We start from the raw sequence: 71,586 nt of genomic DNA, 5'->3' as shown, positions 1-71,586 counted from the left end.
GAGCCCGACTGTCCCCCTTGCCCCAGCTTCCCCTAGGCCAGCTGTGCTCCGACATCGGATCGCCTCTCTTGCCTTGGGTACCTGCCCCTCCTCTGCTGGGGCTTTGCTGACTGGCGTCATCATCCAGGTCTGGTTCACATAGCAACGTGCAGGACAGCGGTGGTCAGGGCCCTCCAGGAGAACTGGGTGGAGGTGGCCACGGGGTCCCCTCTCCGCAGGGCCAGCTCCGTCGTGACGGCCTCTCCCGGATCTCTGAGAGGACGTCCTGCCTCACGGCCGCCGGGCTCTGTACTGTGAATCTTCCCGGCCCAGGCGGCTGGCTGCACCGCAGAGCCCACGGCTCCTCCCAGCCTGAAGCCGACCTATCTTTTAATAAGCTATTCAGACAGAGTAGCCTGACTGCAGGACTTTAACTCTTGGGACAAAACAGTCGTTTACACCCGCACACACACCGGTGTGGTCTGGAATATGCAGTATTTCCGGCCCAGTTTGGTGGGGGTGGGTGCCGGGGTGGAGGGTTGGCTTGGAATCCGGAGGGAGACCCCGACAGAACACGTGTCCACGCCGGCGCTCCCGGGTGTGCGCAGCTCCCCGCAGAGCGCAGGCCGCGAGCTGGGCGCTGCCTGAGCCCCACCCTCTCCCTGCCCAGGTCGCAGGCAGGGGCTTCGGGAACAGGGGTGCCAGAGCAGGGGAGGAAGGTGGCGGTCGGACCTGGCCCGGTGGCAGGAGCGGCAGACGCCCGCCGAGGCCCCTCAGGTTTTAGAGGAGGCCCCTCAGTTCGGGCCACTGACCTGGGTCCCACGTGCGGGACTGCGGAGGGAGCGTTCTCAGAGGCGCTTTGAACGGAACCGAGCCTGGCTTCCCGAGGGGCCTTTTGTGCCGTTTGCAGAACACTGTGCCGACCCCGCGCTGCCCTGTACATTCTCCCGGTGGCGCCTGGTCCCTGATCAGCGGTGGGAGTTTTGTAGATTGTACAGAAATCAGCACACTATTTTCTTGCAGCTTTCAGATTTTGCTAATCTGGATTATACAGCAGATGTAAAGTGTTTTAGCAAAATGGAAAATTATGTGTGCAGTTATTAAGATGGGATTTCCAGAGCTGTGGGGCCTGGACCCAAGACCAACAGAGCCACCAGCTCACAGTGCCAGTCTGGGAGAGCTGCAGTCATGAGACTCCAACCCAGGAGGGCACAGAGGTGGGACTGCTCCCAGTGGGCCTGGAGGGCAGAAACTGAACCACTGAGGAGCATTCTTAAGGCTTAAAGTTCAAACAAACTTGCCCCAGTAAGTTTTGGACTTATCTGGTACCTATCACTCCTTTCTTCCTTCCCTTTAGAATGGGAATTGCTTCCTTCTGACATGGGAATGTCTATCCCATGCCTGTTCCATTATTATATTCTGGAAGCATACAACCTGTTCGGTTATACAGATTCTCAGCTGGAGACAAATCTGTTGAAGGGCTGTATTTCAAGTCTCACATCTGATTTAAATGATACTTAGATGAGACTTTGGAATTTAGAGCTGATGCTAGAACTAGCTAAGATTTGCGGGCAGAGATTGACTCTGAGTATGGGGTAGGTTTGGGGCCTTATCCAGGGGGTTACAAGTGCCAAGTTCTCCGGCATCACATCATGGTATAGGGATCACTGAGCCTTATCAAGCAGATTCCATTCCTCCAAAGAGAAGCACATGGCCACATCCTCAGAGGTCACATTACCCTGCCAAGATGGTGACAGAAGCATCACAGAACAGTCCACTTCAGAGCCACAGTCTCTTCCCCCACACGTCTATTCCATGCCCAACCTCCGCGCAAACTCCCTAACTCAGGGTTCTGAGAAACTAGACCTTGACACCACTGATGCCTTGTGCCTTCATGCACCCGTGAATCACTGGATCCAGACATCCACAAGAGGAAGGTGGAACAACATACAGGTGAACCTTGGATAACACAGGTTTGAACTGCAAGCGTCCACTCACGCTTGAATTTTTTTCAGTAAATAAATACCACTTCCTGAGCTGTGTACAGGTTGGTTGAGTCAGCAGATACGGAGTTACAGACACAGAGGGTCAGAATGTACATTTCATGTGGATTTTAGAGTGTGCAGAGGGTTGGTGCTCCTAACCTCTCGTCGTTCAAGGGTCAACTGTGTATCTAAGCCATGCGCTGGCATAGAAGGATCCAGCTGCTCATTTTACCCTCATGTTACCAAGGGCTCAATACCAGATCCTAGAGCCGTAAGGCACACTCTCTAAGGATGCACCACTCTCCAGTGCCTATCCCTCACCTCTCTAGATCCCACAGCCGCATGCCATGGCTACCACCACCTGAGGGTTCACACCGCAGGCACGTCCCTGGTCTCCCCATGTTACTTGTACCTTAGTTGGCATCTCTTCACTCCACTGTTGCGGGTGGAATTCCCAGTGTATAGTTATGGAGACAGCCAAATACGTGACACTGAACATATGACACAGATAGACGTTTATAAATCACATAGATGCAGAGCCTAAGAAAGGAGGACACACCACACCACACAAGACCACATGGAGGTTGTATTTCAGAAAGAGTAGGCTTCCCCTGTGGCTCAGCTGGTAAAGAATCCACCTGCAATGCAGGAGACCTGGGTTTAATCCTTGGGTTGGGAAGATCCCCCGGAGAAGGGAACAGCTACCAACTCCAGTATTCTGCCCTGGAGAATCCCAGGGACAGTATAGTCCAAGAGGTCTTGAACAGTCAGACACGACTGACCGACTTTCACTTTCACTAACTAATTAGTTTACAAATAATCTGACCCCCAGTTTGATAGAACAGAAAAGAGTAAACCGCCACGAACTGCGGAACGTAAGCTTTGTAGTGTCAAGAGAAGTGTTCCTTGGTTTCGATGGGAGGATGTGATAGGCTTTTCGCAAAATTCCATGGATTGGTAGGAACTGAAACCTGCTACAAAGAGAGAAACAGGAACTGCTCTCGTCTTCTTGATTAAAAAAGAAAAAAAGAGGGGCAGTATCTGGCTAGGAGAGCTTACCTGTAGGAACAGAGTGGGGAGGGCAACTTGTATTCAGGATATCTGAGCCATTGTATTTTCCACCCCCCACGTTAAGGTTACCCGTAATGGGCCTATGTGCCAATCTAGCAGATGACACCCACACCATGCTGTACACAGTTCGCCATGATTTGATATCACACCAGACATCCCATGTCTTCCACTAGCAGTCGCAGCCCCAAAACTGTCTATGAAGCTCTCCCCGCCTGGCTCTGTTCCCTGCCTCAGACTCAGTCACACAGAACCTCGTGTGGCTCTCAGACACACATGGCTCTCCTCCGCTTCTGTGTTTCTCTTGCTGCCCCCTTGTAGAACCTTCCTCTGTCCACCTCTCCCTCACGCAAGTCACAGCCCACAGGTGGCCTGCCGCAGAGAACACGTGGTTCAGTGTCACGCCCCAGAGCGGGAATGGGACACCTTCTACTGTGTTGGTTCCACAAGCAGCCCCGGAAAGGTGGAGAACGTGATGAGTCTATGGCCGGGGGTTGGCCGCGTTCGTGTGTCCGTGTACTCCTGCACGGCCCTGAGGTGTCTGGCAGCCCTTTAACCTCTGACCCTCAATGCTCACTTGGCCTTTTATCAGGTGTCCCTCTGCCTGTCACCCTCCCCCAGTTGCCACAATGCTCTCAGAAACAGGTGCCCACATGAAACTGCAACAGGACGCCCTGCGGCTCCTGGGCACGGAAGCCTTTCTCCATCCCCAGCTTCTTGTCTGTCGGTCAAGGGATACACACAAGGATATCTTGATTTCCACTGCAGAACTAAAACAACCAACAAAGAGAAAACGCTAAGCACTTGAGGAAGCATTCTTCCGAGACGATCAGGAAGCCGAGGCCAGATTGAAGAAACGCAGGCCCAGCACACACGCCCTGGTCCTAACTGCCCCCTTGAACCCAGTAACTCCCCACTGACAGCCCGGGGGTTGGGACGCACTGTTTCAGGGCACGTCCCACTGCGTCTCCCTGCGCCGGGCAAAGCAGTACAGACAGTTCTCTCTGCTTCACGGAAAACTCGAGCGCGAGATCCCATCCCGCACTTGCGCACAGACGCTGCGCTTTCGGCCTCACGCCTACGACACCTACGGCCACCCACCGCCGCCTCCCCGCGCCCCACCCCGCCCTGGATCCCGGGCCGGGCTGCGGCCCCGCGCTCCGGGCTTCAGTGTCTGGTGGGGCGAGGGCGGCGCGGGTCCGCGGGACGTGCGTTTACCTGAGACGGCCCGGCAGCGCCGGCTGCCATCGGAGTTCGTGAAGGGCGGAGCAGGGGGGGACTCGGTGCGGCCATCCCCATCCCGGGCCTGGCGAGGGGGACGCCGGGCCACGTGGGAGCCTCAGATCCGCCTCGGTGCAGTGGGGACAGCGCGTCTTCTCAGACCAGAACGTCCCTCACGTCTGTCCAAAGCCTTAGGCACCGGTGCCCAAACAGACCTAAGGCAGTTATAACGTCAGCCACGAGAGGGAAATCAGAAGTCCCGCCCTTGCGAATTGGTCCTAAGACCCTTACTCCTTGGAAGGAAAGCTATGACCAACCTAGACAGCATATTAAAAAGCAGAGACATTACTTTGCCAACAAAGGTCCATCTAGTCAAGGCTATGGTTTTTCCAGTGGTCACGTATGGATGTGAGAGTTGGACTGTAAAGAAAGCTGAGCACATAAGAATTGATGCTTTTGAACTGTGGTGTTGGAGACGACTCTTGAGAGTCCCTTGGACTGCGAGGAGATCCAACCAGTCCATTCTGAAGATCAGTCCTGAATATTCACTAGAAGGACTGATGCTGAAGTGAAACTCCAATACTTTGACCACCTGATGAGAAGAGCTGACTCATTTGAAAAGACCCTGATGCTGGGAAAGATTGAAGGCAGGAGGAGAAGGGGACGACAGAGGATGAGACGGCTGGATGGCATCACTGACTCAATGGACGTGAGTTTGAGTAAACTCTGGGAGTTGGCAATGGACAGGGAGGCCTGGTGTGCTGCAGTCCATGGGGTCGCAAAGGGTAGAAACATGACTGAGCGACTGAACTGAACTGAACTGAATCATCCTCCAGTAAAGGAGGCAAAGCTCTCCTGGGAAATGGTGCCTTTGGGTTTCCAGGCAGAGGCGGGACTTCCACTCCTTCTTAAAGAGGTTGTACTCAGATTACTGGAGCGTCCTGTCAGCAACTAAAACTCTTAGGTGTTTGGCGACCTATTTGTTAGTTTGGACTCCAGGAAGTTCAGCATGCTCTCAGAGGCTAAACAGATTCAGATTCTCGCAGAAGCTATAGATATAACGCACCTGTCCTCCATAGAATCACAAAAGGTCTGTCCACTAGTAGAGAAGACTCATAAATATCATGTGCAATTCAAGCGTCAAAATTATAAAAATTCAACCATGTTTTGAAATTCAAGAAATTATCTTTAACAATCGTATGACAATGATCATAAATTGACAAAAGTAATTTATGTAAATTTGGAGTAATTGCTCTGCAAGAAATTGAGACATAAATCTAGAGTAAAAAAATGCCAATTACTAATTGGCAATTGCTATCTACCTCTACAAGGATTAACTCGTGTGCTCTGCAGCTGCTGACTTTCAACATCTCCCAGAAAGGAGTTCAAGGTGGAGAGCAGAAATGAGGCACTCTGCTCGGGGAAAATTAGCAGGATAGGTCTTCAGATAGACGTTTTCAGGAGCCAGTTTTATGAGCCCAGTTCTTATATCTCCTCATATCTAGAAAAGCACCAAAACCCTTCATTGTGACGACTGTTCCCTGTGACTAGTACTAACCTTGATGAGACTAGCAGAAAACTTTTGCAAAAAATATGCCTGATTGCATGTACTCCCCCTTCACCAGAAGTACATATGTACTGACTCTCCCCTCTGCCTCTCTGGAGCAGTTTCGCAGCGCTCTCTGAAATGCTGTCTCCCAGGTTACAGTCCTCGTTTTGCCCCAAATAAAACTTGATACACAACTTCCACGTTGTGCATGTTTTTAAGTCAACAGAAACAAACACCGGACGTTGGTATAGAGACGTAAAATTTGTCACAAACGTAACAGAACGGGACTCCCCTGGTGGTACAGTAGTTAAGAATTCTCTTGCCAATGCAGGGAACCCAGGTTTGATACCTGTTCAGGGAAGATTTCACTTGCTGAGGAGCACCTGGGCCTCTGTGCCACCACTACTGAGAAGCCCACGCACCTAGAACCCATGCTCCACAAGAGGCCACAGCGATGAGAAGCCTACACACTGCAACAGAGAATAGCCCTTGCTCAGTGCAGTTACAGAAAGCCTGTGTGCAGTAATGAAGACCCAGTCCAGTAAAAAATAAATTAATTTTTTAGAAAGACCTACATTATTAAAGAATGTAACAGGACAGATTATGGAGAACATTTAAAGGCATGTGTATATTTTGATCCTGGATTTATGGGTAGAGCGGCACCAGATAGCAGTGAGAAATGTAAGCTTTTAAATACGGTCTGCATGCCGCAACAAAGACCAAAGATCCCACATGCTGCAGCCAAGACCTGGAGCAGCCAAATAAATAAAACTAAATATTAAAAAGGAAAAGAGTTCTAAAAAAATAAAAAAGGGTCAAACTTGAATCAGAGGGGCATCGGTAAATGGCAGAGTAGGAAATTATAGGTCCTTGTTCCCCCTAAAAACTCTAACAACATCACGCTGGTCAAAATAGTTTTTCAAGTACTGTAGAAACCAGTGAAGGATCTGCAGAAACTAAGCAAGCACCCTAACGAAAAAAATCCCACAAATCAAAATGATAAATTGGGGGGATGTCCCAGAAGTCCAATGCTAAGACTTCGCACTTCCAGTGCAGGGGGCAGAGGTTTGATCTCTGTAAGGGAACTAAGATGTCACATGCCATGAGTCCAGAAAACTAACGGAAAAAAAGATAAGCTTGAGGGCATTTTCAACGGCTCCATGCCCTCCTCCCAGGCACAGCAGAGTGAGGTGGAGGCTGCCGTATTCTCAGTCCTACTGTGGGAAAGGAAGGCAAAGCATGGCACTTAACTGCAGCATTCCGGCTTGTCCGAAGGCTGGCCAGCAGTCTGGTTTCTGCATCGCTTGCCTCAGTGCTAATGACAATGGTGGCGATAGTCTGAAAGTCAGGATGGAGGCCAGTAAGACCCCTGGTAGACTCCAAACCTCGGGAGAGCAGCAGGGAGACTGCAGTCCTGCCACGTCTGGGGATAAAAAGACTAGGGCAGAGGAACGCAATAGAATGTTTAATGCCCTGAGAAAAATCAGGTGTGGGGGAGTGAGACTTTAGGGAAATTAAGATATTTAACGCAGCATACTGTGTACGGCAGTATGGGGGGAAAACACTCATACCCACACACCAGGGAAGATGCATGTCCAGAAAAAATCTGAGAAAGCCTGAAGCCTTCACAACCGGTTAATTAGCAAAGGTCTTTCCCTGCATGGGTTGTGGCTTCCCAGATAGCCCTAGTGGTAAAGAGCCTGCCTGCCAGTGCAGGAGACGTAAGAGATGCGGTTCAATCCCTGGATCGGGAAAGATCTCCAGGGAAGATCCCCTGGAGAAAGAAATGGCCACCCACTCTAGCCTGGAGAATTCCATAAACAGAGGAGTGGTGGGCTAAAGAATAAAGTCCATAAAGACTTGGAGAGATGGTTTAATGTAATGGTTAAGAGTGACAGTCCCATCACCTTGGCCTAATCCCAAGACTGACATCCGTCATATTCGAAGACCCACACTCAATGGCAGGTGTGTACACGCAGCTGCGTACACCAGGGAGCAGGATTTCCAGGGGCCGTCTCAGACTTCTGCCTGCCACCCTGGTTTTTGCTAAGACATGTCTGCCTGAGACAATTTATGCTCTTCTCATATCCTTGATACCTGATAAAAAGTAGTCCAGGGATTTCCCTGGTAGTTCAGTCCTGGTAGGACTCAACACTTTCGTTGCAGTGGCCCAACTTAAATCCATATATCTGAGTCACTTTGCTGTGCAGCAGAAATTAGTGTAATATTGTAAATCCAATATAACTCTTGCGTCTTGAGTATTGGCCTTTGCAGCAGTGAGCAGCTGAACTTGGGTTTGGTACCAGCCTTGTCCAGTTACACTAAATTCTTTTAGTAAAAATTTTCATTGCCTTCAAAAGAATACTCATACCCGCAAACCATTTTTCCATTTTCTCCCCACCCCCAGCACCTAAAACCACTTATCTCCTTTCACCCTCTATGGATTTGCCTAGTCTGGGTATTTCATATAAACAGGATCATATGATGTGTGACCTTTTGTGTCTAATCTCTTTAAGTTATGCATAATGTTTTCAAGGATCGTCTGTGTTGGAGTATGTGTGGGTACTCCTTTTGTCCAGCTTAAGAACATCCCACTGTACAGGGAGACATTTTGTTCGCCTACGTATCAGCTGATGGATGTAAGTGGTGTTTCCACCTTTTTGCTCTTATGAACAATGCTGCTATGAATGTGTATACAGCTTTCTCTTGTGTGCAGGTACATGTATTTTCAATTCTTTCAGATATATACCTAGGAGTGGAGTTGCTGGGTCATGGAGTGCCTCTGTATTTAACTTCTGGAGGAACCATCAGACTGTTTCCCAAATCAACAGCCCTGTTCAGATTAAATCTTGCCTCTTTTCATGTTTCTCACAGCTCTCGGTGACTCCTAGCTTACAATACATCTGACAATGTTTTCAGCTCTTTGCCTGCAGGCTTATTTCCCTCACCAGGTCCCAGATCCTTAAAAACAAAGGTTATTGTATCTTAATCTAGTGTCATATTCATTTTGACATTCTTACTCTCCTCATAGTAAAATGGAAGCAAGTTACTGGAATTGACAGATAATGTCACTGGGGAAGCTTTATTTCATGAAAGTGGTTCCCTGGCATGGTCTGGGAGGCTTGCCCCAAGAAATTACTGGTTAGGAGTGAGAAAAGAAAATCCTGACAATTTCTCTTTCACACTTAAAAGTCAGATTTCTCTTCCAATTAAGTTATGTTTATTCATGAAACTCTGAGAGCTAGGAAGCAGGAACTGCTGCATCATGTGAATTTATTTTCTGCTTTCATGTCTAGTCGTCATCGTTCAGGGTGCTTCTGTACAAGGTTCTCCAGAAGGAAGTCAGGCCCACGTCCTCAGCCATCTGTCCTCCCGCGGGTGTTCCTCCGCACTGGCTAGCACGTCCTGCATCTCCATCACTTGCTTTCACGGACTCCCCGCTTTTGCAGGATGTACAGGATCCTTTACTTTCACTTCCTTTATTAAGTTTTGTGCTGCATTCAATCTCTGCTTTTCAAAACGTTTTCTCCTTTTTGATCTAATAACTAAAATGTAGACATCATGTTGCTGAGATACTAATAAATGAGGAATTATAAATGGAGACAAAAGAAGTGAGGAAAGATATGGAAAAATAAAGGAAGGAACAATGGAATTTTTAGGTTATACTGAATGTTATTTGCCTGATAAGGAAAACTGCACTTTGAAATTATTTCCCCACTTTCTGTACTCAAGCTTTGTAAATTCCCAGTTTTAAAAATGTATAATATTGTAAATCAACTATACTTGTTTTTAAAACTTAAGCAACTTAGCACGCCTGCCCGCATGAGCATATATCCTGTTATCTCCTCACAAGAACTGGCAGGGGTGGTGGGCAACTCTCAGCAGGGGTCTCTGACCCGGGGGTAGTAACCTGTTTTGTGGGCTTGGATCCCATTTCCATATCAGGCTGAGGCAGACGGTGTAGGAAGGCATCTGACTGACTGCGTTCAAAACTCAAGAATAATGCAACATTAATAAGTATGGGTAAGGAAAATATTTAGGCCAGGAAAGGTTTTGTTTCCTGAACTCTCTTTTCAATCCTTGGAATTGCCTTGCAAAAGGAACCAAGCACCCACACAGCTGTTTGCCCCTCTGTGTAACTGAATGGTTCACTCTTGCATTGCAGGTGTGGCTAGAAATATTCATCTTTCTTACCTCCCACTTAGCTTTGCTTTTGAGAAAACCAAACCATCATTGTCAGCTCAGCTTTCCTGCAACTCGATCTGACAAGATAAACTGGTTGACCCCCTACCTGAATGAATGAAAGTTTCCAGTTCCCTCTCATTCTCCGGAAGGAGGTACGTGGACTCATCCTGGCCCTCATCCTCAAAGAATTCCTCTTCATCTCCTAACGGTGGGATCTTGATATTTTTATAAAGTGATGCAAGTTGTTGTTTTTCCTCAGCCTCGACCAGTCGACTGGAGAACAAAACACATAATTTGGGGGAAGGCTGTGCCCTGGGGCTTGCAGAATCTTAGCTCCCCGACCAGGGATCAAACTGTGCCCCCTGCAATGGGAGCGCAGAGTCTTAACCACTGGACCACCACAAGAATTCCCCAAATAGATAAATTTGAAAAGCATAATTTTCACAGTAAATCATCAGGTCTTAATCCTTAGTCCTGTGATTTTCCGACTGAAAAGCAGTCACTAGTTCGTGGTGATACTAGTACATGGGGAGGGAGGCAGAAATAGGCTTTGAACAAAGTGTCAACGTTTTAAATGAAGATAGCATAGGGACTGTTGTTTTTCCTTTTGCTCAATCTCCAATATTTTTTGGCCTGGCACTGTTACTGATCCTGTATTTAAAATGTTCATCATGGGGTTATGAATGCATTAATTTAGATTAAAAAAATACTATATGATTATTTATCTTGACTACCAAGTTTTTGGCACTGCCTTAGATTTTGCACCTGAAGTGAGCGCCTTGTTCACCTCACCTAGATCCAACTTGGAAGTGGATCATTGAACAGATATTTCTGTGTGAAGTGGAAATGGATAATACAGTGTTTAATTTTTTGTAACATATGTACCTTCTTAATTGTTTGGCTCATGGGCTTCTGGGGTGGCTCAGATGGCAAAGAATCTGCCTGTAATGTAGGAGACCTGGGTTAGATCCCTAGGTCAGGAAGATCCCCTAGAGAAGGGAATGGCTACACACTCCAGTATTCTTGCCTGGAGAATTCCATGGGCAGAGGAGCCCTGCAGGCTACAGTCCATGGGGTTGCAAGGTTGGACACAACTGAGCAACACTACATGTAATAATAAATCATTTTAGGGTCAGCTTAACTGTGTTCTAAGGAGCTGAGATGGAGGAAGCGGTGTAGGGGTAACGTTCCAGAATCATGCTGTGCAGCAGCAGAACTGATCTGACTGTAAACACTGCTGCAGATAATCAGGAAACTGGGACAGGAACAGGATTTGGGTGAGGAGAATGAGGTGCTCACTTCATGCGCAAAATTTAAGGGGGTGCCAAAAAACTCAGTGATGATGATAAATATTTTGACTCAATATTTTTAAAAACTGAAATGAGTGAATTCTCTGGCCGTCCAGCGGTTGGGACTCGGTGTTTCCACCGCCAAGGGCCCAGGTTCAATCCCTGGTTGGGGAACTAAGACCCCACAGGCAATGCAATATAGGTAAAAAAAAAAAAAAAAAGGAAAAAAACTGGAAAAATCCATAATAAACCAAATATCAAAATTTAAAAACAGGCTCCATCAGCACTGTGATGAACTGCATGAGAGCCTGAGTCAAAAGGGAAAATGTTGAGTCCCTATACACACGCTTTTATGTATTATTTTATGGTTCTTCTTTTCTAAAACATTAAAGTAGTTGAGAATATATTTTAAAAATTGAAAAGCCCTATATCAAAACTCACGGCATTATTTTAAGTTTAAATAATTTATACCAGAAACAAAATCTATTATAATTTTACTTTCCTGGTTTAAATGAAATAAAACTCACTAATATATTTTCGCTTTTTGTATTCATTCATTTATTTTACTTGGCTGCACTGGGTCTTCACTGTGGCACGTAGGATGTTTAGTTGTGGCTTGTGGGATCTAGTTCCCTGACCAGGGATCAAACTCGGGTCCTCTGCATTGGGAGCACAGAGTCTTAACCACTGAACCACCAGGGAAGTCCCTCATCGATATATATCCAAAATATACTTCTGGAAAAAATTAATGGCTAAAAATTACATACAAACATGTACTCTGGGGCACATATTTTCCCTTTTGCCTCAGGTTTTAAAATGTCACTATGGGTAACACAAACTTAAAAGCTGTAAACGTTGACATTAGTTCAGTAACTTAATTGGTCACTAAGAGTTCAGGATGAAATATTTTAGTGAGTTATTTTAGGAATCTTCATATTTGTTAACATCTTTGTCTATACTAATGAAATAAACTGAAATTGAAGTTCCATAAATTGAGTCAAAGGAGATCGTCAGATTAGAAAATCTAGAACCAAACATGCTGGTGACACTCACTCATTAATTTCACCTTTAATTTTCCTTCATTTGACATACTTCAAGGTAGTCCTAATATGGTTACCTTAAAAGATATTCCATACGTGGCAATGTATTGCCCATGTGCACATTTAATCCTAATGAAGAATTTAGTACTTCCTCAAGATGTTTCTGATAGGAGATAATGGAATCCTGGAACTAAATCCTAGAATAGGAATCAACGTGCTGCTCCTGATCACAGTCACATGATGTCACAGAGTGGCTTGCCTTTGTCTGATACTAATTTCAAGATGATCACATAAACTGAGCTTCGCCACAAGCTTTATTTGTGTAAACAAGATGAAGTGTCTTCCCTAAACACTACTATCACCCCAACCACACTGATGATAAGTTTCTAGTGAAAGAGACAATGGTCACTTTTCTGCTTTGCTCTATTAAGATTTTTTTCCAAAGCATCAAGTTCACTCTAGAAAATCACATTATGAAAGGATGCCAGCACCTCAGAACATTTTTCATCATGAACCACAGTAAGAGATAAGTTTTACTTCACAATCTTCAGTCTGAAAAGTTGAAAATCAGCATTTCCATTCTACTAAATTGTATTCATTCTGTCCTGTTTTTTGTTATTTATTCGTAACTTTTATTTTTTCAATGTTTCACCATGTTTCTTTTTATATTTTTCATTTATGTCATGATCCACCATGAATATAGGCCATATTCTGAAAAACGCTGAAAACTTGTAATGACTATAATTACTCAGTGATTATAAGAATTATCAACATTATCACCATTATTAACATTACTACCATGAAATAATCTAGTTACCTGTATGTCTTACTAAAGGATGGTAAAGATTACTTAGCATAGACTTACTATATCACGTAGGAAATAGTGGTCCCAAATATCAGGGCAATAGTGAGGGCTATACATGCAATTGTAATTACTTTAACAAGAGCAGGTCTATGAGGAATCCATGCTAAAAATAGAAAGAAAAGAAGTTTTCATAAACTCTCATTTTTAGCTGTGACTATCAGTTATTAGGGCTTCCTTGATAACTCAGTTGGTAAAAAATCCACCTGCAATACAGGAGACCCTGGTTCAATTCCTGGATTGAGAAGATCCCCTGGAGAAGGGAAGGGCTACCCACTCCAGTATTCTGGCCTGGAGAATTCCATGGACTGCATAGTCCACGGGGTCGCAAAGAGTCAGACTTAGCGACGTAGTCGGTCGCTGACTAGGCGACTTTCGTAGGTGGTGCCAGTGGTAAAGCACCCACCTGGCAATGTAGGAGACATAAAGAAACTTGAGTTCAATCCTTGGATCGGGAAGATACCCTGGAGGAGGGCATGACAACCCACTCCAATATTCTTGCCTGGAGAATCCCATGGACAGAGAAGCCTGGCAGGCTACAGTCCACAGGGTCGCACAGAATTAGACACGTCTAGTCAAGGCTATGGTTTTTCCTGTGGTCATGTATGGATGTGAGAGTTGGACTGTGAAGAAGGCGGAGCGCCGAAGAATTGATGCTTTTGAACTGTGGTGTTGGAGAAGACTCTTGAGAGTCCCTTGGACTGCAAGGAGATCCAACCAGTCCATTCTGAAGATCAGCCCTGGGATTTCTTTGCAAGGAATGATGCTAAAGCTGAAACTCCAGTACTTTGGCCACTTCATGCGAAGAGTTGACTCACTGGAAAAGACGCTGATGCTGGGAGGGATTGGGGGCAGGAGGAGAAGGGGACGACAGAGGATGAGATGGCTGGATGGCATCACTGACTCGATGGACGAGAGTCTGAGTGAACTCCGGGAGATGGTGATGGACAGGGAGGCCTGGCGTGCTGTGATTCATGGGGTCGCAAAGAGTCGGACACGACTGAGCAACTGATCTGATCTGATCTGATCTGATCTCATCTGAAGCGACTTAACACATATACATGTATCAGTTAATATATTTGTTAATCATATTGTTTTAGGGGAATAGGAGAGAAAATCAGAAATAACATTAAAAATAAAAATTCTTAATTTACAAGAAAACCATGCAAGCTAGATTGCACAGCCTGTGTGAACAAGTATAATTTGAATTCCCACCTAAACCCTGACTCCTTTTTTTCATCTGTCTCCTGTCTTTGGCCAAAGCCATTTCTTATGAGACTGGTCCCTGATGTATAGCAGAGACTGCCACTGATATAGCTGAAAGGAGAGTGGCCTTAGTTTTACAACTCAAGTGTTGCCGGATAGTCTTAGGTTGTACAGTGCTGTTTTTAAATAAAACAGGCTATTACAGGGCAATTCGAGATCTAATCCCACAAACCTGCATTCCAGGGATTGGTGTTTAGGCCCACTGAATATCCTATAAAACCAAGGGTGGTCCTCGCAGGCTCACTCTTCTCTTCATCTGAAATGAAAATAAACAAACAGAGCTACTTCGGGTACAAACTGAACAAAGGCGCGACTGACTAAGTACATTACTCAGCCGTTTGTGAAATCTGACAAACTGAGGTGCTCCTCCTCGTCTCACACGGAGCACTCCCTCACTTTCTTTCCCTTCCCTGGCTCAACAACTGAGCTGAGAAACTCTTTGAGACTGGCACCTCAACGTGAAGTCAGCTTGACATAAAGAAAAGAACCTGGACTATGAAAATGCTCACAGATTAAATGCTTAAGCTTTCAGTTCACGCGCTCAGTTGTGTCCGACTCTTTGCAACCTCATGGACTGCAGCACGCCAAGATTCCCTGTCCATCACCAACCCCCGGAGCTTACTCAAACTCATGCCCATTGAGTCGGTGATGCCATCCAACCATCTCATGCTCTGATGTCCCCGTCTCCTCCCATCTTCAATCTTTCCCAGCATCACGGTCTTTTTAAATGAGTAAGTTCTTTGCATCAGGTGGCCAAAGTATTGGAGGTTCAGCTTCAGCATCAGTCCTTCCAATGAATACGCAGATGTTCATTGAATGATTCTCTCGATTTTTCTGTACATTTTCAGGTTTTCATAATGAAATACTGATGTGGGGGATATGGGTTACAGATGGTTTCAAAACCGTGACTACTGAAAACTGGTCATTGGACTTGGCAATGGGAAGGTCATTGGAGACCTAGTCAAAAGTGATATTACTCATGTGCATAACTGACAGAGCTTCATGAGAGAACAGAAGGAAAGGGATTACAGAGAGCAAAAGTTTTGAAAATTTTCTGAAGAGTTTTGCTGTCATGGCGGGAATAGAAATGAAGGCATCTCCCAGAAGGAGCTGAGGGGTTGGGAGACAGGTTTTGCTTTTTAATACAGGAAAATTGACATCATGATCTCATGAGCACAGGGACCACACTTTAAATTGTGATGCTACTGGAAAGGGAGAAAGAATCGACCAGTGTCCCGAGTTGGCCTGAGGGGATGGAAGTTGGTGCACAGGTGAAGGGTCAGCCTTGACCTGGCCCGGAGGAAAGATGAGAAAGTGTTATTCAACTGCTAGTTAGGGCGATACAGACGCTCGCTCAAGTGCTTGTTTTGTCAGTGATGGTAGGAACAAGGCCATCCTCCAAGAGCACGGTTGGGGTAGATATGGTGGGGGTGTTTGTGGAATGAGAAAAACAGAGGAGAAAGTCACCAAGCAAAGGGGGAGGGTAAGTGGACTAGGAAAATGGACCAGCGTAAATAAAATTCCCTAGAAACAGAACGGCTGGGTACACTATTTGTTTTATAGCCACTCCTGTAGCCCAGAGTCCACCAAAATTATTCAAACTATTCAACACTAGTCCATCCTAAAGGAAATCAATCCTGAATATCCATTGGAAGGACTGATGCTGAAGCTGAAGTTCCAATACTCTGGCCATCTGATGACAAGAGCTGACTCTCATCAGGAAAAGACCCTGATGCTGGGAAAGATTGAAGGTGGGAGGAGAAGGGGGTGACAGAGGATGAGATGGTTGGATGGTATCACTGACTTGATGGACGTGAGTTTGAGCAAACTCTGGGAGATAGCGAAGGACAGGGAGGCCTGGTGTGCTGCAGTGCATGGGGTCGCAAACAGTCAGACACGACTGAGCGACTGAATGAGAACAAATGCAACACTAAACCTACTCCATGTACCTACCCTGCCTCACGCATCCCTTCCCCCAGATGGTAACAGCAGCTCTGGGTCACGCTCTCCTCTTTCTGCCCTTTCTGCCCCCTGCCTCCTAACAAGGCTGGTACTTCCCCACATGGCTTGGCATGGTGCGCCCTGCCTGCTGTTTCTAGGATTCTGTGTGTATAACCCTTCCTCCTTCACGATGATCATTTCCGAGTCTGTGGGTCTTATCATACCTGATTAAAACAAATCCTGGGTGTATTTCAAAACTGTGGGTCAAAAGTGAATGCATTCTTCTCATAAGAACTCCCAAATTGCCCTCTGTAGAAGCTGCACTTATTCCTGGCTTACGCACAAGACGGGACATTAAATTTCCCTATTCCTTTGCCGGTACAGTTTATTATGAGATATTTCGCCCATCTTCAACATAATAGCTGAAAACTGGAATTAGAGTGTATTTTCAAGGTGTATTTTCCTTTTTATGAGGTAGGCATCTTTCCATGTAACTGAGAGCTTAGAGTTACAAGAGAAAATTGGAGTCTTCCAGTGATTCAACTAGACGAACAATTTTGTCTTCTGTCTCTATCAGAAATTACCCTTGGGACTGAAAGCTCAGGGATGGCAGAGGTCTCAGCAAACCTCTAGGGCCACCTCACAAGAGGTTAGTGTTGATAGTTCATGTCAAGACTAGAATGTGGGCCTTCCAACACTTTGATCCAGCTTCCTTCTCTGGACTTTGGGGGTGGTGAAGTGAATGGGGAAATGAAACACTATAGCTGAGCTGTGTACATGTGTATGCGCACTCAGTTGCTCAGTCGTGTCCAACTCTTTGCGACCCCATGGACTGCGACCAGCCAGGTTCCTCTGTCAATGGGGTTCTCTAGCCAAGAATACTGGAGTGGGTTGCCACACCCGCCTCCAGGGGATCTCCCCAACCCAGGGATCAAACGTGCGTCTCTTATGACTCCTGCATTGGCAGGTTCTTTACACTGAGCCACCTAGGAAGCCCATAGCTGAGCTTTAGGAAGAGTAATAATGTCTTTGGGATAGACAGATGTATTAATTGTGATTTTTTTTTTCTATATTTCCTGACACTTTGACATCTGTGCTATTTTCTAATCTGTCCCTAGCAACATGGTTACTAACCCAGCCGTGGGGGGCAAGGCGTGCCTTTTTCTAATTTGCACAGGGCAGGGGGGAGCTGTACAGGTTAGTTATGAGCGTCATGGGACGCCCTCCTGGAGGAGCCATATGATACAAGAGCTCTGCAGGTATTTACGGATCCCACATGCACCCCCAGATCCCGACTTACCAGTGCTCGCTGGGGGCTGCATGGGTGTGGTACTCGGAGCTAGATGGCCATTGAAGGGGATCAGAGAGGAGAGAGAGGTTTAGGATACATTTAGGAAAATTACAATATAACTTGGTATTAGATGAAAGGGCATGACATGTAGTTTCCAAATATTAATTGCTGAGATGGTAAATGTTCTTAGCAAGTTTACTCCAATGCCGAGTAGATGCATGGGGCTTAGTCTGCAAAAGCATGGTGCTCTGTTCACAGCCAGCGTTTCCTCTGATGCATATGGACGGTCAGCAACACAGTGCATCTGGGTCCTGGTCCGCTTCTGCGGTCGTGCAAGCTGGGAACCCTCCTCTCAAGCAGAGGACCTAGAGAAACTTGGTGCGGAGCTGAAAGTGCGGTGCTATCATCAGCTCAGAGAGGTGGTGCTGGGAGGGCCCGACAGTGACAGCCCTGCCATCGCCCAGCTTACAGACAGAACCACACAGGATCCAGGTTCCAATCGACGTCTATCTAATCTTATTATTTTATGGATCACGCTACGAACAATACAGAAGAAAAGACACACTGAATAGCAGCTAGGAGGACCACAGAGCACAGTTCCCATTTCACTGACCGAGTAGTAACAACGACTCACCTCTGGGTCTTGGGATAGCTCCATGGGCCAAATGAAATTGCTTACCGAACTGTATGGGTTGTTTGGTGACATTTGGGCGTCTTTCTAAGGGAAAATAATCTGGAAAAGAAAACCTACAGCAGTGAGGTGTAATCACCCCGTTTTACTTCCCCTGAAATGAGTGAAAGCAATGGTTGAGGCAACCCATTCAGCCTGTTGTCTGTCCGAGTGGTTGGAACTCACCTGCGTAAGGCACACTCAGATGAAGTGGGCACTCCATTAAAAACAAAAATAAAACAGCAAAAGAACTTTGAACCTTGTCCATCATTCCCAAACTGCTAGTTTGTTATCGTGTGGGTGTAAGGAAGTATTTAGCTGTTGTCCACCATCTGCCCTATATTTCTCTGAGAAACTAAGGAGCTCTTCTCCCTACAGAATGTCTCAGTTCTGACTGGGAGCCACCAGTGTGAGGTCAGCTCATGTTGCCACATGGAATTCTTTGATGGAACGAAGTCAGCCAATGGGGAGACTAACAGAATGAGAGGGTGTGCTGGGAGTGAGTAAGACCCTCAGAGTGTCCTGACTCTTGAGGAGACAGAAGGGAATCAATTATAATTCAATGCGACACCTCACCAGAAGCAAACGGAGACAGCAGGGCTCTGTAGGCCCATTCTAATGCTTACCCCAGCTTCCTAGATGTTTGAGTTTCTTCAAGTTACTTAACCCCTCTGAGCTTCAGTTTCCTCATCAGTAAAACAGGAGGAGGAAAGAATGCCCACTTCACAGGGTAACAGCGATGGCTCAATAATCCACACAAAGCTAAAAAACTGGGTTGGCCCTGAGCGTTAGTTCTGGATGTAAAATGTGAGAGTGTAATCTTTGAAAAAAAGCAATTTGGTATGCCTCCAACCTCTGGGGTACCATCCAGAAGCCTAGACCCAAGTGGCTGTCTCCAAAAGTTTCTTTAAGGGAGAGATTAATTGAATCATCTCAGCATGTAGAAAGGGGATTGAACAATGAGATGGTGTAGATGGCTGTCCCCGGGACTTGTCCTCTGCCCATCCGGTAGTTCACATGATACTCGAAATAGGCTTTCATCCCTCCCACCAATGATAGTAAGAACAGACTGGACACCTCTTGATGCTTACACAGCCCCGAGGACCAGGAGCCGACTCCCTGTGCTGCAGCCCAGAGGGCAGCTGCCCCTCCTAAATGTCTGGGGGATGACAAGGCTGGGACCCCGCCCCCCAAGACCTCCTCCTGCTGTGAACTACCAGGAGGGTCTTGTTCTGTTCTTTCAACACCCAACCTGGCTTCCCCCCATTCTGCTGTGCCCCTGGGATGAGCCTGGTAAGGATGCAGCTCCCATGCTCTAAATCCCAGCCTCACAACTGCCTCCAATCAAACCCATCTCTTTTGAGCTTCCTGTTGGCCTGCCTGTGGGCACTGTTTAGACTGGACTTAGGACTGTCAAGGTCCCTGGGGACTGGCCTAGGGTATCGATCTCCCTGTGCTCACTGCTGCCTTGCCCAGTCCTTCCCCCTAGGTCTGTGAACATCTGGCTCCTAGTGCAGGTTTCCCGGAACACAAAATACTGGACGGAATTAACTGTGTGTTTTCTAGGAACCTGGAGGTAAATTTCTACACCGTCAGCCCGTATCTCCAGGTTTCGTACCACCTGTATCCCAGAGCCCTTTGAGTGGCCCCTCTAGGCCAGACGAAGCCTAGGCCACCGCCCTCCTCTCTGCTGTCGCGACACGGGGCCAAGTTACGAGTCCCCCGCACTTTGCGTGGGTCCTGCCCAAAGTGAACCCACAGTGACCTCAAGCCAAGCTGGCTTCCTCCCTTTTGAGTTATAAACCGTGTCATGTCCCACTGAACGTCTGCTCCCAGGACAAGAACCTCCAGAGCCTGGTTGAAAATACATTATTTCTGGGGCCGGGGGAGGGGCCTGTATTTTTAAGATGCCCCCAGGTAACTGTCAGGATAAGAAGTTTGGGGAACAAGACCAAACTTAGTGGCTTCTGGTGGAAAATCTCATCAGGGCCCCCGTTTCTCCACTGGGACCCTCTTTCTTTGGGGCACTAGGACTTCTCCAGACCCTTTACCAGTTCTTCCCACTGTGAGGACCCACCTTGAGCCGGGCGCTGCCCGTAACTGCCATGCTCGCTCCACCTGCAGAGGGGTTTCGTCTTTGTGATGTCACAAGGGAGGGCACTCCCTGTCTGGGCAGAAAGAACAGCTTCTGCGGGGGAGGCTGGCATGAGCCCTGGCTCTCCTGACTGAAGACTGTGTTGCTGGGAGTGCCCAGCACTGCACACACCCCCAGGCCCTTCTCTCCTCTGTCCACAAGGCAAGGCTGCCTTGTTGCTTCTGAGTTAATTGCTGTTTTGTTTTTTTTTAAGAATTTAAACACTTATTCTTCAAATTAAGAAATTACACATTTTGATAATGGTCATTGTCTTAAAAGTGTCATTCAGTTCCAGCACATTTAAAAGGATATTGGTAATTCTGACCAATTCTTGTAACTGCCTCCTTGATATCCATCCACCCTGGACCCCATCATATGGCTGAGCCTTCTGACCAGGCCTTCTCTCACATATAGGGCTTCGTGACCATCTGCTGAGACCTCAGCGCCCTTCTCCCTGTGCCACACCCCTTCAGTCCCCCCACATCTCCACAGTCAGGAGATCCAGATGAGGAGGTCGAGAAGCACAACTGACAACCTGCTGGTGTCCCAAGCACTTCCAGAGCCAGAGTGCCATGCTGGGCACCTCAGACACGGCAGACCGGGACCAATGAGGTCCCCAGGGAGCACAGAGCCTGGTGTGTGGCATCGGGAGACAGAGTGGACAGTAAGAAAGGAGAAAATGTACGAGGTGATGTCAAGTAGAGACGCGTGCAACGCAGCGAGTGAAGACAGGGCGGTGAAGTGGGAGTGAGGAAAGCGTGCTGGCTGCATGGTCCAGCATCAACATGGCCATGAACAGCCCCGGTCCAGGCCGCTGAGGGCTGGAGTCAAGGCTGGGCGGTAACTCGTGCTTGGGAGTAGCGGAGAAACAGGCAGAGGCTCCGTGACACCAGGCACGTGTTCTTCCACCCTGACTCTACGAAGCCCCGGGCTTGCGGATCACACTTCAGAGTTACCTTGGGAGGTAAGAAGTCACCGACTAGCTTTCTGGTGCCTTCACCTCCCCATCCCAGGATCCATCCTCCCAACCCTGAACTCACTGGGGTTCATAGGGACCAGGATCTGATCCCGTCCCATGTATGCATAAAAACAAGTAGCTGATGAAAACAAGAGAAATAAATGTGCTCACTGGCCAAGGAAATAAGCAAGTTTCTAAGCATACTTATTTCCAAAAGAAAAACAGCACACTGGATTACAGATTCTATCAGAGGCACATATATTAGAACAGATGGACCAAAATTTTAAAGTAGTAACATACATTTAGAGAGATAAGGCATGACATTAACAATAGGGAATGAGACTAATAACATATAAAAGATAACCAAGAGGAAATATTAGATATGTAAAACAGTTGTTGAAATGAAGATACAATCAGAGGAATTAAGTAGCAAATAGACAGCTGAGAAACAAATTAGCAAACTAGCATAGCAAACAGGAAATGTCCAGAGGAAAGAAAGAAAAAGGAATTAGAGAACATGAAAGCAGAGGTAAGACATACTGACAACAGACACAAACGTGCTAACATCTAAGTGTTAATAATAGGAGTCTTAAAAAGAGAAAAAATTTAAATACATAGATGAAATCTTAACAAAAGAAGAGATAAATTTCCCAGAATGTAAAACAGAATAAAGACATCGGATGAAAAGGCCCATAGAAGTAGCTTATGAAGTTAATCATATACTTACCATATGACTCAGCTACTCCACTGCTAGGGTTTTACCCAAGATAAATGAAAACCTGCACACACAAATAACACTGAAAAAGAACATCCAGAGCAGCTGTATTTACACTGGCCCAGAGCTGGGCTCAAGGTAATGTCCATCTACAGGTGAACAGAATGACTGCTGTGGCTCATCCACATAACGGAAAGCAAGCTACTGACACCCACTACAACGTGGAGGAGCCTTCAAAATCATGCTGAGCCAAAGTATCTGGATACAAACGTAGGATACAAATAGAACACTGTACAATTCTACCTTTACAAAACTCTAAAAGACAGTTCTAATGTATATTCACAAAACAGACATGTGGCTGCCCAGGTCTTAGGGTTGTGGTGGGGATTAACTGTGAAGAGACATGGGGAACTTTCTGGAGAAGGGAAAAAATTCTCTAGTTTTACTGTAGTGGTGGTTACAAGGATATGGACGTTTTTTCCGAAACTCACCAAACTGTAGACGTAAAGGGAGATTCGGCAGCATACCTGTGGTGTTCATAGAGCCCCAAGACTGGGTGAGGCCAAGGTAGTGTGAGCAGACGGGAAGTGGGGAGGAAACACAAAGGGGACCTGAAGTGCAGGCCAGAGGGGCAGGGTCGAGCCCCAAAGCCAGGTGAGCGTACTTCAGGGAGGAGAGGACCATCACCTGAGAACTTGAGATGCTGCTGCTAAAGTCAAGGAAGAAAACAGAGCTGACCCCTGGATTCAGCAATGTGGAGGACATGTGGCAGCAAGGTAGGTTTTGGAGTGGGTTCAAGAAAGAATGGCTTCCCCAGTGCCTCAGCGGTAAAGAATCTGCCTGCCAACGCAGGAGACACAGGAAACGTCAGTTCAATCCCTGCGTCGGGAAGATCCCCTGGAGGAGGAAATGACAACCCACTCCAGTATTCCTGCCTGGGAAATTCCATGGACAGAGGAGACTGGTGGGCAACAGTCCATGTGTTCACAGAGACAGACGCAACTGAATGGCTGAGCAGAAGAAAGAATGGAAGGGAAATGAAGACAGCAAAAAGAGACCAACTTTGAGAAATTCTGTAACAAGGCAGAGACTGATACAGGAGCTAGAGGGTTTTCTTTTTTTAAAGTATGTTTGCACATCAATGGGGATAACTCAGTATATATAGAAAACCTGATGATACAAGAGATAAGGGAAACTTGCAGGAACAATGTCCTGAGGCAGTGGACACGGAACAGGCTCTGGCGCCAACACAGTCAGTTTGTATAAAGGCACCAGTGGGAAGGCACGGATGTTACCGAAAGTGGGTAGAGGAGGTGGAGACCTACAATGGAAGGCCTCTGCTGGTGGCTCCTATTCACTCAGGAAACAGGAAGCAAAGTCATCTGCTGGGAGCAACCCAGAAGGAAGCTTCAGTCAAGGGATTGTTGGAATCTTGGTATTAAATAGCCAACTAGCATAGGAAAAGATACTTGAAGCAGATGGTGGGCAGGTCCTAGCCACTGGTAATGGAATGGTCCTAGGGACGACAATGGCAGTGTCTTGCAGGCTGGGTGGGAGGCAAGACCACTAGCAGAGAGGTTGAAAAGCTGTGAGGTCAGGACATGGGAAGGTCGTCTACACGGAGAGTGGGACTGGGAGTATGATGGGGGCGGTCTTAGATGCAATACTGCAGGAGTAGAAATCTTTGCAGACAAGCGAACCATTCATAAGGTGACTGCAACAAGCAGCAGGAGTGATATGACAGTCTGATCTTCCAAGAGTCAGCACTGTTTTAGAGAAAAGGGAGGGAGAACAATCTAAGGGTGGGAGAACAACGAGTGAAGAAGAGCAGGGGAGAAAGCAGCCACTCCCTGCAAGGATCTCAAGAGGTGCTGTGCGAAGAGGAGACTCGTGTTTCAGCAGATGATGGGTGAATGGAGACTTCCCACCGGGCCCAGAAGGTTTCAGAGCTGGGAAGAGTGAAGCAGGGGTATCAAAAGGGCAATGAACTGAGCCATGTTTTGGTGAGAATAAGGGAGGTAAGAGGGGACCTGGGAGTCCTGGACACATGAGGCTGTATGATAGGTGGTAGGGAGATAGGGAATCCTCCTAGGAGGAAACACAAGACTGGGATCCTTTTAGAACAACCCTTTAGAAGTCCAGGAGGCCCTTTTAGAAATATTTTTTGGGGACCTCCTAAAGTGGTCCAGTGGCCCAGTGCAGGAGGCCTGGGTTCGATCCCTGGTCAGGGAATTAGCTCTCACACGTCACCAGTGCAGGAGGCCTGGGTCCGATCCCTGGTCAGGGAACTGGCTCTCACACGTCACAACTAAACACGATCCTGCATGCCGCAACTAAGACCTGCCGCAGCCAAATGAATAAACAAAACTTTTAAAGAGAAATACTTTTAAAAATACGAGGCTTGGTAATATAGTTACAGAAGAACTTACGAGGATGCATGTGGAATATTGTATATGACTTCCAAAACCCTCTGGAGTCACTAAATCAAGAGAATCTGGGTTCACTCCAAGTGTATTTCTTTGGGTATTAGAATACAATTCCCATATATTGGCAGTACAACTCTTTGATACATTAGATTGCTTTCTCTTACAGAGATAATGCTGATAGCTCTAGACTCTTCAATGATCTTTGCACAAATCACATGAGAAATCCAATTAATTTACCCCTGCAACATTTATTGGGTTAACTATACATTAAGGTAAGGATCAGATACCACCTATATAAGCACCAGCTATAGGCATCAGATAGTGAACACAGCATCCCACAATACCAGCAGGTGACTGCTTCTCACCCCTTGGAGCGTCATGGACCCCTAGAGAACTAGATGAACTTTCTGTACCCTGGATTTCTAACCAATACCGTTGAAACCTATCCAGGAAGGATTGTTGGTCCCAAATAATGGCCCAACTTTAGGGGAACACAGGAAATATTTGTGAACCAAAGAAATACCACCCAAGTCCTCCTATTCATCTTACCCCCTCTTTCCACTCTGAGCAGAGAAACTTCCTCACTTTATGAGATGATTGATGATCTCTCTTCCCTTCTGAGTCCTCCCTACTATCAAGCAATCTTTTCATCTAGAGAAGATAAGGAAACACTGCATCCCAGGGAGACCTTGAGAAACGGGGATTTCCTGTGCAGAGGTGTTTCTTGCCCTCTGCCTCATGAAGGGTAATTCTAAACCCATCAAGGGGCATTCCTCTGATTTGCCCAAACCTCCAGCAAGTCCTCCAGCCCCTGGTCGACTATAATCTTCAGGGATGGAGGTGGTGAAATTCTTGGGAAACCAGAGCCCAGAAAATGCAGTGATCCTCAACATCCAATCTAGACTTCATATTTCAAAGGGAGCTTTGCTCTCATATTACCAGAAATTCCACAGGCAAAGAGCCAGATAACTTTCTCATTGTTTAGGAATTTGATTTTTATTACCAAATATCTACTATAAAAACAGTGAAGAAAATTTTTAAAAACACATTAAGGGGAAAAAAAAAATCACTGCAGAGGCAGCGTAACACAGTGGTTATAAACATGAACTCTGGAGTCAATCTCTCTACTCCTAACTAGTTGTGTGTCCTTAGGTAGGTTTCTTATGATCTGTGCCTCAGTTTCCCCACTTGTAAAATTGAGATAATAATAGTTCCTATCTTATAGAATTAAGGGGACTGAATAAGTTAATATCTGAAAAGCATTTAAAAAAAAGTCTAGTACACAGTAAGTGCTGTATGTGTTTGTAAAACTTAAAATCTTATTAGGTTAATTTACCCATGAGTATTTCCAGTCCTTATGCAAATACACTATTCAGATGTTCTAGTGGATATGTACATACAGTTTCGTGTCCTTTTTATTCCTTTATGTTATGCGTTCTGACTCAGTGTCCATAATTATAACTTATGTGATTGCCTAGAACAGATTACAAACTAATTGTCCAACTGCAGTCATAAGTAAACCATGGACACTGACACACTGGGTTAGGAACTATCACCTTGTGTTCCAAGAACATCAGTCTCATACTTCTGCACAGTAACCTTTCCATCATTAGTAATCTCATTTACTACTCTTTCCTAAGGCTAATCTTGATCAACAGTAAATATCCCACTCAATACTATTCTTTTCTTAAATTCAGGTTTAGTATTCCATATTCTATTCTTAAAGGGCACCCAGACCCTCCTCTTACAATAGCACAATCTGTGTTTCCATAATGATGCACAAATGTTATTGTAAGGCTTCCATTCAGTACTCCAGCTGGATGCAAAACAGTGTATTTCCAGTTGAAAATACTTTTCTAGGATAAAGTTTTTTCCATAACAATGCACTCTGAGCCACAAACAGTAGAGATCTCACTAATAGCCGTTTCATTCCCTATGTTCATGTTGCTCAAGTAGGATTCCTGGTGAACCATGAGGGGAGTCTCGAGTTCTCTTCATTGTACTTATTTGATTTTAAGCAAGGGCTACATAACTGTGGAAGGCTTTTACTTATTCTTTTCATTCACAGGTTTCTTCTACAAAGATAATTTCTACTGATTAATAGGGGGAGAAGTCTTACTAAACTCTTATTAAAATTTCCCTGCTTGATTATACTTATAGGGTTTTTTCAGTGTGTTATCAAGTGTACAATAAAATAAAAACCTCATCAATTCAATTCACAGAGTTTCTCTTCACTATGAATTCTCTGGTGTTGGAGGAGGGCTGAGTGACCAGTAAAGGCTTTTCCGCAGTTGTTGCATATAAAGCGTTTCTCTCCACTATGCATTCTCTGATGAATAATAAGAGAAGAATTCTTACAGAAAGCTTTCTCACAATGATTACATTTGTAGGGTTTTTCTCCAGTATGGTTTCTCAGATGTACAATAAGGGAAGAACTCTCATTAAATGCTTTTCCACACTCGTTACATCTGTATGGTTTCTCTCCAGTATGAGTTCTCCGGTGAGCAATAAGATGAGAGCTACAGTTAAAGGATCTTTCACATTGATTACATTTGTAGGGTTTCTCACCAGTGTGGATTCTCCGATGAGCAACAAGGTGACAGCTCTGGCTGAAGGATTTTCCACATTTATTGCATTCATAGGGCTTTTCTCCAGTATGAGTTCTTTGATGTCTAACAAGGTGAGCCATTTGGCTACAGGATTTTCCACATTTATTGCATTCATAGGGCTTAATCCCAGAATGAATTATTTCATGTTTAGTTAGGGCTGAACGTTCTCTGAATGCTTTGCCACATTCCTGACAGTTATAGGGTTTCTCTCCCGTATGAGTTCTCTGATGGGCAATAAGGTGGGAGCTCCAGCTGAAGGATTTTCCACATTCAGTACATTTATATGGTTTTGCTCCCGAGTGAGTTCTTTCATGTTTACTAAGGGCTGAGTAATCCCTAAAAGCTTTTTCACATTCATCACATTTAAAGGGCTTCTCTCCAGTATGCATTCTCATATGGGCAATCAGATGGGAGCTCCAGCTGAAAGATTTCCCACATTCAGTACATTCGAAAGGTTTCTCTCCAGTATGAGTTCTCTGATGCCCAATAAGATGGGAGTTCCAGTTGAAAGACTTCCCACATTCATTACATACATAAGGTTTCTCTCCTGTATGAATTCTCTTATGTACAATAAGATGAGAATTCCAGCTGAAGGCTTTTCCACATTTATTACATTCATAAGGTTTTATTCCAGTGTGAGTCCGTTCATGTTTAGTAAGGGCTGAACGATTCCTAAAAACCTTTCCACATTTATCACATTCATAGGGTTTATCTCCAGTATGAGTTTTCTTATGTTGGATAAGGTAAGAACTCCAGATGAAAGATGTTCCACATTCATTATATTCATAAGGCTTCTCTGTAGCGTAAGTGCTTGTATGTTGTGTAAGGAAGGAGTCATACCCAAAGACTTTCTCCCATTCGTTGTATTTATATGCTTTCTCTACAGTACCAATTTTTTGATGTTCCATAAAGGATGAAAAGTAAAAGATGTTTTCATATTCTTTGTAATCATACTGGTTTCCTCCAATATGAATTCCCGGATCATTAAATGATGGGCTCTGGTTAAAGATTTGATGGCATTCCTTATATTCATAGAGTTTTTCTCCTGTATGCATTCCCATATGATCACCAAAATGCAGTATATGATTGAAAGATTTAACAGTATCAGTACATTTTAAAAGATTATCTCCAGTTTGTACCCTTGCAGGGTGAACAGGCTGCATGGACTGGTAGAAGGCTTTGTCATACTCATTATTTTCACAGGTAATCTTATCAGTATACATTATGGCTGAGTTACATCTCCAACTTTCAGCATTTACATCAGGCTTATAGAAATGTTCTACTTGAGAAACTTTCTGAGATGGAACAATGTTTAAGCTCTGGCTACACCCTGCTCCAAGTTCACAGAACTCAGAGCCTCTTTGAGATAGTATCTGCTTTTGCATGAAGACCATCTGCCTCATAGCTGTACTCTGGTTCACGTGATACATTTCTAACTGGTCTTTACATCCCAAAACTTCTAACCTGGAGAACCAAGGATCATCCCATATGTATCTCTCCAACTTCATGCTATGGGACTGTTCCTCCTCAAGTATGCTCTGTGTTGGGATCAATGCTTTGCTTTCAAGATTTTTCATCCATTCTGAAATAAATAGAAAAAGTCCATGAGAGTATAGAGAAACAAATTCTAAGAGTAGGGTGGACAAGGTAAGATTTATTGTCCATGTTATTGAAAAGGCAACTGTGAACTTGTTTCCAAATAGACTGGTAACCCAGAGAAACATCATAACAAGAAAGAGGAAGATAGTAAAGAGTGAGCGTAAGTAGTTAAGTAGAAAACAAAACGCGTAATGAATATGAATAAACCCATTGAGGAACGTTCCCCGTGTAAAGGAGGACCAGAATAAGTGACTACACAACGTGTAATGGATATGAATAAACCCATTGAGGAACACTTCCCCGTGTAAAGGAGGACCAGAATAAGTGACTACAAAACGCGTAATGAATATGAATAAACCCATTGAGGAACGTTCCCCGTGTAAAGGACGACCAGAACAAGTGACTACTGAAAACCTGCACTTGGTTTCCTCTGGACTTGGCGCCACACACCTTACCCTCTGCTGATGCTGCTCTGTATTATTTCACTGTAACAATCCACTACCCTGAGTTTAATGCCTTCTGAGTCCAGTGTGTACTTCCAGAGAATTACTGAAGTTGGTGCAGAGGTGGGGGGGTGTCTGGAGGATCCTGACACATTCAATACTACTAAGGTGAAAAAATAACAACTGGTTAAGCAAAAGACATATGAACAAGCAGCCCCTCAGCAACTAATATTTAAATTATTAAAGCATGTCAATTAATTTCTATGTTATAATGTCCTATTGCTCTCCTATTTTGACACCTACCAAAAAAAGGAGGGGTGTTAAGTGAAAGTATCACCAACAAGGCGTCAAGCCTTATTTCCTATTCCACAGAGTTCACTCAGTAACACAAAACCATCTGCCCAAAGGGCAAAAATCACAAACTTTAAGGATACTCCTAAAGTTCTTTTAACACTGCAGAATAATTTGTAGAGTGATGGCAGAAGAGACAGACTTGAAAGACAGAATACTGCAATGAAAAAGGTACAGGAGTTACAGTCTGATAATCTGTATTTAATTACTGGCTCTGCCACTCTCCTTAGGTGAGTTTTCCAAAGATTAAATGAGATTGTAAAACCAACAAAATGTCTGGCAAATTCAATACGTGGAAGCCACCTATCATCACCCTGAGTTATCAGTCCTCCAGCAACGGAAGGGTGTTTCCTAGTTTCCTATTGCTGCTATAACAAATCACCCATCTCACAGTCTGAAAGTCAGAGGCTATAAACGGCTTTCACTGGGCTAAAATCAAAATAGCTTTCCTTCAGAAGCTCTAGGGGAGAATCCATACCCTTGCTTTTCCCAGCTTTAAAAAGCTGCCTGCATTCTTTGACTTGTAGTTCCTCTTTCTATCTTCAAAGTATATTATTCCTATCTCTACTTCTGTCAATCATATCGGTGTCTCTGATACTCAGTCTTCTAAGGATCTCATGATTACAATGGGTCCATCTGGACAATCCAAGATAATCTTTGCATCTCAAAAGATTCCTAGTTTAACTCACATCTGAAAAGCCACTTTTGCCACATAAAGCACCATATTCAGCTTTGGATGTGGACATTTTGTGGAGGGAGGAGGGTATCATTATTCAACATACCACAGTGTCTAAAAGCTACAGGAACCCAATATGGACCTAGACCCTGGTTTTCTTCAGGTTTTTATGCTTTCTTCACTATATACTATTTTCCCCTTTTACTACCCAAGTCCATTACAAGAGAGAGAGATTCTACTCTGCTAAAGAACTGGCATTTATTATCAATTTTAAGCTTCGCTCCTAGAAGTTAGAGAGTCCCTCTTTGTGCTCAGTTGTGTCCAATTTTTTGTGACCCCATGGACTACCAGGTTGCTCTGTACATGGGATTTCCCAGGCAAGTACACTGGGGTGGGTTGCACTTCCACCTCCAGGGGATCTTCCCGACCCAGGGATCAAATTTGCATCTCCTGCATTGGCAGGCAGGTTCTTTACCTGCTGAGCCACCAGGGAAGCCCCAGAAGTCTGGGAATGATCTTCAAATAGCTTTTGAATTTTCCCAGTAGAAAACTTTTTTAAATGGTAGCTGACCAAGTCACTGACCAAACAATTTCTGACCAGCTTTACAACCAGTATTTGTGGCCTGAGCATATCTTCCACCTGTAAATTATAATCTCTGTGATGAAAGGACAATCGAAACACTATACATCACTGTGACTGTGGGGCTGTAGATGCTAAGCAGGTGGGAGGCCAGAAAAGGAGATCAGCATGACAGAAGCCATCCAGGAAGGTTTCACCCACAAGAAACGACATGAGCTCAGCCTTCGAGCATGGCTCAAATACAGACTGCCAGAATGGCACAAGCAGAAGCAAGCTGTGATGAGCAAAGGCATCACACATCCTTAAGGATGCCAGCTGAGTAAACTCCAGGAATTAGGCAGGAAATAACAAGAGAAAAAGAAAATAGAGAAAATAGGAAGGTCTTGAAATTGAGTCCGTTATTTAAAAGGTAATCCAAGTCATTGTAGATTTACTGGCAGAGGCCTCTTAATGGAAGACTTCAGGGATGTAAATCTAGAAATACCACCTGAGAGGCTCATAACAAATAAAATTTACTCAGCAACTTGAGCTGGATGAGAAGAGAGATTCCTTCTTAGAAAGGAAAGAACAGGGAGTCAGGATGACCTTCCCATTTCCAGCTCCGGGGATTCACAGAAGGCTGAACAAGGAATACACATCAGGAAGACGGGGACACCAGCCAGAAGGGAAAGTGAGATTCCTGGTTCTATCAGTATCAAGGAGACAGCTGAGATGATCTGCAAGAAGGCAGAAGTGTAAAGCTGGAGCTGGTGGAACCACAGGGCTCAGGATGATTACTCAGAAAGGTCAGCACATAAAAGCTACCGGAAATTATGACGCCTTGGTACAGGCTTTCAGATCCAGATGGGGGCAACAGGTAAGACCCCACAAAAGCCCACTTCATTAGAGTGGACAGGAAGATGTCCACCTTTAGGACTCAAGAGAGAGCACAGTATATTGTTAAATTAAAAATAACAAAATACAGAACAATGTGTACTGTATTTCACCTTTGGAAAGGTGAAAAGTAACTATTGTGTCTATATGCTTAACCAAAGCTGTGCAGTGACCCAGAGAGAGTTTATTCAAGGAGAATAGTTAATTTTGATAGTAACAGATTTGTAGCATTTTAACTTACCCTAATCCCATCTCTGACTCCTCAACTCAGCAGTAGCCTTGGAAAATAACATCCCATATTTCTGGTGCTGGAGGAAACAGAACAAAGCTAGAGCTTTTTCAAAGCCTCACTCCCAAAGAATAGTCATTATCTGAGCTGTTTGGTGATTCCCAGAAAGATCCCACTTGAAAGACTTGTGGGAACTTGCACAGTGCTAAAAGCTTCCAGGAAGTAGGGATCTGTCAAACATTTCCAGGCCAAGTTTTAAGAAGTCTTTTTTTTTTTTTAATTACTGTCCGAGATGATGCAAAATAGTTGGGGCAAACGATATACTAACCAAAAAATGAAAGGAAAAGCTGAAGAGTGAGATATGCATAGGAGCTTTGAAAAGTTCTAACATATTCCTGGGAATCTAGAAGGCCACATATATATACACTGTAGTTAAATTTTCAAAAGTCAAAGAAAGCAACGAGAGAGAAGCAAGTCATCACACACAAGGGATCCTCAACAAGATTAACAGCTTATTTCTCATCAGAAACCAGGGAGGACAGAAAGAAGAAATGTGTCAACCACGAATCCTATACCTGGCAAAACTATCATTCAAAAATAGAGAAATCAAGACCTTCCCTGATAAAACAAAAGGTAAGAGTTTGCTAGTAAAGCTGCCCTATGAGAAATGCTAAAAGGAGTTCTTCAGACTGAAATGAAAAGACAATAACTCAAAATACAGACCACCAATAAAGGTAACTACTTGGGAAAATCCAAGACTGTATAACTGCATTTTTATTTGTTTCCTATCTGATTTAAAAGACAATTACATAAAATCCAAACTAAACTGCTGCAAATTAAGATGTTAATTATAATTCCCAGGACAACCACTAGTAAAATAACCAAAAATTTATAGTAAAAGGAAAGGGGTTACCTGTGTGTGTTTCTGTGTGTCTCTTTGGAGGATAAGAACAGTGTGAATAAGTATAAATGAAACTTCCTTTCACTTACCCATTTTATATAGCTTTGAGTTTTTAAATCATGTAGATACATTATCTGTATTAAACAATCACTTTTTGATACTTTTTTTTTTTTTTTTGGAAAGAAGAGTCTGTGACTACAAGGATACAAGTTTTGCAATAAAAAATTAAAAAGCAGGTAACTGAATGAGAAGTCTTTTTAGACAAAAGGGACAGCAGATAATATGAGAGGTAAGGAGGGAAACTGCAGGATACAAAAATTGCTACCTTGTTAAGAAGGTGGGCATTTTTGCTCTGAAAATAGTACAAGGGATGAAGCTTCTTGGAAGGAACTGTGATGCTTTCTGAGGAAGTGAACTCTTCATGGCCTCAGCCCTTTTCTCAAAAAGTAGGGCTTGGAGGAAGGTTCCTCACTCCCACCTGGGGCCTGCTCTCACCTGGACAAGTGCCTTGAAGAGGATATGCTGGTTCCATTGACCATGGCTCTTCTCCTTGCTCCAACAGGGAGATGACCTCAGGCTTGGTGATCTGATTCCCTACATGAAGAGGAAAAACATGGACTTGTGTAGTCATGTAACCCTCCTTCCCCTACTCTTTCCACGAGTGACTTCACTTCATACTTTATGATCAGTAGGGACTCCATCCTTGAACCTCAGGGCTCATGATCACCTCGGCCCTCCTGAGGCTCATGTAAGATGGTAAACAGGGAGCAGCAGAGGGTATTGCAAGGACAGCTTCATTTATTCAGCCAGCCAGCAGCTTACCTACAGAGAGCAGGTGCCCATAGGTCTCCAGCATCACGTCACGGTACAGGGTCCTCTGAACAAGGTCCAGCTGCCCCCACTCCTCTTGTGTGAAGTCCACAGCCACATCATTGAAGGTCACTGGTTCCTAAAAGACCAGACATGTTCCTCTTCAACCTGGAGATGCCTCTCCCTGCCCCCCATTCCATCTAGTGTTTTCTGGGGAGGGAGTAGGGCTGACAGCGTTGGGGAGGAGACAGAACATAGAGGAATTGCCCTGAATGTACTCAATATTCTGACTGATGTGGATAAGGTCTCACTGGGAGCCAGCCAGGGCCCTGCATTTGAAATGTACTCTTAGACAAGTGGATACCTGGGCTCACAGTAACCACAATAAAAATGAGCAGCTCTCTCCCAAGTCTTGCTCAGTCCTAGTAATACTGGGTAGTGTCTGGACAGTTCTCCCTGCTTTTCCAGAGCTGCAGACACTTAGTGAGACCAAGACTAAGACCAGGACCAGGATGGACGCAGAGCATGAGCCCTGGTCACAGAGCACAGAGCCTGGGGCTGACATCTGCTCCACAAGTGGGTCCAGGACCTGGAAGGGCTCTCTAAACATTCAGAGGCTGCCTTCCTGGGCACAGAGAGAAGTTTCCACTCCCAGACTGTTTCTGAGGACAGCCTCCCAAGCACTGGAGGTGGGGTGGGCCAGGACTGAGCAGAGCTGTCCAAGCCAAGGAGAACCACTAACAGTTGCTATCAAAGCACTTTGAGTTCTAAAAAGTTCAAACTGACGTTTTTAAGAAAAACAACCAGGAATACCCACTAGAAAAATTAAAGGATGTCTGATGTTTGCAACAAATGCATCCTGCACAGTCCTTTGAAGCCATCAAAGTGAGTCTCAGGTATCTGGGCACTTCCAGCGTGGGGCAGGAGCATGTCTTCCCTCATGAGGGCAGTGGGGAGTGAGCTGTGTGTTGTGGGACGTGTGCTACAAACCCCACAGCCCCTGCTCCTTTTGAGGCCTCTCTCTTGGCCTGTCTATCCACTATGGTCCTCTCCTCCAGGTCAGCACAGAATTCCCTCAAGACAAATACACTGAATGGACACGTGTGCGGTGTGCTTCCCCTCATAGCATCTGGTGAACCTCTACAAAGCCTATTAAACACTTCTCTTCCAACCACATACGGCCGCCTTCCTTCCATCCCTGTGGGTCATGGCTCATAAACCAAGCCTGTCATCTCTGATGAGGGCCAGCTCTCATGCTGGGTCTTCAGTATAGATTTCTCTACTGGTCTGAACTGCTCCCCTCACCCCTTTCACACAACTGGCTTGAAACACAGAATTGCTTCTGCTCCAGTGATTCTCTTACTTCAAAAAACATTTACAACTGCTGATCACAACCTCCTATGGTGAAACCCTCCCAAAACTCGGACTCCTCAATGACAATGGGTTTTCCTCTTGAAGACCTGCCCAGGCCTCAGTTTTCTTAATGGCAGCTGCCTCTACATTTTTGGGTAATGTAAACATTTTTACTTAAATGTGACATTCAGGTAGAGAAGTGCACAAAACCTAAGTGTGCACAAAGCATAAACTCACTGCACTTCCAGAGTGATACACTCAGGGGTGTTAGGGAAATTTTTAAAAAATAGTCTTGTTTAGGCTTCAGAGACAAAGCAGTACAGGTCTCTGACCTTGCTTCTAACCTGTGTGGACAGTGCCCTGACTGGGAGTAACTGCGTGCTGAGTGCAAGACTTGCAACACCTTAGATAAAATGAGGGAGGAATCTTGAGGTCCTTGCGCCCCTAAAGGGGGCCTGGCCAACCAAGCTCCAACCAAACCCCAAGCCCCAGCAACATTCCAAGTTTTACAAGACAAAACAAACAGCATGAACATGAAACAAGGCTTGCAGTTCGGTCACATATCGATGATGATCTCAGTTTGCCTCCGTCCTGGGATTATAAGCAGGAACCTGAACTGCAATCTCTGAAGTCTCACCCACAGAGTGGATGCGCTGCCTGGAACCTTTTCCCAGTTGGGACTCCGGATGTGCTGTGACTTGTGACTTCCCAGCACTGTTTAAGTCTGGATGTTGGTCAAAACCCAATTTAGTGATGTATCCTCCACTCTATTTCTCTTTTAATGTTAGTATATTGAAAGTAAGATAATTCTCTGACAAATATCTGTTTTACTTATTTGTATATAGCGAGTGGCTTATTTTGTTAACAAATCCTTTGAATCTGACATGAAAGTGAAAGCTTTCGCCAAAACAGGGGGCCCAGGCAGGAGGCCATGCTTCCTGCCCAGGGTGCTCTTAGGATGCTATCTCCCTGGAAGGTGGCGCCTACTTACATGGCGTCAAAGTTCAACAGTTAACAATATCCAAGCCCACACCCTGGCAGCAGTCAAGCAGGTGGAATGAGCCACAAGTTCATCTCCCACTCCTTCAAAGACCCCAGCAGATCCCCACACAAATACTTAGAAAGTAACAACCACCTTTAACAGAGACAGAAGGAAGAAAATCACTAGAAAGAATTCGCAACCCCTAATAAAACAGTGGACCCTGGCACTCTGGGAATGATCAGTGATGACTGCCAAACTACAGGTGAAAAGCAGACGTGGAAATTTACGATGGAGGGATCAGGCCGGCTGCACCTGCACCCACTAATCCATCACGTCGTCTGGAAATGGGGCAACAGACGACTTGTGCCACTGATGCAACACAGGAGGGGCTCGGCACCACCTGTCAAGGACTCTTGCCCAAAATACAAGGCCTGTAACTGCTCTAGCCTCTAGCTCAATTATCCATCTACAGGAGACAGCAGGATGAAGGCACTCATCTGAGGACATCACAAGGGCAAAATTAGGCAAACCAATAAGGCAGGCGACCTGGTTTCATCAGCATATGAAATACATGCAATGTGCCATCCCTGCTTGGATCCTGATCTGAGTAAACCAACTGCAAAAGATATCTTGGGGACAAGTGGGGGAAAGTGAATGCAGGCTTGGTACTAAGTAATAAGTTACTGTTAATTTTGTTGGGTGTGATAAAGGTATTGTGTTCATTTCCTAAAAGGTGGGTATGTCTCAGATACAAACATGGGTGAAACAATGTAATATCTGAGCTTTGCTATAAAATACATTTTTTCCTAACACTCAACTTTTAAAAAAAAACTTATTTTTTTAAATTTTTATTGACATATAGTTGATTTCCAATGTTGTTTATAACTGTTGTACAGCAAATTGATTTGGTTATACATACATATACATTTAAAAAAAGCACTCTTTTCCATTATGGCCTATCATAGGATCTATATTTTTTTAAGGTATCCAAATAGATGCAAAGGCAGAAAGCTGAAAGGTGACATTTGCTAAGGCTGATGAATGTGGCTGTCTGTGGTCAGCTGAATAATGGTCCTGCCAAAGACGTCCACATCCTAATGACCGTTACCTCAACATGACGAAAGATGTCACAGTTACAGAGATGTGATTACATTAAGGATGCCGAGATGGGGAGATTATCTTGGATTATCCAGGTGGGCTCAATGTAATCACAATGGTGCTTACAAGTGAAGGAGGCAAGAGGGTCTGCATCAGAGAAAATGAGACAATGGAAGCAGAGTTCAGAGTGATGCACAATGGAGGAAAGGCCCACGAGCCAAGAAATGCAGATGCCTCCAGAACTGAGTAAAAGCAAGGGAGCCAATTCTCCCCTGAGCCTCCAGGAAGATAAGAGCCCTGTAGTCCCATTCTAGACTTAGAACTCCAGAACAAGAGAATAAATTCATGTTGCTCTAAGTCATTGTTTGTGGTAATCTGTTATAGCACCACAGGAAACTAACAGGTTTAAAAATAGGTGATTTTAAAATATTTATTTTATTTAATATTTAATATTTTAAATTAATAAATATTTAATATTTATTTTTATTTGATTGTGCCAGGTCTTAGTTGCAGCATGTGGGATCTAGTTCCCTGACCAGGGATTGAACCTGGGACCCCAGCATTGGGAGCACAGTCTCAGTCACTGGACCAACTAACCAAAGTCCCCAAAAGCACCTAGTTTTAAAGAAAAGCCAGTGGTGCTCGCTTCGGCAGCACATATACTAAAATTGGAACAATAGAGAAGATTAGCATGGCCCCTATGTAAGGATGACACGCAAATTCGTGAAGCATTCCATATTTTAAAAAAAAGAAAAGCCAGTGAAGAAAAGAAGCCATTAGCATGTGGTAGTCCACACATTCCTGTAAGATCGGGAGCAGGAGTGTGGCTGACCAATGAAACACCAGAGACCTACTCTGCACGTGAGAAGGGGCTGCAGTGGAAGCGGCACCCCAGGAGAGGCTCCGGGCTCTGGGTTTAAATGCCACTGAAGTCAGGAGTGAAAATCAGGCTTAAAGGCCTGTACTCAGGTCACCTTTGCCAGTTGCCCCTCCCCCCTGCCAGCCACTCTATCTGATGGGAAAGCGTGTCAGAGGTTCTCAGGTTGCCCAGGTGAGTGACCGCTCTGGAGTTGAGACCCCCTTCAGCCCAAAACAGGCAGAGAGGAGGGGGTCTGTGGATGACCTGACAGTCAGCTGTATACCCAGGAAACTGCAGGCAGAACTGACCTGGTGATCGTGGCCCACCCAGGTCCATGCAGTTTAGAATGAGACTTGTCAGGAGAGACAGAAGACAGACAAGGAGGCAGTGAGGTCAAGAACCAAAGCTGCTCAGCTGCACAGTCACACAGTTCTCTGGTAAACACAAACAGATCGGAGGGCCCCTGGACACAGGAGAAACATCTGCACAGGTGGAGACTGAATTTAGCAGCCAAGGGGACAGAGAATCCAGGCTGTAGTCACATAGAACTTTCAATGATCTGAAATTCTAATCCCCAGATTGGAAAGTTTCAGTATAAAACAGGACAGGATGATACAAGAGGCTTGGAGTACAAGAATCTACAGAATACGAAGAGACAGAAAACACAGCAATCAGGTCAGGAGGTCATATAAATAACCTCAGGAAAGCAATATAAAGGAGGACAGGAAGGGATTTTGTTTTAAAATCAAGGACTTCTTTACATAAAATGCTAGCCATAAGCAAAAACAGATACATCTGACAAAAATATACCAAAAAACATTCCCCTGATAAAAGACACCATAAAGTTAAAGAGGAGAGTGAAAAAGTTGGCTTAAAACTCAACATTCAGAAAACAAAGATCATGGCATACAGTCCCATCACTTCATGGCAAATAGATGGGGAAACAGTGGAAACAGTGACAGACTTTATTTTGGGGGGTTCCAAAATCATTGCAGATGGTGATTGCAGCCATGAAACTAAAAGACGCTTACTCCTTGGAAGGAAAGTTATGACCAACCTAGACAGCATATTGAAAAGCAGAGCCATTACTTTGTCAACAAAGTTCCGTCTAGTCAAGGCTATGGTTTTTCCAGTAGTCATGTATGGATGTGAGAGTTGGACTATAAAGAAAGCTGAGCGCCGAAGAATTGATGCTTTTGAACTGTGGTGTTGGAGAAGACTCTTGAGAGTCCCTTGGACTGCAAGGAGATCCAACCAGTCCGTCCTAAAGGAGATCAGTCCTGGGTGTTCATTGGAAGGACTGATGTTGAAGCTGAATCACCAATACTTTGGCCACCTGATGCGAAGAGCTGACTCATTTGAAAAGACCCTGATACTGGGAAAGGTTGAAGGCAGGAGGAGAAGGGGACAACAGAGGATGAAATGGTTAGATGGCATCACTGACTCAATGGACATAAGTTTGGGTAAACTCTGGGAGTTGGTGACAGACAGGGAGGCCTGGCGTGCTGCAGTCCATGGGGTCGCAAAGAGCTGGACACGACTGAGCAACTGAACTGAACTGAAAGTTAAGACAAGCTACAGACTGGGAGAAGATAATCCATATACAGCAAGGATTGAGGATCCAGAAAGCATGAAATGCTTATATATCAACAGAATCTACAGAAATCTAGACATGGGAGTGAGACAGAGAGAGAAAGCCATACAGATGACCAGCAACTACATGCAAAGATATTCAACCCCACAATCAAGGACATGCAAATTAAAGTAATACACTTCCTTGGTTTCAAGGTAAGCAAAAATTAAAAGACCCAATATTAATACTGTCAAGTAGCAGCAAAGATGGAAACAGACACCTTCCCTCAGAGTGGGGAGACTGAGAAGGGGCTTTGCTCTTTCAGAGCCATGTGGCAGCACAGGTCATACTGACAACACATATGCCTAAAACTTAGCAAAATTCTGCTTCCAGGAGTATGCCTAGATAAACTTACATGTGCATACAAGTAAAACTGTAATGTCCACACAGCTTTGTTTGAAATAGGAAAAATGGTAGAGGGAGGGAGGACTTATAAGCCTATCCACAGAACAGATGAATATAGAGTGCATGTCTTTGATGGGGCAAAAAGAAATGCACCTGATCTTTACACTCACATGGAGGGACCTCAAAATTGACCTTGAAAGGTGTAAAGAAAACATGTATAAAGCCTTGTTAAAAAGTATACGATTATTTATTACCTTATATCTACAGTTTATTATCTACATGTATCATACTATCTACATAGTATGAAAATGGACTCGCTGTAAGTGGCTGTTCTCAGGAAGGGTGGGAGAAGAATGTAATTGGGGACTAAAAAAGAAAGCAAAGCAAATACAGCAAAACATTAACAATTGTTCATTTGGAGTGATGGGAGGGACCCTGTCTAGCTTATCACTTTTTATATTTTTCTATAGCTATAGAATTTGTCAAAAAAATCTAAATAAAACATATTTCCAGAGTTGAGAGATGTCATCAAAACTGAAGGATCCATGGTCTGCTAAATAGAAAGAAAAAAAGACCCCCAGCAGAACATGCCCCAACATCAGGGCCCACAATTCACGGAGGCCTTAGGGACACAAAGGAAAATGCAAAACTGAGGCTGGTGATGAAACAGAAGGAAGAGATGGCAGGAGACAGGCACCTAGCCTCACCAGCTGTGGAGAAGAGGTGGGGCTGGGAGAGGAGTGTCACTGTTATCTAATGCTCAGGAGCAAGGGGACAGGGCAGAGAAGGGCCCACCTCTAGGTAGGAGTGAGCCCTTCCAATTCTCAGGTAACCCTTACCTGAATTCCCATCTTCCAAATTATTATCTGCCATGATGAACTGCAAAGATATTTCACCCAAATTTTTGTAAACATTTTTGGACAGATGGCTTTGCATACATGTATAAGCGTTTATCGGAGAAGGCAATGGCACCCCACTCCAGGACTCTTGCCTGGAAAATCCCATGGAAGGAGGAGCCTGGTAGGCTGCAGTCCATGGGGTCGCTAAGAGTCGGACACGACTGAGCGACTTCACTTTCACGCATTGGAGAAGGAAATGGCAACCCACTCCAGTGTTCTTGCCTGGAGAATCCCAGGGACAGGGGAGCCTGGTGGGCTGCCGTCTATGGGGTCGCACAGAGTCGGACATGGCCAAAGTGACTTAGCAGCAGTAGCATAAGCGTTTATCTAGACATTCTAAGGCACTTTATGAAATTTGATACACTAGCCACACTCTAAACCATGGGAGGATGCAGGGCATGATGAGCTGGGTCTCAGCTGTTTGCCTGGCAGTATCTCATCTGATTGTTCCTGCATTACCTGAATTCTCTGACCACTGGCCCCTTCATGGAACCTAGAGAAATTCAGATGGACTCTTCGGCATCTTCAAAACTTCATGATTTATTACTGTTTTAGGGCAAGCTCTTCGCAGAGAAGGAAAATGTAACTAAAGTGTGTTCATCCTTGAGACAATCAATGATGGGGGCAGAGTATTCCATTAACTGACGTCTTATATGCAAGTTAATTGTGCAGAAAACTTTGGTGGATTGTTAAGGAGGGGTTTAAGAGTTTCCACATTTGGAGTGGCTGGCTGGGGTTTTTTAATGGGCTGGAATATTATTATTTTCCCTGTTCATCAGAATAATGGGATCTGGACTCCCACTAGCTAAAACTTCACTAACCAACATGTTTCTAAAATCAGACTATACCGATAACAAGGGATGACAGCCATTTGATGTTTTCACCAGGTGAATACTTTATTTCAATAAATATTTAATTTGGAGGGAACAACAGAGGTGGAATGGGCTCTTGTCTGTGTTTCTGAAAACCTCACTTAATACAAAACTCACATATTCAAGGCTTGAGTTTCCCAGAGGGAAAGATCCAAAGTGAGTGTAGAGAGAGGGCCAGGAGTATGTGCTCATAAATCACAACTCTTCAGACACTGGAGGGTGGTGTTATTTGAATTCTCCATTTTATTTTCTTGGCATTAACTCTAATAATTCTCAGAAACCCTCACAAATATTGCCAGCTAAGTGCAGCACAGTGGTTATTAGAACTTCATAGCATTTCACTGCAGCTAACTTCTATTCCCAAGCAACTGATCCAGGGCCCATCTTTCAACCTAGTCTAGCTTCACTACTGATTATGTTACAGAATCTAAAAATGACTGCACACTGTAACAGCAGCAAACATCAGTCACTCAACTTTTGATGCCAGACAACCACCACGCTGCATCACACGATTCAGGCCTTGCCTCCCAGAGACAGCAGCACTGCCATGTGGGGACAGCACACTTATGACAAACTCCACCAGTCAGCTTTTAAACTGTGGGAGGTTTTGTTCATTTTTTTTTTTAAGTTGGTGGGAGACACAAAGTTAGGCAAAGATGTTATTAACATTTTCATATCATAGTATCTCCCATTTGCTTGATTCATTATTGTGACTTAGGAATGAAAAACCTAAATATAGTAATGGAACTATTTTTGTCTTTCATAGTAGAAAATCATTAGGATACACCTAAATTCAAAGAATTAAAATAAAAATCTCTCATTTAAAAGTAACCCTTCTCTGGTGGCTGAGACAGTAAAGAATTTGTCTCTGCAATGCCAGAGACCTGGGTTTGATCCCTAGATTGGGAAAATCCCCTGGAGAAGGGAATGGCTAACCACTCCAGTATTATCTCCTGGAGAATTCCAGGGACAGAGGAGCCTGGCAGGCTACAGTCCATGGGGTTGCAAAGAGTTGGATACAATTGAGCGACCAACACACTTCTAAAAAACTGAAACAGTAAGTTAAAAATGGCTATTTCTGTGTCATGAGAAAGGAAAAAATTGATAAATGATAATCACATCGATAACCTGTCAAAACATGCTAAGTGACAGAAGCAGACACAAAAGGCCATATATTATATGGTTCCCTTTATATCAAATGTCCACGATGGGCAAACACAGAGAGAAGTAAATTAGTGGTTACCAGGAGCTGGGAGTTGGGAAAACAGGGAGTAACTACTAATATGTATAAGGTTTCTTTCTGGAGTGATGAAAATTCTAGATACTGGTGATGGCTGCAGTTCTGCAGCCAATATACTAAAAAATCCACAGAACTACATACTTTAAGAGGTTGAACTTTATGGTATGTGAATAATATTTTCACAAAACAGTTATAGAAAAGTTCTTAAGTGGCTGCCTCCAATAAGGAGGCTTGGCAAGAGGGGAGGAGGGGGATGACACCTCTCCAACATCAACTCTGCTGCTCTGTTTCTCTAGGGAGCCAATCTTGTACCCAAATAATCATAAAGTCCTCCTGCTTCACCTCCCTTATACATATCAGATCTTGCTTCCAGGTGCCGATCAGACTGAAGCCTGATTCGCCAGCCTGCTTTCCAGTCCCCTTCTCTTCACTCCCCTGCCAGGAACATCCTTCCAGCTACATATTAGACCCTGGTGCTTCTTGCTCCCAACACTTCTGCGGCTCCTTACTACAACCAGGATGGAGCTCCAACTCTGTGGCAGGCATTCAGGATACAGCAAGGTTTTTCCTGGCCTTCTTGGCCTAAAATCAAATTACGGTCAGCCTTCACCCAGATGCTGGCCATGCAGTGTGTCCCCATGGTGCTAGAGAAGGCAGGTTTCTCTCACCAGGCTATGCCCATCTGGCTGATGTGTCTCCTTCACCTCTTGGCTCAGGTGCATCCTATCTTCCAGGCAGCCTCCCTCTCCACAACAAAAGGACCCCAGCTGTGGCACATGGCCTCTATGCAGACTCTGTCCCACCTCCAAGGCATCCGTTGTGCTCAGCTCCTCCAGGGATCAGGGCCTTTCTAAGCACCTCAGGCCTGTGTCCTGAATCACATGTACAGCACCAGGCAGATGGTGAGGCCTCAGGAGCTGACTAAACCACCCTGGAAAGGGGGCTGCGAGCTCCTAAGGATGGGGGCTCACAATTGACCTTGTTCCCCTCCCTAAGCACAGAGCTCAGCAAATAGGACCAATGTGAGTCAGGCACTGAATACATGGGGAAGGTGGAAGGGAAAAGGGTGGGGACTGCTTGCCAAAAGGGACTGACCCTTATCTACCGAACAGCCCACAGCACAGCTGGGGCTCAAGGACTCTGAACAGGCTGGTTGACAGTGAGGCTCCAAGTCATGGAAAACTGAGTTCTCCCTACCTCTGCTCAAAAATCAATAAACTTCTGGCTGATTCCTTCTCTATCCAAACCTTAGCTGTGGTAAATTGAGGAGCCGTATCAACTGCGATGGTCAGGGACACCCTCAACACCTTAGGAAGAAGGCAACCCATCAGATAAAAGGAGAAGCCCCATCTCACCTGGGCCTGGGCTGTTGGGAGCCCTGGGGCCCTCCTCCTCTCCTCGGCGGTCTCCTCCATTTGCCAGGTAGAGTCCTGAGGGCACAGAGCTGGGGGAGGAAAGTCAAGTCACAGAGGCAGCTCTCTCTGCCAGAAGTGGCCCAGCTGAGTACTACTTCCAGACCCTGTCCCTCCCATTTGGGCAAGGGAAAAGATCCACTTCCTCACATTACAGATGAAGGCAGTGGGATCCAGAGAAGTTAAACAATAAATCTAAACACACGACCCATCCCCTGTTGTCCTGAGGCACTGTCGTAGCGAAAGTGCCTGTTCACAGCCTTTCTGGGTCTGAGCCCTAAATGGCTACACATGCATCCTGCTCTGGAAATTTCATCGCTAGATTCCTCAGTGATGTGTTCAGATCCTTCCCTGTTCCAGCTCTATCAAGAGACGGATCTGGACCAGACCCTCTCCTCTCTCCCCACCAGCTCTGATTTCCAGCAATGGCAGGTTACTGATGGGAGAGACCACCACATAGTAACCAATGTGTCTGATGAAGAAACAGGGTCTTGACTCACCCCAGGAGGCCCACGGGTCAACAGTCGTCATTCCCCAGGACTGGTCCATAAGGATACCTACACCAGAGGGTCAGGTTAGGACAAGGAAAGGAAAGGACTGTGACACTGATCCTAGTGACTATAGGCAACAAGATGGAAAAGGAGACCTATCTCACTAACGTGCACAACAAAATTCCATAAATAGAGCCCAAGGACGTATGGGGGAAAAAAACATAAGCTAGATTTATAGCAAAAATGCACAAGTGGGTCACTTTCAGGAAATTTATTGATATGATACAGCTACTGAACAATTAAGAACGTAACTCCTTAAGTGGCTGGAGAAGTATCTGATAAAATTGAACATCATTTAATTTTTAAGAAACATTACTGGTCTTTTGATGTCTGTAATGACAGATACATGAAATGTCACTTAAAAATAAAACACACTACTGACACCATTTAATGTTGTTCTTAAATTATAAACCAACGCTATACAGTGAAAAACAATAAAACAAGTAAAAAACATGAGGATGGTATAGAAATTTTGGTTGTAGATGACTGTCTTCCAAGAAATTCCACAAATCACCAGAAAAATCTCTTAGAACTAATGAGACTTCTCAGGAGAGAACTATAAAACACAGGAAAATTACATTATCTTTTATACAACCAATTAAAAAACAAAACAACCTCACTCAGTTCTAATTCTGTACCAAGATAAAGAGACCCCCTCCAATCCCAAAAACCCCTTAGCCCCTCTACAGCTCTGACCCCTAGCTACAGCAGGTCACCACTAGGGAAGCCCAGATGAAACAGGATTTGTACTCACCCCATGAACCCCATGGGTTGATGGCAGCCATCTTGCAGGATTAATCCACCAGAAGCTCGCCGAGGAGCAGTGGATTTGGGTGATTATTGAAAACCAACTGCAAAACCCACCTAATAACAAAAGTAGGAAAAGACAAAAAATGGTTTTTCTCAAAGACTGTGGGAATAAGAACACATCCACAAAAACAATAAAAGACTTCTACAGAGCACTGAAAGAAAACAATTTACAAGTCAAAAACAAATTCCTGAAGAAAAATGAAGAATGACTCGGGTTAGCTGAAAAAAGGGCATGGTCCAGGATGAGGGGGGAGAAATTTGTTTACAGTTCTCATGAGACGGGTACTGACAACGAAGAGGTAGCTTTTCTATTGATTTAACAAAAGTTGTTGTAAAACCTACCTACAATATTCATATGTAAGTAGTTGCCTAGAGCTGAGGGGAGGGAAGAACGGGCGAGTGGCAGCTTAATGGTTCAGGGTGGGTTTTTTTTTTTTTTTTTTTGCGGGGGGGAGGGGTGATGAAAATGTTCTGGAATTATATAGTGGTGATAACTGCAAAACGCTCTGAACGCACAAGAAAACCACGGACTTGTACGTTAAAATAGTTAATTTTAAGTTATGTAAATCTTAGGTAGGAAAAAAAAAAAATCTGTCTCTTGGTGCAGGGGCCAACAGAAAACCAGATTTGGAGGCCACACCAACCCAACCCCCTAAATTCTAGACTTTTATGCAAGTTCTGCGACCTCTCGGAGGGCACCAACGCCAACTGGCAGAGCTCTGCGAATTCCTGGGAGCGTGTATAAAGCACTGGAACGCCCAATGGGCACCGGGAGCACCTGGATCTGCGCCCGAACTCCAAGTTGGCACACTAAATATTCTGCACGCTTGTTTGCAACTTGACCAAGTCATCCGGTCACTGCACCTTTAAAGGAGGCCCGGGCTGTTCCCAGGTCACTTTTGACTTCCCTCTATGACAAATGAGAACGGGTTCTCACGAGAAACGCCCGTCGGGAAAGACAAGGTGGACTCCTAAGGACGGCCTCGGAGGCGTCCTCGCCACCTGCCTTCTGGCCTCTCACCCCAGACTTCCTCCGCACTCCCGCTGTGGGTGCGAGGCTCACAGCCCGTCCCGGTAACGGCGGACCTCACCTGGATCGCAGCCGCCGGCCTCCCACCCCTGCTGGCCGGTGACCCCTGCTCTCAGCGGGCAGCTAGACAAGCTCGCGCTCGCTTCGCCGAGGGCGTTCGGCTTTTGTTGCGGTCACATTCGTCCCGGCTCGGCCGTGAGCTTAGGGTTCCCGCCCGGGGGACAAAGGCCCGACGCGCGGGGCTCACCCGGGCCCTCCCAGTCGATCCAGCGCCTCCGCGAAGCCAGAGGCGGGCCAAGGGACCTGCCCTGGAGGCGAGCCAGGCGCAAGTGTAGGCGCCAGCTCTCCCCGCCCGTTCTCCCTATCCTCCGGGCCGGCGGCAGCGGCAACAGTAATAACCCCACCGCCCGGGCGACCGCTTCACTTCAGCCGCGGACAATGGCGGCCTCTCCCCCTGCCTCGACGGGGACGCGTCGCGTGGGCTACTGGGAGTGGTAGTTCCAGGGGCGCGCTTCCGGTTGGACCGGAAGCGCCTTCTTGGCCAAGTCCTGAAGCGGCACTTGTCACAAGTTCCGCCTCCTAGGGATTTACTGGGACAGCAGTGTCCGAGGCCTTGGCGAGGTGGGCTATACCGTTCTAGACGCGGACCGCGCCGGCAAGGGGGTGGGGAAGCTCGGTAAATCGCCGCCCGGCGAGCCTCAGTTTGCCTGTCCGTAAAATGGCAGCTCACAGTAGCCGCACTTTGTAGTAACTTCGTTGAAGTCTGTTGAAGCGCTTTTCTTTTCATTCAGTAGTTGAAGAGTTGTAAGGGAAGGGCTGTTATGTACCCTTTTCGGTCAAGGAACCTAATTTTGAGCTTCGGCTCACGTATGAAGCCCTACCCCTTGTTACGAATAGAATTTGAGTCTGCTGAACTAAGGCCTCCTTCCCAGGAAAGGAATTAGGAGGAACCCTTGCCCAGAGGATTCTGGCCCTCCTGGCCCCTACTCTTTCCTCCCCATTCGCCTCGCCTGTTAATTTGTCCACCCACGTTTCTATTGTTTAGTTGCAACAACAGTAAGATGGTCTGGAGAAGGAAATAGCAACCCACTCCAGTGTTCTTGCCTGGAGAATCCCACGACGGGAGCCTGGTGGGCTGCCATCCATGGGGTCACACAGAGTCGGACACGACTGAAGTGACTTAGCAGCAGTAGCAGCAAGATAGTCAGAGTGAGTGACGGGTTGGAGAGAGCCTGGGGGCATCAGAAAGGCTCTGCTGTGAGCCAGGGCATGGGTCTGAGCAGAGGAGCCACAGGCCCTGGCCTCATTAAAGGATCACTCACTCTGGCTTTTGTGAGGAGAATAGGCTCAAGAGGGTGAGGGAAGGACCGTGATGACTTTTGAACCAATGCAATAATCAAGGTGGATGGGGATCAGTGGTCAGATTGTGGACAGGTTAGTATTTTAAGGGTAGCGCCAACAGGCAGGGGGTTCAAGTTTGTGCATCATGGACTGCAGTCCAGCCCCTAATATGGAGAACAAGGCGTGGAGAAGGCCTCTCAACGCAGAGCTGTTTACGGAGGGTGAGTGGAGAATGTGTTACAGGTGTGTGATGAAACTGCTTCCCTTTTGTCCAGGCCCCCTCCTATTTTGGTTACGGGAGCTTGCTGGATGGTGCCCTGCTCTCTCTGAGTGATGGGGTGGCCAAGACTGGGCCACACAGCCGTTTTGGATGCCTCTGTTACAGAAGTCTGGGCTGTGTCTGAGCTGTTACTGAGGTTTCTGAATGGGAAAAGACCAGAGCGGTAGTAGAATCTATGCTCTCCGTGGACATGCTCCCTCTGAGAGATGTCCAAAATGTGATCACCCCCTGGCAAGTGAAGGGCTCCAGCTGGTTCCATTTCGTCATAGCCAGATGAAAATGAAAAGTAAAGGGAGGGTGAGTCAAGGACACCTTATTTGGAAAAAGTAGGGCATTTTATCGGAGAAGGCAATGGCACCCCACTCCAATACTCTTGCCTGGAAAATCCCATGGACGGAGGAGCCTGGTAGGCTGCAGTCCCTGGGGTCACTACGAGTTGGACGGACTTCACTTTCACTTTTCACTTTCATGCATTGGAGGAGGAAATGGCAACCCACTCCAGTATTCTTGCCTGGAGAATCCCAGGGACGGGGGAGCCTGGTGGGCTGCCATCTATGGGGTTGCACAGACTCGGACACAACTGAAGCGACTTAGCAGCAGCAGCAGGGCATTTTATGAGCTGAGTTGTAGGGTCACCAACAATAAAATAACTAGTACAAATCATCTAGACTCGAAGTTATTAGTTTGGTGCAAAAGCAATTGCAGTTTTTGCTTGTTCAAATTTACCGTTTGATACTGTTTTTGTTGTTTTGTTCAGTTGCTAAGTCGAGTCTGACTCTTTGCAATCCCATGGACTGCAGCACGCCTGGCTCCCCTGTCCTTCACTTTTTCCTGGAGTTTGCTCAAATATTGATATTGGAATACATTCTAAATAAATGTGGTTATGTTATATATAATTTGAATGCACATTTCTCATTTTTTTTTTGGTAATGATATTACTTGCTGTTGATTTTATATTTATTTTAGACTGAGAAAGATTTAGGGCAGGAAGAGAAGAGGGTAACAGAGGATGAGATGGTTGGATGGCGTCACCAACTCAATGAATGTAAGTTTGACCAAACTCCAGGAGATAGTGAAAGACGGGGAAGCCTGGCATGCTGTAGTCCATGATGTCGCAAAATGTTTGACACAACTTTGCAACTGAACAACAACAACAGTGGAAATGATGTTAGACAAAAAGCAAATTCCAGAAATTTTCTTATTTGAGTTCAAAATGGATCATAAAGCAGCGGAGACAACTCGCAACATCAACGATGCATCTGGCCCAGGAACTGCTAATGAACATACAATGGTGGTTCAAGAAGTTTCGCAAAGGAGACAGGGCTTTGAAGATGAGTGTAGTGGCTGGCCATCAGAAGTTGACACCAAAAAAAAAAAAAGAAGTTGACACCAACTGAGAGCATCATCGAAGCTGATTCTTTACAACTACATGAGACGTTGCCAAAGAACTCAACGTCAACCATTCTATGGTTGTTTGGCATTTGGAGCAAATTGGAAATGTGAAAAACATCCATCAGTGGATGCCTCATGAGCTGACAAAAAAAAAAAATGTTGTTTTGTAGTGTCCTCTTATTCTGTGCAACAGTGAACCATTTCTTGATTGGATTGTGACATGCAATGAAAAGTGGATTTTATATGATAACCAACAATGACCAGCTCAATGGTTGGACTGAAAAGCCCCAAAGCACTTCCCAAAGGCAAACTTGCACCAAAAAAGGGTCATGGTCACTATTTGGTGGTCTACTGTTGGCCTGATCCACTACAGCTTTCTGAATCCTGGTGAAATCATTACATCTGAGAAGTATGCTCAGCAAATGTATGAAACACACCAAAAACTGCAACACCTGTAGCCGGCATTAGTCAACAGAAAAGGTTCAGTTGTCTATGACAATGCCTGACCAAACATGAGATAACCAAGGCTTCAAAAACTGAATGAATTGGGCTACAGAGTTTTGCCCCATCATTTGTATTCACCTGACCTCTGGCCAATCAGCTACCCCTTCTTCAAGCATCTTGAGAACTTTTTGCAGGAAAACCACTTCCACAAACAGCAGGATGCAGAAAATGCTTTCCAAGAGTGCATTGACTCCTAAAGCGTGGATTTTTATATTATAAGAATAAGCAAACTTTTCTCATTGGCAAAATCTTGATTGTAATGTTTCCTATTTGGATTAATAAAGATGTTTTGAGCCCAGTATAATGATTTAAAATTCATGGTCCGAAACTGCAAGTACATTTGCACCAATGTAATACCTCATGCTCTCAAACCCTAGGATTAACTCATTTTCTCCAGCTAATATTCTAAAAGTCACAAAGGTCAGCACTTGGGATTCTGAGTACCCCTCCTTGCCCCCAGGTGAAAGTCAAGATGTTTCTCTATAGCTGGTGACCATGCAGAGGCTCCCCTTTCACAGGTCTGCTTTGCCACCAGTTCAACATTCAGCATCCAATTTCTCCTGTCCCTGGAATTTAATGTTAGATGTCTGCTCCTTTTTCTTTTAAGAAAAATATGTAAGACAAAAATTTGTAAGAGATTCAATGAAACCTGTGAAAAGACTCCTAAGCTGAATAAAAAAAATGAAAAAGAACATCAACCTACAGGCCTAAACCCCTTTGTTCCCCTCTCTTCATTGGAAAAGACTCTGATTCTGGGAAAGATTGAGGGTAGAAAGAGAAGGAGATAGAGGATGAGATGGTTGGATACAATCACCAACTTGAGCAAACTCCAGGAAATAGTGAAGGACAAGGAAGCCTGGCGTGCTGCAGTCCATGGGGTCACAAAGAGTCGGACACAACGTAGCTACTGAAAAACATTCCCCTCTGGAATAGAAACCCCCCTTCTTCCAGGGGAGCCACTGTCCTGAATGAGATGTGAATCACGCCATGTGTTTCCTGAAAGTTTATAATGTGTTGTTTCATAACAATACAAAGCACTTTTTGCATGCATATAAAAGCATCGAATTTCATCTACAACTTGCATTTTTTGCTCCATAAATTTATCATTACAAGATTTATTCTTTTGGCTTTGTGTAGGGTTTTTTGTTGCTGTTGTTTGTTTTGCCAGGTTACCTGTCGGAATCTTAGTTCCCCAACCAGGGACTAAACCCAGCCCCCTGCAGTGGAAGCATGGATTCCTAAGCACTAGACCTCCAGGAGAGTCCAAAAATTTATCCTTTTTGATATGTGAGACTCAATTTCATTTATTTTCGCTGCTGTATAGTTTCCCATTGAATGACTATACCACAATTTGTTTATCCTTTGGACTTTTGATGGCCACTTAAGTTCATTGAAAAATACTCATTAAAACAACACCCTAGAGTCCATGCTCCACAAAAGAAGCCACCATGATAGGAAGCCCATGCACTGCAACTAGAGGAAAGCTCGCACAGCAATGAAAACCCAGCACAGCCAGAAACAATTTTTTTAAGCAAAGATGTCGTCATGAGTGAGTTTATGCTAAGTTGCTTCAGTCGTGACTGACTCTGTGACCCCATAGACTGTAGCTTGCCAGGCTCCTTTCTCCATGGGATTTTCCAGACAAGAATAGTGGAGTGGGTTGCTATTTTCTCCTTCAGGCGGTCTTCCCAACCCAGGGGCTGAAACCACGTCTCTCATATCTCCTGCATTGGCAGATGGATTCTTTACCACTAGTGCCACATGGGAAGTTTTCATGCCTTTTGATCGGGTAAAAGGAAACTGGGGAGAAAAGGGGTACACATTTTATGAAAGAAAAAAGAAAACAGTCTTATTTTTCATTTGGATTTGCAGGTGAGGGAAATGGTAATTGACATTTTATGAACACTTTAAAGCTTTCTTACTTCAGACAGAAGAGTAGTTTTCAGTATGACAATCACAAATATGATCCTTTATAGTCTCTAAATAACACCTTAAAAGAAAAACTAGAGCTTGCATCATGAGAGCATTCCGATCAGACACATTTCATAACAACCACTGTTATAAGGCTTACTAGATTTGAAATCTTTCACTCATGTGTGAACCAGCCAAATCTTTTACCTGTTATGTGTAAAAAAAGATGTCACCAGCTATATTTTTCCCTAACATAAGAATTCTTATTGTCTGCTGTTTTCAGCATCAGAGTTTTTCCAAAAGAAAAGATGCCCTTGGCTTGAAACGTTTTCTCAGCTTCAGATCCATCATGCAAGCCCCAACTTATCTGAATCAATCAATCCCTCTTAAAAGGGCAAAGGCAGGTGTCTCAGCCTTGGTTAGATTCTTGCTCCACTGGATGTTCACATGCATTACTGAAAATAAGTCCAGCTCAAGTAGGGGAATGGTGAACAGTCTCACCTTGTACACTTGGCTGCTGTACCCTGAGCATGCCACCTGGTTGGCCTCTGTCAGTGTTCACCATATGGCGAATTCAGTCATGTGCGTGGACGTCAATTTTTAATGTACTCATGCTCAGTGGCATCTGACTCTTTGCAACCCCACGGACTGTTGCCTGCCAGGCTCCTCCGTTAGTGGAATTTTCCAGGCAAGAATATTGGAGTGGGTTGCAGTTTCCTACTCCAAGGGGTCTTCACCACCCAGGGATCAAACCCGCATCTCTTGCATTGCAGGCAGATTCTTTACCACTGAGCCACTCCAGTACTGTGGCCACCTCATGCGAAGAGTTGACTCATTGGAAAAGACTCTGATGCTGGGAGGGATTGGGGGCAGGAGGAGAAGGGGACGACAGAAAATGAGATGGCTGGATGGCATCACTGACTTGATGGACGTGAGTCTGAGTGAACTCCGGGAGTTGGTGATGGACAGGGAGGCCTGGCGTGCTGTGATTCATGGGGTTGCAAAGAGTCGGACACGACTGAGCGCCTCAACTGAGCCAACAAAGCCACTGAAGCTTTGCATACTATGTGCAGGTGCTAAATCGCTTCAGTCCTGTCCCATTCTTTGCGGGTCCCTGGACTGTAGCCCCCCAGGTTTCTCTGTCCAAGGCATTCTTCTGACAAGAATACTGGAGTGGGTTGCCATTTCCTGCTCCAAAGGATCTTCCCCACCCAGGGATCAAACCCGCGACTCTTGCATTGTCAGGCACGTTCTTTACCACTAGCGCCACCTGGGTGAATGCTGCTGCTGCTGCTAAGACTCTTCAGTCGTGTCCCTGCTCTGTGCGACTCCATAGATGTCAGCCCACAAGGCTTCTCTGTCCCTGGGATTCTCCAGGCAAGATCACTGGAGTGGGTTGCCATATCCTTCTCCAATGCATGAAAGTGAAAAGTGAAAGTGAAGTCGCTCAGTCGTGTACTACTCGTAGCGATCCCAGGGACTGCAGCCTACCAGGCTCCTCCGTCCATGGGATTTTCCAGGCAAGAGTACTGGAGTGGGGTGCCATCGCCTTCTCCGACCTGGGTGAATACTATGAATACTATGCTGCTATTGCATTTCTTTTCCATGGGGATGGTCTTGATCCCTGTCTCCTGTACAATGTCACGAACCTCTGTCCATAGTTCATCAGGCACTCTATCTATCAGATCAAAATGGCTGTCTGGGGAGGCCTTACAAATAGCTGTGAAAAGAAGAGAAGTGAAAAGCAAAGGAGAAAAGGAAAGATATAAGCATCTGAATGCAGAGTTCCAAAGAATAGCAAGGAGAGATAAGAAAGCCTTCCTCAGCAATCAATGCAAAGAAATAGAGGAAAACAACAGAATGGGAAAGACTAGAGATCTCTTCAAGAAAATTAGAGATACCCAGGGAATATTTCATGCAAAAATGGGCTCGGTAAAGGACAGAAATGGTATGGACCTAACAGAAGCAGAAGATATTAAGAAGAGGTGGCAAGAATACACAGAAGAACTGTACAAAAAAGATCTTCACAACCCAGATAATCACGATGGTGTGATCACTCATCTAGAGCCAGACATTCTGGAATGTGAAGTCAAGTGGGCCTTAGAAAGCATCACTACGAACAAAGCTAGTGGAGGTGATGCAATTCCAGTTGAGCTATTTCAAATCCTGAAAGATGATTCTGTGAAAGTGCTGCACTCAATATGCCAGCAAATTTGGAAAACTCAGCAATGGCCACAAGACTGGAAAAGGTCAGTTTTCATTCCAATCCCAAAGAAAGGCAATGCCAAAGAATGCTCAAACTACCACACAATTGCACTCATCTCACACGCTAGTAAAGTAATGCTCAAAATTCTCCAAGCCAGGCTTCAGCACTACGTGAACCATGAACTTCCAGATGTCCAAGCTGGTTTTAGAAAAGGCAGAGGAACCAGAGACCAAATTGCCAACATCCGCTGGATCATGGAAAAAGCAAGAGAGTTCCAGAAAAACATCTATTTCTGCTTTATTGACTATGCCAAAGCCTTTGACTGTGTGGATCACAATAAACTGTGGAAACTTCTGAAAGAGATGGGAATACCAGACCACCTGACCTGCCTCTTGAGAAACCTATATGCAGGTCAGGAAGCAACAGTTAGAACTGGACATGGAACAAGAGACTGGCTCCAAATAGGAAAAGGAGTACGTCAAGGCTGTATATTGTCACCCTGCTTATTTCACTTATATGCAGAGTACATCATGAGAAACGCTGGGCTGGAAGAAGCACAAGCTGGAATCAAGATTGCCGGGAGAAATATCAATAACCTCAGATATGCAGATGACACCACCCTTATGGCAGAAAGTGAAGAGGAACTAAAAAGTCTCTTAATGACAGTGAAAGAGGAGAGTGAAAAAGTTGGCTTAAAGCTCAACATTCAGAAAATGAAGATCATGGCATCTGGACCCATCATTTCATGGTAAATAGATGGGGAAACAGAGGAAACAGTGTCAGACTTTATTTTGGGGGACTCTAAAAATCACTGCAGATGGTGATTGCAGCCATGAAACTAAAAGACGCTTTCTCCTTGGAAGGAAAGTTATGACCATCCTAGATAGCATATTCAAAAGCAGAGACATTACTTTGCCAACAAAGGTCTGTCTAGTCAAGGCTATGGTTTTTTGTGGCCATGTATGGGTGTGAGAGTTGGACTGTGAAGAAACCTGAGCGCTGAATAATTGATGCTTTTGAAGTGTGGTATTGGAGAAGACTGTTGAGAGTCCTTTGGACTGCAAGGAGATCCAACCAGTCCATTTTAAAGATCAGTCCTCGGTGTTCTTTGGAAGGACTGACGCTGAAGCTGAAACTCCACCTCATGCGAAGAGTTGACTCATTGGAAAAGACTGATGCTGGGAGGGATTGGGGGCAGGAGGAGAAGGGGACGACAGAGGATGAGATGGCTGGATGGAGTCACCAACTCGATGGACGTGAATTTGGGCAAACTCCGGGAGTTGGTGATGGACAGGGAGGCCTGGCGTGCTGCAATTCATGGGGTCGCAAAGAGTCGGATACGACTGAGCGACTGAACTGAACTGATGCTGCTATTGAAACGCACAGTTCTGACCATTACGAAGCAGTGCGTAAAGCAGTTTTCAAATATCCATGTTTCTTATAACCCTGTACTAAATACTGGCACCTACTGAGCGCCGGGCTACAATCACAAGGCGCCTCACCGCACTGGCGGCACGGAATATTTATGATGGGGACACAGAGGTGTTAGGACTCGAATTCAGGTACCAGAGGAATCCCACGGGCGGGAATAGACGCCCAGGGAAACCGCGAGTGGCCCTGGGCGATGCGGGTCCGCGCCCTCCGCGCAGGCGCACTCCCAGACCGACGCGGTCGCAACCTCCCGCTCCAGTCCTAGGAGTGAGGCTCAGAGGGGTTCGAACATCTCAGCCTCCGTCCCAGGAGGGGTGGGACGAGTTGAGAAACGACCGGAGGTGAGAGCACCACCCTCTGGGAGTTGTAGTTCGGCGCCCGTCCAGCTAGGCGCAATCTCGGCCAGCAGCGGGCGTGGCCTTCGTCCTGCCACTCCTCCAAGGAGTGCGGAACGAGAGGATTCCTGGGTGGAAAACAAGGCGGAGCCAAGATTCAGAGCCCCTCAACCTCAGCCACCCAGGAGGGGGCGTGGCGAGCGGAAGACGCTCAGAGGCGCGCGCCGCCCTCTGGGAGGTGTAGTTCAGCGTCGGTGCGCAGGCGCAGTGCGCTCCGTGGCAGCCTCAGCCTTTGTCCTACAGTCCGGCGGTAAGTGAGGTTTGGGTTGGCCGGGGTACGGGAGGCCGGGCGGAGCGCGGGTCCAGGGTCTTCCTTGAGACTCCGGCCAGGGTGTGTATGTAGCCGCGCGCGCCTGTGTCGCATGCCTTTTACTGCTTCGGCCTAGTTTGGGTCGCTGTGGGCGGTGTGGCCTGGGCCGAGTGGGCGGGGCCCGATTCGAGACGGGTGTCAGTGTCCGAGGGGAGGAGTTGGGGCGGGGATTGGGTCACGACTTTGGTGGAAGGGATTGAGGTCTTTGGCTTCAGGAGCGTAGTCATAGAGATTAGCTGGCCTGACTCCTCAGAGCCTGGAGCCAGCCTGACCTGCATTCCTCCCCGGACTGGGCGAGACCTCCCACGTTTGGAGGTGGGGAAGGACGAAGCCCCACCATGTCAGCTCTGGAACCTCGCTTTCTTGAGGGGCTTCTGTCCGTAAAGAATAAAGGTAGTTCAGTTCAGTCGCTCAGTCGTGTCCGACTCTTTTCGACCCCATGAATCGCAGCACGCCAGGCCTCCCTGTCCATCACCAACTCCCGGAGTTCACTCAGACTCACGTCCATCGAGTCAGTGATGCCATCAAGCCATCTCATTCTCTGTCGTCCCCTTCTCCTCCTGCCCCCAATCCCTCCCAGCATCAGAGTCTTTTCCAATGAGTCAACTCTTCGCATAAGGTGGCCAAAGTACTGGAGTTTCAGCTTTAGCATCATTCCTTCCAAAGAAATCCCAGGGCTGATCTCCTTTAGAATGGACTGGTTGGATCTCCTTGCAGTACAAGGGATTCTCAAGAGTCTTCTCCAACACCACAGTTCAAAAGCAGCAATTCTTCAGGGCTCAGCTTTCTTCACAGGCCAACACTCACGTCCATACATGATGACTGGAAAAGCCATAGCCTTGACTAGACGGACCTTTGTTGGCAAAGTAATGTCTCTGCTTTTCAATATGCTATCTAGGTTGGTCATAACTTTCCTCCCAAGGAGTAAGCATCTTTTAATTTCATGGCTACACTCACCATCTGCAGTGATTTTGGAGCCCAGAAAAATAAAGTCTGACACTGTTTCCTCTATTTTCCCATCTATTTCCCATGAAGTGATGGGACCAGATGCCATGATCTTCGTTTTCTGAATGTTGAGTTTTAAGCCAATTTTTTCACTCTCCTCTTTCACTGTCATTAAGAGGCTTTTTAGTTCATCTTCACTTTCTGCCATAAGGGTGGTGTCATCTGCATATCTGAGGTTATTGATATTTCTTCTGGCAATCTTGATTCCAGCTTGTGCTTCTTCCAGCCCCGCGTTTCTCATGATGTACTCTGCATATAAGTGAAATAAGCAGGGTGACAATATACAGCCTTGACGTACTCTTTTTCCTATTTGGAGCCAGTCTCTTGTTCCATGTCCAGTTCTAACTGTTGCTTCCTGACCTGCATATAGGTTTCTCAAGAGGCAGGTCAGGTGGTCTGGTATTCCCATCTCTTTCAGAAGTTTGCACAGTTTATTGTGATCCACACAGTCAAAGGCTTTGGCATAGTCAATAAAGCAGAAATAGATGTTTTTCTGGAACTCTCTTGCTTTTTCCATGATGCAGCAGATGTTGGCAATTTGATCTCTGGTTCCTCTGCCTTTTCTGAAACCAGCTTGAACATCTGGAAGTTCACGGTTCATGTAGTGCTGAAGCCTGGCTTGGAGAATTTTGAGCATTACTTTACTAGCGTGTGAGATGAGTGCAATTGTGTGGTAGTTTGAGCATTCTTTGGCATTGCCTTTCTTTGGGGTTGAAATGAAAACTGACCTTTTCCAGTCTTGTGGCCATTGCTGAGTTTTCCCAATTTGCTGGCATATTGAGTGCAGCACTTTCGCAGCATCATCTTTCAGGATTTAAATAGCTCAACTGGAATTGCATCACTTCCACTAGCTTTGTTCGTAGTGATGCTTTCTAAGGCCCACTTGACTTCACATTCCAGGATGTCTGGCTCTAGATGAGTGATCACACCTCCGTGATTATCTGGGTTGTGAAGATCTTTTTTGTACAGTTCTTCTGTGTATTCTTGCCACCTCTTCTTAATATCTTCTGCCTCTGTTAGATCCATACCATTTCTGTCCTTTATCGAGCCCATCTTTGCATGAAATATTCCCTTGGTATCTCTAATTTTCTTGAAAAGATCTCTAATCTTTCCCATTCTGTTGTTTTCCTCTATTTCTTTGCATAAAGAATAAAGGTAAAGGAGACCCAAAGCAATGAATTTTGATCTTAACCACACGGGACCCAGGAAACAGACAAATTAAAATCTTGTTGAGCATCAGCTGCATTCCCGGCACCATCCAGGTTCCTTCATTATTTCAACAAGCAAGTGTTTACATGTCCTGGGTGCCAGGCCCTGTCCTATATCCCCAACATTGTCTCCACCCTGGATGCCACAGGAGAGTCAGGGAGAGGATGATAAGCCATAAAATATCACTGAATATGATAACTCCCATCCAGGAAACTACAATGAAAACAAATGGGCAGAGTGGCTGGGGCAGAATCGGGTGATAGGCAGGGTCCTTAAGGGACAGTCCAGAGATAAGGGAAACACATCCTGCCTTTGGCCTGAGTTTCATTTGGCAATCAGCCAGGGATGAGCTTGTAAATCACTGCAAATAAGGCTGTGCATGTAGCAGATGGTAAATAGATGCTCACTGAAGCCATTAGCTTTCCCCCAACAGCAGTCACCTTCCTCTGTGTTCTGCTGCTTGCTGAGCTCTATGTTCAGCTCCTTTCACATTTTGTTTACTTACTTATTTATTTAGCCGCACTGCATGGCTCACGGAATCTCAGTTCCCCAACCATGAATTAAACTCCAGGCCACGGCAGTAAAAGCCCAGAATCCTAACCTCTAGCCCACCAGGGAACCCTGCCTTTTTACATTTTAATTCTCGTAAGCTCCGTCCTGGGTCACCATCCTCATTTTATAAGAGGAAAATCCTTTTGTAGAAACAGGCATGCCAAAGAGTGCCAGAGACCCAGTACTGCCTGGGGTCTCTGCCTTCTGCATAGTAACAGAGTTATCACCCTGGGCATCATCCGTGCGACCTGGGCTGCGCCCCTTGCCCCTCTGGCCGTCAGTCTCCCTGTCTGGAATGAGGTCTTCCTTCAGCAGCACCTGGAATAGCATCAGGCTCACAGCAGGAGCTCAAGAAATGCCACGCTGAGGTGGCAATCCTATTGTATCCCACCTGGGCACGGAGTTCCTTCTACGTGACACAGCCCTTTCGGAGCCTGGGTCACTTGTCACTTGCCCCGTCTCTCATATCCCCTTTCCCTCCAGAACTGCCTACAGAGGAGCTGACTGTTCCTGCGAAAGGCCCGAGGAGGAGGGAATGACCGCTGGGCTCCTCACTGCCGGGGACCCGGTGAGTACAGTGCCACCTCCCACCCAGCCCTCAGGCTCCACCTGTCGTCCCCACCAGGCTCGTTCTGCGCTCAGGGCCTCTGCCCTCACCCTGTCCCCAGCCCGGCCTGTGCTTTCATCAGCTCCACGTCCCTCCACATCTTAGCTTGCCACTCCGAGAAGACCAGCTGGGTCCCACTGCCCCACCCCTGCCCTGTGCCACCCTGGCAGACATCGCTCATCCATCCCACTGACGGGCCTGGAACTTTCTCAACACAGGGCTCAGAGTCTGTTCTCCCAGCTCACACTCCCTCCAGTCACTTGGCCAACGTGTGCTGAGCACTGCTCGCGAGCAGGCACTGTTCCAGGTACTGCAGGTGCGGAAACAGACAGGAAATCTCCACCCTGCGGCTCACAGAGCTCGTGAGGAATGTAAATGTACCATGTGTTGGGCAGGGAAATAAGCCCCCAAAGAGGGTGGGCTTGGGCGTCAGAAGGCCTCCGTGAGGCGTGGCCCCCAGGCAGAGACCTGCAGGAAGGGAGAGGGTGGGGTCAAGCCCACAGGCAGAATGCTGCAGGTGGAGGGGACAACAGGAGCAGAGGCCTGGGGTGGGAACTTAATGTGAAGACCAGGCACACATGTGGCAGGAAGATGGAGAGCCAGGTCTCCTAGGCCAGCTGCAGGGGCCCGAGGCCTTAGGAAGCAGTTCTGGCCATGTTTACCATGTGCAAAGGACTGACACACAGTAGGCACACAGAGAATGGGTGAAGACTGAGTGTTCTGAACACTGGTCAGTGCTGGACATGTTTCACTGGGTTCGACCTCTACATCGGTCCCATGAGGCGGGATGAGGAGGGACCAAGGCACGGGGGCAAGTGACGCAGTTGGGAGTGGTCGAGCTAGGCCTGAGCATTGACGCCTGAGGCCCCAGGGCCCCGAGCACGTCCTGCTCCTTCGTGCCTCTTCCTCCAGGTCCCTCTGGTGCTGCTGCAGCAGCATCCCTCCCGCTTTCCCCCAGAACACCGAGCCCTTCTGGAGTTTGCATTTTTGCTCCCTCCCCAACCCAGCAGCTAGCACACAGCAGCAGGAGGCACAGAGAGAGAGAGAGCGCGCGCGCGCGCACATATGTGTGTGTGTGTGTGTGTGTGTGTGTGTCTGTCTGTCTGTGTGTCTGTCTGTGTGTCTGTGTCTTGTCTCCACAGCCTCTGCAGTGTCCAGACCTGTGCTCAGTAGGACTGCAGATAACTGAGCAAGATCTAATGAGTCTTGAAAGTGTGGAGCAAGCAGGAAGGGTTGGTGAGAGAAAAGAAAACCACCCCGCCCTGCCCTCAGCATAATTTGAAGCTGGGTTTGCAGGTAAAGCAACCACTATGTGCCGAGTCCTGGGCACACTTCCTGTGACTTCCCTCATTTCTCCCAATAGCCTTCTCAGGGAGCTTCCAGCAAATTGCAGATGAAGCCAGAGGGGCGGAGTGTAGTGCAAAGATACCTGGGGCTGGGGTTGGAATCTCCACCAAGTGGATGCACCGCCAGTCTTCACATCACCACCCCACCCTCGCCCCACCAGGCCGTTCTGGTGGGAGAATCTCTAGCAGAGGAGGATTCTGCCGGGAGACCAGGGTCCAGGAAGTGGGCGGCCTTGTGTCCCTGGCCACCCCTCCACGTGGCCAAGTCCTTAACTCCACCCTCCACTCTGGCCATCCATAATACTTGCTTCAGTGATGTGAAAATCTTGTTGTGGAGGATGTGAGTGCCCAAACCTCATGCGCCTTGTGGAAAAAAGGCATAAATTCCCCACCTGATAACGGAAGAAACTGGCCTTATTCTCATTTGTGAGTCTGTTGTTGTTTTGTTTGTTCACTGGTTTATTTTTAGACTCCATATGTGAGAGAATGATCAGTATTTATCTTTTTCTGGCTTGTTTCAATAAACATAATACCCTTCAGGTCCATCCGTGTTGTGGCAAATGGCAAAATTTCATTTTTACGGTTGGGCAGCATTCCAGTGAGTGTAGGTGTGCACGTGTGTACCAAGTCTTCTTTACTGGTTCATCTGCTGATGGACACTTGGGTTACTTCCTCATCTAATCTTGGCAATTGTAAATACTGCTGCTGTGAACACGGGGGTGCATATGTCTTTTAGAATTACTGTTGTTTGTTTTCTTCAGATACATACCCGGGAGTAGGATTCCTGGATCATGCAGTACGGGGGTCCTGCCCCTGGATATCCCCACCATTTCATTTTTCTGGCCACTCTCCATTGCTCTTTCTCTCCAAGGTTCCTCTTTGTGTTCAGGCATTGTTTATGCACTGTGTAGATTTTGTGAGTGTGCAGCCTGGTGCCTGCACATATGGACACCAGTGGATGGTCCACCTGAGGCGTGGGGTTCGCAGCCCCTCTGGGGCTCCCTAAGTCGATTCTGCTGTGACATCTCAGGGGTTCTTGTTTGTCCAAGGAGGAACCAGATAGGAGGGTGCAAGTCCCCTGCCTACTCCCCAGGCCCAGAACTCCCATTCCGACCTCTGGAGCCTGCTTTTCTCTCACTTGTCTTTCAGGGAATTGGCTTAGCCCCATGGCCAACAGGCAATCGATGGACCCAGACTTCCTAAGGTCAAATCCTGGCTCCGCCCTCTCTCCGGGTGGTTTTGGGCGACTCCATTGTCGTCCTCCCTGGATGTGATCACCCATGGCTGGGGCTATTAAGTGAGCGATCCATGTGCATCTCTCAGCACCATCTGCATGTTTGCTCTGAATGTTTTTTTTAAGGTTCAGAAATCTAAAGTTCTTGGTGTGTCAGAACTCTGGTGTCTTCCATGGTTGGCTGCTTTTTAAGACCACACAGTCCCATAATGATCTTCTCCTTGCGAAAGTGCCAGGCAGACTTAGAAAGCCCCTTGTTCTCAAGCCTCCTAGGCTTCTGTCCAAAGCTGCCGCTGTTGTCGCTCTCTGCTCCTCACTTTCCGGTGCTAATATACACGTTTCCAGACAAGTAGGAACTAGAACTCTGTTTTGTTTCACATAAATAGCACTGTGCTGGTGATGTCCACCCCCCCCGCCCCGGGATTTTTCCACCTGGAAGGTTATTCCCCAGCTGTGCGTGTCAGTGCCCCCATCTTGTGCATGGCTGCAGCCTTTCCAGACACCAACTTTGGCTGCTCCCACATGACAGGTGTCTAGGCTGTTACCAGTTGTCTGTCACGTATAGACAGTGCAGCAAAGGAGCGAGGTTCTTGGGGGATGGGGAAGTGGAATTGCCAGCATAACTGCTGTATGTATGTTTAAAATCCTGTCCGTTGTGCAAGTAACCCATGCCTGGGTACTCAGCCACCCCTTTCTCAGAAGGGCCGGACTCTCTGTCCTTTTGTTTGCCTTTTGCTACTGATCTGTCAGCTCTTTGCGTGTGCTGGCCAGTCATCCTTTTCCGTCCATTTATGTTGCAAATATTCATTCTGCTGTTATGGTCCTTGTGGCTTGTAAACACTGTCATCTAGAAATCATGAATTGTGATTGCTGAATGTATCATTTTCCTGTTGATTCTGTAACAAATCCCAACAAACTTAGTGGCTTAAAAACACACAAATTTATTGTTTTATACTTCTGGAGACCAGAAGTCTGAAATACGTCTCCTTAGGCTGAAGTCAAGGTGTCCGCAGGGCTGTGTTGCTTCTGGCAGCTCTAGGAGAGAATCTGCTGCCTTCCCTTTTCCAGCTTCTAGATACCTCCTACATTCCTTGGCTCCTGGCCCCTTCCATCTTCTAAGACAGCTTCAGCCATTTGAGTCTTCCTCACATACCATTACTGTGAGGCTGACTCTTCAGCCTCTTCCTCATTGAAAGACCCTTGTGATTACACTGGGCTCACTAGATATTCCAGGATAACCTCCTTATTTTAAGGTCAGCAGACTGCTGCTGCTACTGCTGCTAAATCACTTCAGTCGTGTCTGACTCTGTGCAACCCCACAGACGGCAGCCCACCAGGCTCCCTCATCCCTGGGATTCTCCAGGCAAGAACACCAGAGTGGGTTGCCATTTCCTTCTCCAATGCATGAAAATGAAAAGTGAAAGTGAAGTCGCTCAGTCGTGTCCGACTCTTAGCGACCCCATGGACTGCAGCCCACCAGGCTCCTCCGTCCATGGGATTTTCCAGGCAAGAGTACTGGAGTGGGGTGCCATTGCCGTCTCTGAAGGTCAGCAGACTATCAACCTTAATTCCATCTGCCATCCTAATTCCTCCTTGCTATGTAATCCTGGGATGGTAGAGACACAGTTCTTCCTACCAAACTCATTTTTCTTCTTTCTAACTTCTGTTTTATTTGTGAAGACTTTCTCTGCCACCCATTTATTAAATTAATGGTCTATACTTTTCCAACTTTTTCCTTTTTCAATATTCATCTCTTTAAGATTTCTCGAATTTATTTATGGTATGAGGTAGAGATCTACTGTTTTTCCCCCAAAGGGCTAGTTGCCCCAGTGTTCCCCATTGCTTTGAAATGCTCCCACTACCACACTGACATTCCACTAATGCATGGATCTTCATGTACTTGAATTTAATTTGCACAGTAAACAGATTCTTAATAAAATCTCCCAGATTCAACCCTTGGACTTGCTGCTTACTAGCTTTATACCTTTGGGCAAGATACTTAACGTTCTCCCAGTCTCTGGAAAATGGCTTCTGGCAGCTTGGACCCTCTTATCTCTTAAAGAGGGCTTTGTTTCATTCTGTATACACCACGGACCCCTCAGATGTGATTTTGGCCAAAGGGTGAGGCAGGGAAACAGCCTGACAGTTTTCTAGGTGCTGCTTCCCTGCCTTCTCCCTGAGGGACACCCACGCCAGCACCCTTTCTGTGACCCCAGCATGTCAGGACCAGCGTCCTCTTCACTGTTACTCCTCATTTTTTCATCTCAAGAGTCTCTCCTCCAGCAGGGCTCCTGGCCGCCCAAGGGAAACCTGACCCAAATCCCCTGATCCTCTCAACTACGTGGCTGAGGCCCCTGTTTGCCAGCTGCTCGCTCCCGACAGTCACACTGGGGACTCTGAGGATGCATGTGTGTGATGTTTCAGGACCAAGTGACTTTTGAGGATGTGGTCGTGGACTTCACCCAGGAGGAGTGGGGGCATCTGGAGCCGGCCCAGAGGACCCTGTACCGAGATGTGATGCTGGAGACCTTCGGGCTCCTGGTCTCTGTGGGTGAGGCCACCCCCATGCCCTGACGATCTGCCCCCAGCACAGGTTCTCATTTTCCTGGGATAAAAGTGGGCGTACATCTAGGCCTTAAATGGAGATATCTGGGCTGTGTCTTAGGCTTCAGGGACCCGATTGTTTTAGTGTAGGTAACATCAGTTATAGCGTTTTGGTTGCAAATACAGATCCGAGTGAACAACACCAGAAGCAGGAAGTGCTGGGGTAAAAGGGACATATCGGTCCTGTGACTGCAGAACCCCAGGGCAGACTTGGATCTGCCTGTGGTGCTGTTGGGAACCCCCTCCTCCCCCCATGCCTCTTTCATCCTCCATTCACAGATGGGCCCCCTGAAGGTGATGAGACAGCTAACAGTGTGCCTCTCCTGGGCTTGAGACCAGCAGGAGAGACAGGGTCTGTGTCCCGGGCGCCCATAGAAGGCCCCTAGGTTGTCTTGGTTTGGCAGCCAGGTCCCCTTCATGCTGGTCATTGTTGCCACGAGGCAAAGGAAGAAGCAGAGCTCTGATTGGCTACCCTGGGGCTAGGGATGGGGTCAGGGACTGAGTGGGGGGAAGGGGCCTCTAAGGAAGGGCAGAAGCTGTTACAACAACCGTGTCCTCCCAGAACCCCAGACACGTGGTCCTGGAAGACTGAAGGTGTGGGCAGAGGGTTAGGGAGGCTCCTAGGACACAGATGTTCACTGCGTGGGTCTCCCTCTGAGCAGGACACTGGCTCCCAAAGCCGGATGTCATCTCCTTGCTGGAGCAGGAGGCAGAGCTGTGGGCAGCGGACAAGGGAGGCCCCCGAGGTGTGTGCCCAGGTGAGATGAAAGCCCTGCAGTCTGGGGGGAGCCTGTTCACCCCCCAGCTTCTCTCTCCATACCCACCCTTGGTTCTTCAGAGCAAATTGACAACTCAGTCTCTCAGGGAACATTCACCAAGCACCTGTTCTGCTGTGAGAAGGGTAACCTCAAATTCAAAGTCTCCAGGGATGAGGACGTGGATATGTTTGGGAGTCTCTGTTCTGCCAACCACATCTTGCTTGAGCTTTTCTATATAACTTTTCACTGGAGTGTAACAAATGGGAAAGGTGCCCACATCATACTTTTAAGCAAGTCTGGTGTCAGGGTGGGGATGTCAGGCACTGAGGTCATGGCTGTACAGAGACAGTCAGATCTCAGGGCCAGAAGGGAGGAGGAGGAAATGCATTTGTTTCTTCCTTCAACACATCCATTGAGCTGTGCTCTGGGCCAGGGGTACTCCAGGCCCAGGACATCTGTTGATAGTTTCCCTGGATGAGTGCTTTCTCCTCAGCATCCTCTCCTGCCCTCATTCTCTGTACTCCCCTGAACACCCCATCCACACCCCCTACACCAGTGCCCCACCCATGATTATTCTCAGTGTGTCCTTCCCTGACTTGTAAAAATGTACTTTTTAATGGACAAAGCTGCCTATGCCCTGGACCTTTCAGAACTATGAGTTTTATTCTTCTGTCCACTCACCATCCCCCCCCCCCCTCCCCGCAACACACACACAGACTTCCTTCAGAACCAGGATTAGGGGACATTTCCATTTCTCTGCTTCTTACAGATTTGGAAACCAGACCCCAAAGCAAGCTATCAACTGAAAATCAAGGTGTAACTGAAGAAATACCCAACAGTGCCCTGGTAGAAAGGTTCCTACAGGAAAGTCTGTGGCACTCTAAGGATGAAGGTGCTGCAGGCCACAGGGAACAGGGCCCTGAGAAGTCAGATAGCTGTGTGGTACAGGCAGCCTGCACACTTGTAAAGACACTGACAGAGGAGCAGCAGCAAGGGGATGGGTGTGGGGAAAACTTGAGTTTGAGGCCAGATCTCCCAACTCAACCAATGACTCCTGAAAGGCAGGGTGCCCCAACGTGGGGGACACATGGACAAAGGGAGAATCCAGACTCAAATGCTCAACAGAAAACCTGTGCAAAAGAGAAGCCCTATGGATGTCAGGAATGTGGAAAGGCCTTTAGTCACAGCTTAGCACTCATTGAACACCACCGAACACACACAGGAGAGAGGCCTTATGAATGTCCTGAATGTGGAAAAGGCTTTCGAAACAGCTCGGCACTTACCAAACACCAGCGGATCCACACTGGTGAGAAGCCTTACAAGTGTGCTCAGTGTGGGAGGACCTTCAACCAAATTGCCCCACTGATCCAGCACCAGAGGACTCACACAGGTGAGAAACCCTATGAGTGCAGCGAGTGTGGGAAATCCTTCAGCTTTAGATCGTCCTTCAGCCAACACGAGCGGACGCACACAGGTGAGAAGCCCTACACGTGCAGTCAGTGTGGGAAGGCCTTCCGACAGAGCATCCATCTCACCCAGCACCTGCGAATCCACACCGGGGAGAAGCCGTACCAGTGTGGAGAGTGTGGCAAGGCCTTCAGCCACAGTTCTTCCCTGACGAAACACCAGCGGATCCACACTGGGGAGAAGCCCTACGAGTGCCAGGCATGTGGAAAAGCCTTCACCCAGATCACACCACTGATTCAGCATCAGAGGATACACACGGGCGAGCGGCCTTATGAGTGCAGTGAGTGCGGGAGGGCTTTCAGCCAGAGCACACTCCTGACTGAGCATCGGAGGATCCACACAGGAGAGAAGCCCTACGGGTGCAACGAGTGTGGGAAAGCCTTCAGTCACAGCTCATCGCTTAGCCAGCACGAGCGGACGCACACAGGCGAGAAACCCTATGCGTGCAGTCAGTGTGGGAAGGCCTTCCGGCAGAGCACACACCTCACTCAGCATCAGAGAACCCACACGGGGGAGAAGCCCTACGAGTGTAGTGACTGCGGCAAGGCCTTCAGCCATAGCTCATCCCTGACCAAACACCAGCGGATCCACACTGGGGAGAAGCCCTATGAGTGTAACGAGTGTGGCAAAGCCTTCAGCCAGCTTGCTCCACTCATTCAACACCAGCGGATCCACACGGGAGAGAAGCCCTATGAGTGTAATCAGTGTGGCAGAGCCTTCAGCCAGAGCTCCCTCCTCATAGAACACCAGAGGATTCACACCAAGGAAAAACCCTATGGGTGCAACGAGTGTGGAAAGTCCTTCAGCCACAGCTCATCACTCAGCCAACACGAGAGGACGCACACTGGGGAAAAGCCCTACGACTGCCAGGACTGTGGGAAGTCCTTCAGGCAGCGCACCCACCTCACTCAGCACCAGAGGATCCACACAGGAGAGAAGCCATATGAGTGCAGGGACTGTGGGAAGGCCTTCACACACAGCTCCTCCTTTATCAAGCACCAGAGAACTCATACTGGGTAGGCCCACTCTGGTGTGTGTGCTGGGACCCAGCAACGCCTTAAGCCATAGCACATCACTTACTCCATTTGACCCAGTCATACTCCTGATAAACAGTACACTGTAAACAAGCCTTTGTGCTCAACACACCCTAAGACTCCCACACAGAGTTGACATTTACAGAAATGATTGTGGGAACAGCAAGCTCTGGGTCATCCATCCCAGATAGCCAGTCATCCAGACAGTAGGGAAGTGTGAAGTTAATCACTGTTGAGAACCTCCAGCCATGAGTGCCCACCAATGCTTCACTATAGAACCTACAAAAGGGAGAAATGGAAAAAATGTAATGGACATGGGGTGGCTTCTAAGAAGTCACCATATTCTAAACCAGACATTTTCAAAGTGGTGAGAAACTCAGCAAATGCCTTTCATATAAAAGAATCAGATGCAGTCAGAACTTGTCATTATTGCACATGACATTCTTCAGGTGCTTATGAAAAGTGCAAGTTGACTTTCATATTTGCTAAAACCAATATGGCAGAATGTTCCAGACATGACAGTGGCATTTTTATGGAATCATGAATATTCAAATATCTCAGCACAAAATTTTCTGATTGGTGTGTAATTGTTTGAACAAGGTACATGGCCACCAGCCTCACAAATGTGAATGCCATATGATAATTATCCATGTACTATAAACAGATTTTAAAATAGTTGTATGCATTATGTGGCAATAAGTTAATTTTTATATGTAATGGAACTGAAAGGATTTGTATAGGAAGACTTGAAAGGTAGAGCCCCTTCCACCGAATCTTGCAGATTCTGAGATGGCTTTTACTGCTTTGTTCTTGCTATAACATTTTCTACCAGACTCAAAGGCATTAGAAATGCAGATGTTGCTGTTTCACAAAAAGGTTTTATCTTTGTTAAGTCATCATCTTGGGGCCTCCCAGATGATTCAATGTTCAAGAATCCACCTACCAAGCAGGAGATGCTGTTTTGATCCCTGGGTCAGGAAGCTCTCCTGGAGAAGGAAATGGCAACCCACTCCAGTATTCTTGCCTGAGAGATCCCATGGAGAGAGGAGCCTGGTAGGCTACAGTGCATGGGGTTGTAAAAGGGTCAAACATAACTCAGCAACTAAACAACAACAGAGCCACCATCTCATGGGCAAGTGCACATCCACGTTGGGAGCTTATGTTTTGTAAGATTTATCTCTTGAGAAATGTACAAGTTAATCTTTTTTGAGCTGTTTTTTTTTAATTGACTCTTTATCCTAGTGTTTATTAAGATTTTGTTTTTATAAAATTCAACTAGAAGGGAGTCTATAGTATTTCACTGAACCCTGAATCCACTAATAGCAGTTGCCCTGACAACCATGATCCTTAGACAGTGACTTGTCACCCTCATTAGAACCCAAGTGTAAATGGCATTGGCTAATTTTGGTAACTAACCATCAGTTAGGGTTATATCAATCAGTTTGATTTTTCAAATCACAATGCTGGAATATGTTTCCAGTTAACTTGAAATTTCTCCATTGGAGGGGACCATGTTTGCAAATGGTCTTCAATACTGTTCTTCAGTACCCTTGTGGAATGCCTCTTCTTTATGGAATTAATTTGAGCCATTTGAAAACCATTTAAGGGGATTTCCCTGGCAGTCCAGTGGTTAAGAATCCACCTTGCATTGCAGGGGATGCAAGTTTGATCCCTGGTTGGGGAACTAAGATCCCACATGCCTTGGAACAGCTAATCCTGCATGCTGCAACTAAGACCCGACATAACCAAATAAGTATTTTTAAAAATTGATAAAAACCACTTATGAATCAATACGTAGTGCATAGCAACACTCCCCAATTGAAACAACGTAAGCCAGAGATGTAAATTAAATATATTGTAGTAGTCCGGTTTAAAAAGCAAGAGGACACAGGTGAAACTAATTTACTATTTTCCCCATATATCACAAATGTTGCCACTTTGACATGTTAATATAAAAAGGCACTAATGAGATAATGTGCTTTTTCAGTATACTGTGTCTTTGAGATCCAGTGTGTTTGACATATGCAGTACATATTAATTTGCTGTGACCATGTTTCAAGTGCTCTTTTGCCACACATAGCCAGCCAGTAGCTGTACTGAACAGGGCAGCTCAAGAGCCTTGATCCTTGGGCCAGGTGCCTTTTTCCTCCCATGTATCCTCCGCTGTTTCCCTGTGCTTCTATCTTTGTGCAGTTTCTTGTCCTCAAAGAAATCAGATGTGCTGGGAAGATCAGAAACAAAGTAGTCAGAATAGAAAGGAGACAAAGTGAAAACTGGCCAGAGATATTAACATCTGGATTATTGTGTATGGTGGACTGGGAGTTGGGAGGGGGCTCACATGAGGAGCCTCTGCACTTGTGGTTTGTCAGTTTTTTCAGCGATTTGCCGTGATGCCTTGGTGAACACCTGTTTTATGGCATTGCTGTTCTTAGTCTTTTTGGTGCTTACGTTGTCCCAGAAGTGGCCAATGAGAGTCCCTTCAGGAAAGTTCCTGGCATCCCTGTGACATGCCTCCATCATTTTCTGAAGACTTCCTTTCTTTTCAGAACATTTACAAGCTCATCTGGTTACTAACCCTGTAATCAGCCATAATTCTCCACTTCCAAAGAACTGGTTCCGTTTAGAGGGGGGCGCTATTCAGGACCAAATCTGAGTGCCAGGAGCGCGTTTTGCTAGGAAATAAAGGCACACATATGAACACAGATTCATACTAAAAGGTACATGGGTGCGTACACATGTACAGAAATGCCTCCAAATCCAATCTATGATTCCCTCACATTTTTAAGTCCGTTTTCAATAGAATGGGGCTTCCCTGGTGGCTCAGAGGGTAAAGCGTCTGCCTACAATGCGGGAGACCTGGGTTCGATCCCTGGGTCGGGAAGATCCCCTGGAGAAGGAAATGGCAACCCACTCCAGTACTCCTGCCTGGAAAATCCCATGGACTGAGAAGCCTGGTAGGCTACGGTCCATGGGGTCGCAAAGAGTCAGACACGACTGAGCGACTTCACTTTCAATAGAATGCTGATTACCCCCATAAAAGCACTAATTTGCTGAATTCTAAAATACTTATAAAATAGTTCCAGAGTTGCTTTTCTCAAACCATTATGAAAACAAACCTGCTAAAAGAAATTTAGGATGTGTTTGCTGTTCCCCTACTATTACCATCCTGTCCAAGACATGGTGAAACAAACCAATGGATGATTTGATTCTACAAAGAGAAAAATATCGCCAAATGTCCCCATTTGTTAATATCAGGGGAAAAGTGA

The 71,586-nt window shown here is 46.2% G+C and overlaps 2 protein-coding genes and 1 non-coding gene across 9 annotated transcripts; 2 read left to right on the top strand and 1 right to left on the bottom strand.

Moving 5' to 3' along the window:
* Nucleotides 1–26,857: 26,857 nt before the first annotated feature.
* Nucleotides 26,858–47,204, bottom strand: LOC113875874 (zinc finger protein 606-like). The gene is given in 8 exon segments (XM_027514543.1): nucleotides 26,858–26,999; nucleotides 27,002–28,770; nucleotides 33,336–33,434; nucleotides 33,663–33,789; nucleotides 44,287–44,375; nucleotides 44,844–44,900; nucleotides 45,649–45,758; nucleotides 46,796–47,204. Coding segments are annotated over 7 exon segments (2,214 nt in total). The 5' UTR covers nucleotides 45,680–45,758; nucleotides 46,796–47,204; the 3' UTR covers nucleotides 26,858–26,957.
* LOC113876890 lies at nucleotides 37,722–37,826 on the top strand. Its single transcript, XR_003506624.1, has one exon. It is a non-coding gene; the product is annotated as a U6 spliceosomal RNA (small nuclear RNA).
* Nucleotides 47,205–56,339: 9,135 nt separating the features above from the next.
* Nucleotides 56,340–70,309, top strand: ZNF135 (zinc finger protein 135). 7 transcript variants are annotated; one of them, XM_027514557.1, is made up of 5 exons: nucleotides 56,340–56,444; nucleotides 59,754–59,838; nucleotides 64,882–65,008; nucleotides 65,724–65,819; nucleotides 66,589–70,309. In XM_027514557.1, the coding sequence occupies exons 2-5, from the start codon at nucleotides 59,806–59,808 to the stop codon at nucleotides 68,304–68,306; spliced, it is 1,974 nt and encodes a 657-aa protein (XP_027370358.1). In that variant the 5' UTR covers nucleotides 56,340–56,444; nucleotides 59,754–59,805; the 3' UTR covers nucleotides 68,307–70,309. The 7 variants fall into 7 exon arrangements, with proteins under 7 accessions (XP_027370358.1, XP_027370359.1, XP_027370363.1 ...); XM_027514558.1 differs by lacking the exon at nucleotides 65,724–65,819; XM_027514562.1 differs by lacking the exon at nucleotides 59,754–59,838 and having other exon boundaries at nucleotides 56,389–56,444.
* The last annotated feature ends 1,277 nt before the right edge of the window (nucleotides 70,310–71,586 follow it).

The sequence above is a fragment of the Bos indicus x Bos taurus genome, chromosome 18, assembly GCF_003369695.1.
Source record: "Bos indicus x Bos taurus breed Angus x Brahman F1 hybrid chromosome 18, Bos_hybrid_MaternalHap_v2.0, whole genome shotgun sequence".
Taxonomy (NCBI): Eukaryota; Metazoa; Chordata; class Mammalia; order Artiodactyla; family Bovidae; genus Bos; species Bos indicus x Bos taurus.
This window is presented reverse-complemented; position numbering and strand designations above follow the sequence as displayed.

What these genes read in the sequence shown, in the direction of transcription:
- ZNF135 (XM_027514557.1), top strand. Translation starts at nt 59,806, where the DNA reads ATGACCGCTGGGCTCCTCACTGCCGGGGACCCG. An exon ending in TCCTCACTGCCGGGGACCCG is followed by an intron (nt 59,839 to 64,881) that starts GTGAGTACAGTG and finishes GTGATGTTTCAG; the next exon opens with GACCAAGTGACTTTTGAGGA. An exon ending in CCCCCGAGGTGTGTGCCCAG is followed by an intron (nt 65,820 to 66,588) that starts GTGAGATGAAAG and finishes TGCTTCTTACAG; the next exon opens with ATTTGGAAACCAGACCCCAA.